Genomic DNA, 72089 nt, shown 5'->3' with positions numbered 1-72089 from the left:
ACAAAGGATAAAAAGCAAGTAAAAGGGAAAAATAGCAAGTAAACTAGAAAATGCATAAAATAGAGAAACTAACTACAAAAAGCATAAAATGAAGAAAATAAGAATAAAACTAAGGAAAACTAAAGAAAAGAGTAATAAAATGAAATGAAATTCATCCAAAAAGAGCTCAAATGAGTGCCATAAATGTCACTCATCAAACTTGAGCAAAAAAAAAAAAAAATGGCTTAAGTAAAAATTGCTACCTCGCAGAGGTTCCCCTAGATGCCATCCAATCAAGTCCAGGCAGCCAACTCCTCTGACAGACGCCCTGTCGTCAAGATCAACTGCCCTCAGCATGGACTTGGCCAACTGGACCACAGTCGGCCTCTGCACAGGGACTGAAGAAAGAAAAGAGTTAGTAAAATAATACAAGTCTATCTAAAGGATAGTACAAAGAAGGCGAATGGTTTTTACAGTCGTCCTGATCGTCCTCCTCTTTCCCCAGACTTCTCCTCTCTCCTGCTGAGCCGACAGCAATGGTGGGCTGCTTGAAGCCACCCTTCGATGTCCTTTGGACATCCGGTTTGCTGATCTCCCTATCAGCTTCGAGAGAAGAGCCGTCTGTGGCTCTCCTTGGTTTGTGAGCTATGTGCTTCTGGGATTTGACGAATGCGCTCACATCTCCCACCCTAACTTTCTGAAGTTTAGGGTCGGATGGTTTGGAAGGAGAAGACTTAGTGGGGGCACCCTACATCAACACAAAAAAGAAAAGATGTCAGAAACCATGCGGCCAAATCCAGTTTAGCCAAAAAATGCTAAGTATGGCAAGTTTATACCTTGGGCGTCCCGACTGGAATCTGCTCGTCCTGAGTTTTGTTCAGGACGTTTGATCTGTATTGAACAGTAGATACAGCCGGCTTCCTTGAGGCCGAGATCTTCTCCATTGCTTTGTCTGCAAAAAGAACAAGGTATTAGAATCATCAAACAAGTATTGAAAAGCAAAATAAAATTGCATACTAAACAGACGGCCGACTACCTCTCGGCATCTCAAAGCTTAGCCCATAGGCGGCTAAGAACACTCCCTCCTCAAACCACTTGTACAAGGGGAGATAACACTGAGGGACAACTTCCTTATCCCCCTGTGCATTCGTCCTCACGGACACGGTAAACAACCCCTTGTCGAAGATCTCCTCTTGCGCTCGCCTAGGGAGAGGCGGTAGCGCACTTTTACCAGCTAGGAGAGGTGGATTATTATTCCACATGTTATACTTTTGGTTCAGGCGGCTGTCGGCAGAATGGACTATGTAGAACTTAGTCCTCCAATCTTTCCACTTTTTCTCTTTACCAACAGCCATCATGTACCCTTTGCAAGTGGTCAAGGTGTACCAGCCCTCACCTCCCCTAGCAGGCGCCTGGCTTAGATAGTGCATGTGGGCAAACGCTTCAAAGCTCGCCTCCACTTTCAGCATCTCGCAGGCGGCTACGTACCCAATGATATTTATCCAGGAGTTGGGCACGAGTTGCCAAATACCTAGCTGGTATCTGTCCAAAATCCTCTCCATGGCCGGATGGAGAGGGAAGCGGAGGCCCGCTTGAAAGACTGCTTCATAGCAACCGAATGCTTGGTCCTTGTAGCTGGTCAAGCTCGGCTAAGTAATGGTGTCGTCCTTGTTGGGGACAGACAAAGAATAGCCATGGCCCAAAACGACCTTGCGCCTAAAATTGGCAAGGCCGGATGCCATGGAGGTCCGCTTGCTGGGCGGAACATGGTGATAGTAGGGGGCTTTCTCCAAGTGCCGAGAAGCACTCGACTCGGCCCAACTCTCCCCTCTATCCACTGCCAGGGATTCCCCGGCAGAATCTATTTTGGTCCTTGCCTCCTCAGAAGTAATGGAGGTATTTTCAGAAGAGGATGACGGGGCCAAATCGTCCAAAGCTCTCATCAGAGCTGGGGGACCGCCGGCTGGGGCCAGAGGGGTCCTTCCCCAGACTCTCTTCCGGCGCCTGTCCAGAAGGCCCGGGTCTGTATTGTTCGTCCGCCTCTCCCAGGATTCCATCATTGGGAGTTCCACTAGAGGTGGACGAATGGTAATATGTTAGGGTTGGAGGATGGTAGGAAGGGCTGTTAGGGTGCTCAGACACCTCGCTAGCAGGCGCCCTAATTGAGACGTCTGAATAGACAGTCGACCCATCCGAATGGTAGAAATATCCATCGGAGTTATATTTTCTTGCTGTTCTTTTCATTCTGGCCATAGTGTCCTGCACAGAAACGGTCAGATTCGGAGAAGTTCGCAAAGCAGGATCGTTGGCCAAGCATACGGCACTGCTAGTTCTAGATTCAGCCGTCCCCGGTGACCGGCTGATCATTATCCTATGCCGTGCCGCGTGCGATTGGTAAACCATTTTTTCGAAAAACAAAGTAAAAATGAAGAGTAAAGAAAAGAGAACAGGCGTTACCTTAGAAGAAGGTTGAAAGACGCTTGGTTGGCTGAAAACAGTCGGTCAATTGGCCGAGTGTCGGATGCTTGCAAAGTCAAACAATTAAGGAATTTGAGATTCTTTGAGAGTCAAATGTCCAGAGATTCTCCAAAGATTCGAAAAGGTGTGAATCTAAGAGGGGTTTCAAACCTTACTATTTATAGGGGGTTAAAAACCCTAATTTTTCCCTCCAAACAGTAATTTTTGAATCCGTCCACTCGGATGCTGACACCTGTCACAGGCGACACGTGGCAAGCGCGTGTCACCTATGAGGGGAAAATGATTTGGGTAAAAATACCCTGGCCAGTTGGCCCAATCAGAGCCCGCCACGTGTCACTGGAAGGGGTGCCACCTTGGACCTTCCAGGGGACGACACGTGGCAGGCAGATAGCAGGCCCCTGGATTTGGCGGCCTTCAAGGCCTAAATCCCAAGGCCCTGCAAAAAGCTGCGTGCCCTTCCCTAGGGCACAAAACCCTAGGGAGGGCACACATTCCTAGGACCCTATAAATAGGGAACATTCCCCTCATTTATGGGGTACGATGTTCTTTTACAAGCACACTTTTCTAGGAATCCTCATTGATTGAATACCAATCACTGTCTGAACTGTCACTCTTAGGAGAATAGTACACTCGAGCTCAGAATCCGAGCAGATAACCTTTCATTCCGCACGTTTACTCTTCGAATCCGTACTAACTTAAGCTTCGAAGGCGGACCACCGACCATTCGGTGCTCCGTTGTTTTGCAGGTACAGGCGTCCGAGTAGAATCAAGTCTTAGTGTTGTAACTCTCCCGAGGGACACAAAAAACCCCGAAACAGTTCATACGGACTTAGCTGACTTTAAGAATATCGTAAGCAAAGGTGGCAAACAGTATTACATTACCTTTGTTGATGACCATTCTAGATATACCAAAGAGTATTTGTTAAGGACCAAAGATGAGGCGGAAAACATGTTTTTAATTTATAAGGCAGAAGTTGAGAACCAATTGGACCGTAAGATTAAAAGACTTAGGTTAGACAGGGGAGGAGAGTATGGAACCACCTTTTTAAAAGGACTTTGTGAGAAAAATGGAATTATCCATGAACTTTCTACTCCCTATACTCCCCAACAAAATGGCATTGCTGAAAGGAAAAATAGAACTCTTAAGGAGATGATGAATGCCATGTTGATTAGTTCTGGTTTGCCTGATAATATGTGGGAGGAGGCCATTCTTTCTGCTACTTATGTGTTGAACAAAGTACCTCATAAAAAGCTTGAAAAAACTCCCTATGAACTGTGGAAAGGCCACGAGCCAAACCTTAAATATTTGAAAGTGTGGGGGTGTCTTGCTAAAGTTGCCTTACATTCCTTTAAACGGCAAAACATTGGACCTAAAACCTTTGATGCTATTTTTGTTGGTTATGCTGCAAATAGTGCAGCTTATAGGTTCATGTGCTTAAATGATAAATCCATGTGTGAATCTAGAGATGCGGAATTCTTTGAACATGTTTTCCCTTTGAAGAAAAACTATGTATCTCATGATGTGACTATTTCTGCTCCTTCAAACTTTTCTATGCCTGTTCCTTCTCCTGTTGTTCAAAATGATGATGTTATACAACCTAGGAAAAGTAAGAGACGTAGAACTGAGACTAGCTTCGGCCCTGATTTTTTGACTGCTTTCTTAACTGAACTCAATGATGTTGATGAATTAGATGAACTTGTTGTATGTTATCATTTGTTTGATGATGAGCCTAAAACGTTTGAAGAGGCCATGAGTTCAATTGATGCTAGTTTTTGGAAGGAAGCCGTTAATAGTAAAATAGAGTCCATCATGTCTAATCATACGTGGGAACTAGTTGACTTACCTAAAGGTAGTAAGGCCATTGGTTGTAAGTGGATCTTTAAAAGAAAACTTAGAACTGATGGTACTGTTGAAAGATATAAGGCAAGACTAGTGATTAAAGGGTTCACACAAAAATTTGGTGTTGATTTCTTTTACACTTATTCACCTGTGACTAAGATCGCCACTATACGTGCTTTACTTGCATTAGCTTCTAGCTATAATCTGATTGTGCATCAATTGGATGTAAAAACTGCTTTTTTAAATGGCAACTTAGAGGAGGAAATTTATATGGTTCAATCTTCAGGGTTTGTGGTTCCTGGACAGGAACAAAAAGTGTATAAGTTAAAGAAATCTTTGTATGGGTTAAAACAAGCCCCAAAACAGTGGTATGAAAAGTTTCATAAAACCATACTCAGTTTTGGGTTTGTAGTGAAGCGTGCTAATACGTGTGTGTACTAAAAAATGTTTGGATCTGATTGTGTAATTGTCTGCTTATATGTAGATGATATGTTGATTTTTGGTATGCATATTGATGTTATTAATGAAACAAAAGAATTTCTTTCCTCTCAGTTTGAGATGAAAGACTTAGGTGAAACTGATGTTATTTTGGGTGTTAAAGTTACTAAAACTAGTAATGGTTTCTCCTTGTCTCAATCTCATTATGTGGAAAAAGTGTTAAAGAAATTTAACAGTTATGATGTTGTCCTGTTAAAACTCCTTATGATGTTAGCATTCACTTAAAAAAGAATTATGGCAATAGTGTGTCACAAACTGAATATGCTAATATAATTGGGAGTTTAATGTTTCTTATGAACTACACTCGACCTGACATAGCTTATGCAGTTAGCAGACTTAGTCGGTATACCCATAACCCTAATAGAGAGCATTGGAATGCTCTTAGACACCTATTAAGGTATCTTCGTGGCACTATGGATTGGGGATTGCATTATGTTGGTTTTCTTGCTGTGTTAGAAGAATATTGTGATGCAAACTGGGTGTCTAACATGGGAATAATCGCGTCGTCAAACGACTACACCTAGATCAAATACAATTTATACAACCTAAACAAACCTAATACGAGTATAAGGCAAGCATAGGGGTCGAACCACAGAGAACGGTTAACACCACCAAATGTTATTGACAATTAAGCTAGTCCGGAATAGGGGATAAATAAACTAAAGTCTAAAAATGCTAAAACAAGAAATAAAACATTAAGGGAAATGGTTTAGGTATAGCATTCACTTGAACATAAACAAAGGCATAGAAATTGAATTAATTATGAACTAAACATGCTCAAATATCGAAATAAAGGATCCAATCTAGCCGCCTTCCGGGGTCAATTGGCTTCTCCTAACATAGCCTCTATGTTTCCACATTAGAACCATATACTAGGAGGTACTATCAAATAACAATCGATAATAATGAACCTTAACTAAGTCAACTTCTGTTCCTTGTTAGCAAAGATTCACCTTTAATCAACCAACAATGTGCACTTGCAAGAAGATTAAAGAATATCGAGCATATAAAGACTTTAATCACAAATAAATCAACTCTAAACCTAGAACATGCTCAAGATCCAACTACATCACAACCATCCCCTCAATGGGGAAATTACTCACTAATCATGATAATAACAAGATTAATCAACAAATAATCAAGAATCAACATGATCAACAAGCAATACCAACAACAAAAATAATAATCAAAATAAAGCAATAAAAATAGAGGAGAGAGAGTTAGAGATTCTCATTAATTGAAAATGTAAATCTATAGAAAAGATGATCAATTCCTTCTTCAAAATCCAAGTTCAACAATGGTGAAACCCTCACTTTCTCTCTCTAAACTACCCTCATCCTAAACTAAACCTAGAGAGAGAAGCTCTCCTAAAACTAATTAGAGAGTAGAATAATAGATAAAAAATGTTCCCCTCCTAATTACCCCAAAAATGGGTATTTATACTAACTTAATAAAACTAGGAAAAATAGAAAAATAAAAGAAGGTAATAAAAAACAAAAAAAAGGAAATAAAAAGAAAATAAAAGAGAAAAGAAATAAAAGAGAAAAGAAATAAGAAAAGGAAAAGGAAAAGAAATAAAAATAAAAGAAAAAGAAAAATAAACCCACAAATCCCCCCAAACAATCAGACCCTCCTTTCCTCTTCTAAATCGAAGATGGCTGCTCAAAAATGGTGGAATAATCCCCTACTTCACACCCATCAAACAAAATCAGCATTCATCAAGCTTCAATCAATGCCATTCATTATCATCAAGAATCGTCATCAAGTAAACACCACCGTTTGATCTTCATTAAAAACCATGTGTGAAGCTCGTGGAGTGGTTCGATCGAACCGAAAGTAAGTGCGGCCGAACCATGGGTTGGTTCGATCGAACCATGGGTGTGTTCGACCACTCCTCTGAAAATCAGAAAACATCGAATGATTCTGATTGTTTTTGCGCTTAAACTTCGACCGAACTCTTCAATGGGTTTGCCCGAACCCGATTGAAATCGAATTTGCTCTGATTTGGGGCTGTTGCTGTGCGAATTGGTGGTGATGTGGCGCAATTTCTGCTGTAATTGATGCTGGTGGTGGCTGCTCTGTTGCGCGGTGGTGGTAAGGTGGGATGCGGAGAGGGAGTACTTTCGCTGGTAGCTTTGATTTGCTGCTGTTTTGTGCTGATTTTGGTGATGTTGGCTGTGATGCGAGGGACGATAGCAGGTCGCAGGCTGCTGCTATATGTGGAGGAGATGGTAGCTGGCGATTTTGGCGGCTGACGGTGGCTGGTTTGGAGGTAATGGCTGATGTGGGTTGCGTGAGGTGGAGCAGGGGTTGTGCTGCTGCCGTTGCTATTATTATTGTTGTTGTTGTTGTTGTTGTTGTTGTGGCTGGTGGTGGTTGTGAGTTGCGAGGTGAGGGTGGTGCGTAGGCAAATTGGAGAATTGGGCGTGGCTGATTGGTGTGGTGAAGGGTAAAGTGAAATGTGGGGTGTAGGATATGGGGCAGCAGCAAGTAGCAGGGAAAGAATTGCACACACTTTGAATCGTCCCCGAGTTTCGAACTCACTTGACATGAAACCCAAACACCTACACACAAAACCGAGGAAAGGAACGGGACAAAGAAAAAGAATAAAAATAAAATGAAAATAAATAAAGGACGAAATAAAACAAAACCAATACAAATAAAATAAAATAAATAAAATAGAAATAAATAAAATAAAATAGAAAATAAGTGGCATAAACTAAACTAATAAAAATAAAACAAAAACTAAACAAGCAAATAAAGTAAAATAAAATACGAAAATAAACTAAAGCTAATAAAATAAAGAAAATAAACTAAAACACTCCAAAATTACCAAAATAAACAAGAAACTTTATTAAAGAGAAAACAAGAGAATAAAAGGAAAAATAAGGGAAAATAAACACGAAAATAACCTAAACACTATCCCTAGGAGTGACATAAATGTCACTTATCAGTGTCTGACAATGATGAGGTAAGTTCCACTAGTGGATATGTTTTCACTTTATGTGGAGCAGCTGTGTCTTGGAAGTCTTCAAAACAGACTTGTATTGCCCGGTCAACTATGGAGTCTGAGTTCATTGCTTTGGACTTGGCCGGGCAAGAGGTGGAGTGGTTAAGAAACTTATTAGCAGATATTCCATTGTGGGGGCGACCTGCTCCACCTATTTCTTTACATTGTGATTCACAGGCTGCTATTTGTGTTGCCAAAAACAGTGCTTACAATGGCAAAAAGAGGCACATTCATGTGAGACATGAGTCTGTGAGAAATTTGATAGTAAGTGGTGTTATCACTATGGAATATGTAAGATCTGAGAGAAATCTAGCAGATCCATTAACTAAAGGACTAAATAGAAGACTTGTCCTTGATACGTCGAGGGGAATGGGGCTAAAGCCCGTTAGTTGAGGAATTCATGGTGTATACCCGACCTTGCTCACGCAAGGATTCATGTGGACTAACAAAACCATGGAAAGACTCATAATTTTACACTTCCCATTCCTATGACTTGTACATTTGGTGAGGTTAAGCTTTTAGCTTTTAATGAATTCATAGCCCAAGTTTTGGGTTGTCCTAATAAGACGGACTTGATGAATTCACCGATTTCATAATGTGAGGTTGAGCAAAGGCTCTTAATGATTTCATATCCCAGAGTCTGGGTAGTCTATGTGATAGACTTGATGAAATCACCTACATGGGTGTGAAGGTTTGGCCACCTTCTATGAAAGACTTGGGTAGTCTTTCTGAAGCACTCATGAGCATCCCAAGTTCAATGGCCAATACTGGTGGTTGATTTTATCGCGGAACTCACAATAGTTATGGTAAGATATGTGCTATTAGGTTCTAACTTCAAAGTTGAGTGAGTTCCAGATTCGTTCACTTGCTTAACAAGGAGTTGCCTAATTTTCACTATGTATTGGTTCAATCGAAAGATACCAGTACTTAAGTATCAAACCTATTAAAATTCTCAGAACAGGTGTTTTGTTTTTTCTTAAAATCCTTTTTCTTCGCATTTGTGGGGGATTGTTGGAAATAATGCAAAGGAAAAGGAAAGTTTCTTATTTTTGGAGGAAAACTCTTTGTCCCACATTGGTGGGATAAGGAAGGTTTTACTTGGTTTAAATATGTGTGTTTATACTTTGATGTTTGAAGTGCTATCCCTATTGTTGTGGGCTAGAAGGAGGCATCCCCACGCGCGCCGTTCGGGCGGTTCGGTTCGTGTTCGTGGCACGTGCGCGGTGTGGTGGGGCTACCTTTTTGGGCCAAGTCGTAACTGACATTCCAGTTTTTATGAGATCGTTCAGTTACGAAAGCCCGCAACAACGTTTGACTCGGTTTTTAAAACGTTTGTAACTGCCCCTGATTTTCCTCCCACGAATTATTTTGTGGCTTGATTTTCTTCATCAGTTATGGCTTCCTTCTTCTATAGAAATCTGATTTTTGTGGCTTTTGAAATACACACAGAAACAATTTCCTTCCTCTCTCTCTTTTCTTCCAGTTTTCCTCTCATTTAGTTCTGAGCATATTGTGAGTTCCTAATCTCTCTTTTTGATTGCACATTAAGAGAGATCACTGTGTTAATTCTTGGGGGGCAATGCCATCTCCGATTGCACCATAGTCGGGCTGAATTTTGCTTCTAAGACAATGTTTTAAACACGTCACAGCTTTTCACCTACATTAATCAAATTCGGCTCACATTCCAAAATATATTTTTTCTGATTTTACAGTACTTTATTTCTCACAAGTACTATTGTAAAACGTGAGTGCTGATTAAAAACATTTTCTTAGATCAAGCATCTTTATAACCATTATGATCTTCATTTACATATCAACATTAATAATAAGTTGTTAATCAACGATCCTACTCATAACATTATATTTGAATTTCTTACTATATACGAAGTATAACTATATAAATATAATTTGCAACAACATCTGTTCACTTAGTCCCTTCTCTATATATGAATACATCCAAACCCTTTTTTTTTTTTTTAATATATAAATAATTAAATATACATGACAACGACCCTATATACTCATATAGATTTGTTGTACGCATTTAGTTGTAGATACGTAGTCTCATAGAGTTGTAGACATACAAATGATATAACTCAAATAAGTGAATAAGTGATATATTATTCTTAGAATCTTAGATAATAAAACAATAAGATTCTATTATTTGAGAAGACAAGAAAATTGGTATCACTATCAACTTGTTTGTGGCCAGGACATCATTCCGATTAGTTTCAAATATCATACTCTTTACACATTTTGTTTTTTTTTTTTTTTTTTTTTTTTTTTTTTTTTTTTTTTTTTTTGACAAGATCTTTACACATTTTGTTATAAATTACAAGGTTGTCATTTTTCTTAATTATTTTTTTTTTTAAAAAAAATGCTAATTAATTAAATTTTGATATACTTTGATCTAAAATACATAATAAGGACCTTAAATATAGTTAACTAAAAATATCCTTTTGGGCTTGTTCTCTTTAGCTTAGTTTCAGTTCAGTTTAGCTCCAATCTGTTCAGTTTAGTTAAGTTAATTCAGTTAAGTTCAGTCCAATTCAGCTTGGCTTTTAATTTCCTTCTCTCATAAACAATTCATTTCAGCTCTATTCAGTTCAGTTCAGTTTAGCTCCAATCGATCAGTTCAGTTCAGTTCAATTCAGCTTAGTTCAGTAATTAGAACAGGTCATTATTCTTATAATCATGACTAAGCCTACATGTATATAAATCTAACTAATATATATCTTTATAATCTTATATAAATTTATAATGATATACATTTCATACTTTATCACAGTTATCAATTAGTACACTAACGGGAAGTTGTATATAGTCGTAAATTTTGAATGTCCAACTATATATAACTATTTCCGATTACAAACTAGATAACTTCTGAGCAGTGGCGGATCCAGGATTTGTGAAATGGGGGTACGAAATGAATTTCAACAAAAAAAAAATTTACAAATAATGTACATTGCAATAATTTTTTCCTAACTAAATTTTGAATTAATAAGTCATAAATTATAAATCATTTTACTTTGAATTACTAATGGCGTGTACAATACATCCCATCCTCCGACGATAACTCTTATTATTGAGTAACTAAATATGCTTGGGAAAGGGAAAAAAAAAAAAAGAGATTATTTAAGAGACCTGTTATCTGGAACAACAGGTCTCTTTGATTGAAAAATACTAATCTCCCGCTGAAAAAATTACTACCTCCGTTTCTTATTAGTTGCAACTTTGGGTATTATTTGTGAGATATAAAATATTCCAAAGTTGCAACTAATACGAAACGGAGGTAGTAAAATTATCACCAAAGAGGCTAAGAGACCTGTTTTTTAAGTAGGCGATCTCTTTGATGTTACACAAAAAGGCGAGCTGAATAACTAGTACATAACAGAACCTAAGAGACCACCTCTTTGATAAATGGGGTCTCTTTTCTTACTAGACTTTTTTTTTTTTTTTTGGCAGAACGGGGGTACAACTGTAACTCTATGTACCCCCTAGATCCGCCAGTGTCCTGAGCCATGCTCTGACTTTTTAAAATCAATGGTAATTAAAATTCAACTGTAGAAATCACTAGAATGGAAATGGTACAGTACTTGTGAAAGTTCCTTAAAAGGCAAGTGGTGCAATATTTAAAGAACGGAGGAAGTATATGGTTAATATGGAAAAATAAAAAATATATAGTAGAGGAGTTTAGGAGGGAAAAATCCCTTCAGAATAAACACTACTTTAGCATAAGTATATAGATTATTATCAAGGCTGTGTAATATTGTTGTAGTGTCAACAAACGACTATTAAACAAATGGATTATAAAATGATCTAACATGACATAAAATTGGTGATGATCCATATACACAATTGTGACATGCTTTTTAAATATAAAGATGAAAAGATAGCCGATAATGATGTGATAATGTTCATAACATTAATACGAATTACCTTTATTGAAGTGCAGGAAGACTATACAAGGCTTTGAATTGGAAGTTGACTGGTGCTTAAAATTCTGCAGGAAATCAAGCTCAAAAGGAAGATTGCATCTGATGTTCTTGGCTGAAATTGTTCACAGCATTTGGATTCAAAGGAATAACACTGTTTTTTTAATGGACTGTGTTCCTGCTGAAACTATCTTTACAGAAATTGTTTTTAAGGTTGCTTGTAGATGTAATGAGCATGACAGAACTTTCCTTTTGCTGTAATTTGGCTTCTTTTGGTTGCAGCTTCTGTTGTCTGAACCTGCTGGTTTCAGCTGAGTCCAGGTATCTGCTTTTGGTGTTTGTTGTCTTTGCTGTTCCTGGGGTTAGTTACCCTTCATAGAAGGTGGGCTGTTCTTAGGTCAGTTTGTTCTTGGTGCTTTGGTGAACCCTTGCTAGAAGGTGGCACCAAAGCACTCTTGAACTATGGGTGTTTGGTTGCCATGCTTTGGCTTGTGTAGTTGGGGGTTACAACTTAGCTTTTGTAAGTTGTTTTGCCCTCTTTTGGTAATAAAATTTAATTTACCAAAAAAAAAAAGTAGTTCGTATAAAGTGTGATAAACTAAGTTGAATATAATCTAATCTTACATTTGAAAATGAACTAACGTGTTTAGATATCGAAATCAATATAAAACCAAACATGTTACAACCCGACAAAACCTGCTTAGAATCTGGTTTCAACTTGACCAAAATTAATCTGAATTAAACTGACCCATTAGTTTTTTTCACCGATTTAAATTGACCCACCAATTAAATATACTTGTTACAGCCCGACCTAATTTAACCCGCTACCTAATAAACCAAACCCAACTAGACCCATTATGATCATTAAGTCGATTACAAACCAAACTAAAGTGAACCCCAACCCGCTTCTAAACCGGCCTATTTCAAATCAAATCAATTTTGACCCAAACCATTTACAACCTGATCAGTTCGAATTAAAACCGCTCAAAAATTAACCGATACTATATATGTTTGCCAAGTTAGTAGTTTCCTCTAGGTTTTCTCTTTGGGAGGGTTTTTCTTGGTTTCCTCTAGGATTTTGTTCCTGGTGGGAGGGTTTTTCCTAGCCTCCAATGCTAAGTTTTTTTTGTTTTTTTTTTTAAATGGGATTCCTTCTCTCTTCTCCTATTTCTCTCGATCTCTACCATCTCTTTTCCTCTTGAGCTCAATTACTGTGAATTTTTGTAGGGGATTTCATTGGTATTTTTACCGGTGGTAAGCCTCAAAAACCTTTTAATTGCTTGCTTTCAATAAATAGATCTCATCCTTTAGATGATGATTTTTCTCGTGTGTTTATTTTATTTTTTTCTATTTTTATGACGAGAATTGAATATCTAGGGTTTTATAATCTTCAAAAGAATTTAGAGGACTACATGAGTATTTTCACTCAAACAACTATGCATAAGTGGATTTACGTCGAATCAGTGCTAACTCACAAATTGTATTGCTTCTGATGAAAAATTTTATTAAGGTGAATAATGTTGATCGAATCTGCGATGTATTTAATTTTAAGGTGTTATGTACTTGTGCTGGAATTTATGATCTCTTAAGTTTTATATGTAAGTGTCGTTTGAATATATTATATTATTGAAATCCCTTTTCATCTTGTAAAAAAATAAAATAAAATAAACTTGAACTGAAAGGATCTAATGATAATTGTTGATGCTATTTTTTACTAAGCGGGATTGAATATCAAAATCTAGGCTACGGATCAACTAAATAAAATCAAAGACAAAATAAAATGAAAGCGATAAAGCGACACAAGGAATTGTTCACGCGGAAAACCCAATTAAGGTAAAAACCGCGGGTAGAATAAGGATCTACAAACTTTCACTATGGTAAAATATTGGAGCAAAGTGTTTACAATATAGATCTTTTGTTCGTAAGTAGCTAGGATGCAATGTGTACTGTCAGTGTTCGTGGATGCTTTCCTCTTTTATACAAACGTTGCTAGGTCAGATTATAGCCGTTGCTAGGAGATAGAATTGGGTTCCTTGATTCTCGGATTACAGTTGGCGAAATATCTTTTCTGTTTTGATCCCTAACGGACTGAGGAAGATAGGACTAGACTGGGTCTTCGTGCTTATCTCTTGCTGGAAAATAGGGACTTTGTTGGCTGACTTCGTCTTCCGTCAATGACGAAGGTTCATCGTCGCTTTTATCCTTCGTCAACACAGGTCTTCGTCGCTTGACTTTGTCTGACTATCGTTAACTTATTTCTACAGATTTTTACCCATAGCAATTTGCCCCTAATTGCTAAATGTGGATTGCAATATACACGTTTGGCAATTAAAAAATAAACAAAAAATAAGAAAAAACTAGAAAATTCAGAAAATTCAAATAAACATGGGTTTACTTGGGGGCGTTTTCGTCATTTCGCGTGGAAGCACGTTCTCCCAAGAGCAGTTACTCCACTCTCCCCACTTTCTCACTCTAACCGTCACTTCTCTGCCTTAATTACTGCAGCACGCTTCCTCCTTCCCCAAACTTCTACACCATTTCTTCTTCTTTCTTTGCTTTTCTTTTTTCTTTGCACAGAATTTTCTCCGGTGATAGAACGGTAGCGTGCGGTGGTGATTTCGAGCTTCAAGCGCCTTCATTTGACAGGTAATTTCCTCAATTCTCTTTCTTCGTTTGTTAATTTCTTGGGCGGAATGTCGAGCAAAATTCCCAAAACTAAAACTAGGTTTTCTCTTCGTATTGTTGAAAAAAGAGGGACGGTTCTTCCACAGAAAAAAACCAATGACCTAATCAAAATCATCAATGGCGCCGGAGATGAGAAACGATTTCGTCAAGATGGCGGGTTTTCCCGACACTACCTTTGCGCACATTCCGGTCCTGGTCAGACGGTGAAGGACTGCCCGGAAGGTTTCGTCGTATTTTATAGGTATCCTTTTGCAGAGAGGGGATTACATTTCCCTTCCCACCCTTGGTGAGGTCGTTCTTTGAAGTCTTGGGCATCAGTCCTGGACAATTGATGCCTTTAGGTTGGAGGATTCTTTCTCTAATCTCATAGAAAACCAAGGATTGGGAGGATCCTTTCACATTGTCAGACTTAGCCATAGGATAAGAGATGAAGATGGGAGACAATGGGTTTGTTAGTTTGACCAAGAAAGGGAGTAGGTTAGTTTTGAATACGGATGTGAATGATAGAGGTTGAAAGAAGTGGTTTCTTTTTGTGAAAAGAGTATCTCTGGGTGTTGAAGGATCATGGCTGACGGAAGGTTGGCCGACGAAGGGTAAGCGTTTGCTTCTTTAAGAATTCGTCGATTAAACTAAAATTGGCTAAATGGTTTGATCTTGGTTTCACTTTTGCAGAGTTGCATCTCGAGTTTCTGGAGTCGTCGGAGACGTCGTCGGCGAATGTGAAGAAGTTCCTCTCCCTTAGTCCTTCAGCCAGAACTTTTGTGAGGAAGAAGAAAACAACAGCTGCGCCGCCGGTACAGAAGTAGGAAACACCGACGAACACTTCCCAGCAAGCCGAAGATTCAGAAGAAACGATGTCAACTCGTAAGCTTTGCGTTGTCCTTTTTCTTTTGCACGTGTCATTTGTGTTTTGGCTTATGTATTCGTTTGCTGTGTTTTGTGATATGGCAAAATCAGCTGCCCCAGGTGCTCGTCGTGGACGAAGCTTATCTCAACAGGAGGCGGATTTGTGCATGAGGAGAAAGCGAGGTCTCCCGCTTCCAGACCAGCAGCCACTGCCTGTGGCTGAGAAGGTGGAGACGGTGTCGACCCAATTCCTCAGAGAACTGTCGACGACCAGGGAACTATCACTCTGTCGCCGTCTCCTCCCCACAAACACCAGAAGACTAACGGCGAGCCCTCATTGCCTGACATCATGGTGCGTTTCCCTGCCAATTTTCTGGAGATTCGGAAGGGCGACCAGCATTCTCTCTTCCCCGCCTTGAATCAACTGTTCTTTCCTAAGTCTAGGGAGCTTCTGGCTGGAACCTCTGCGCTAGACATAGCCTCTGAAGCTGCGGCGGCTCATCTATACGTAAGTATTTTATGTGGTTTTGTCTTTTTTGGTTTATGGAGTTAAGGTTTTTGGTTTGTGACTTGGGATGTGTTTGGACAGTGCTTGCAAAACTCGTTGGTGTTGAGGGACAGGGTGATTGGCTTGGCTAAGGAGGTGAAGAGGTTGGACAGTGCTGCTAAGAATGCTGAGGATCAACGGAGGACTGCTGTCAATGTGTTCCAGATGACGAAAAAGGAGTTGGACGAGGCGAATAAGAAGGTGGATACTCTGGAGAGTCAACTGTCGAACTTGGAGAAGAAGACGGAGGAGGAGACTCAACAGCTCAGGGGGCAGTTGAAGGAGCAAGCCAAGCATTTGGAGCATAAGGTCGGGGTTATTGCGACCAAGGAAGAGGCTTTGACGAAGGCACATGGAAAACTGACGACCACCCAAAAGGAGCTGGAGGACGCTTTGGACGATTATGCGGAGCTGGAGATCAAGTTGAAAGCGAAGCTCATGAAACAGTTCCTGGACGGGAAGGCTTTGGAGTGGCGTCCCCAGGAGGTGATCGACCGTTTTCTGGCTAACGGCGGGGATCTCAAGAAGTTGGAGGAGGACGCGGCAGTGGCGTTGACTGCAGATTCGGGCCCAGGTCCTTCCACTATCGTCCCTTCTCCAGTTGTCATGGGCGAAGTTCAGCTTCCTATCGTCGAGGATCAACCTGCTGTCGTCGGGGGTCAGCCTTTAGAGGATGCTGAGGAGTTGCAGGTCGAAGGTGTCGACGACAACGCTTCGATCGATGATGTTGTCAAAGAAGTCGTCGGTGATCTTCCCGTCGACGGAGCTGATGCTTGAAGGTCATCACTTGTGATGGTTTTATTTTTTGCTTTGTATGCTTTGAATGAACTTCTGTCCTTTTTTGCTTGAAAACGTTGTTTCTTGGTTAGCATTGTACTTTGTTCCACTTGAAGGCAAGTGGTCTTTTGACTATTTCTGCTTGTAAGACATTGATACACCTGTTTCTGTATGCTAAGTAATTCTTTGTTTCCTGTTGCTTTGCTCTATGTTCATTTTGCATTCTGTAAAACAAAAAATTTGACTAACAGATTTTTTTCAAAGTACAAGTAAATGAAAGAGCGTTAAAATATTGACATGTCAATGGTTTACAAAAAACTTTGGGAAAAACTTTGAGTATTATTAATATCGTAGTAATATTCTGAACAAAATAGAGTACTTGAAATTAAAAAAATTATTTTAGAACTATTCGATATGCTTCGTCGAGGGCGTTGTATTTTCAGGCCTTTCGTTGCGTTGTTTGCCAATGCCCCTTGCGTCCCAGCGTCGACGCTGAACACAGAAGACTAGTTCTCTTGTTCAGGTATCGGGTGTTTGGCGTCGGACGCTATGGTCAGATTTACCCCGGGCTTGCGTCATGCTTCGATTGTTGTTTGAACGACAGCTTTCTTCATCCTAGGTAGAGGATGTCGACGCAGCTGTCGTCTGTCGTCGTCTGTGTAACTTACGCTTTGTTTTCGTCGTTGCTCTGCAAAACCAACATGGTTAGAGTACCGTTGGCCGTTGGCGCGGCCAACGGCCCTCCGATGCTTAACTCAGTACACTTAGTCATAGAAAAAAATTTGAATGGACGAAGTGGACTTGGAATTTTATTAGGGTGTTACCTTATTGTTGACAAAAGCTTTTGACGATTGTTTAAAAGTAGTACTTTCTGAGATGAGTTGCATTCCAACTTCTTGGAACAGGGTTACCTTGCTGGTCCGTCATTCGATAAGAGCCATTACCGACGATCTGTGTAATTTCATATGGCCCTTCGCATGGAGGAGCAAGCTTACCATCGGCTGGGTTCTTCGTATTCTGGAATGCTTTTCTAAGTACCCAGTCGCCTAATTGGAACGTCTCTCTTAATTCTTCGGTTGCGTCTAGGCTGTCCTCCATTTCTTCTTGATTTCTTTCTTCCGTGATGAGGCCGAATCTTGATGTTGGGAACTCAGCTTCTACTAGGAGAACGGCTTCACACCCATAAACAAGGGAGAAGGACGTTTGCCCCGTCACCTCTCTTGGCGTCGTTCGATTGGCCCATAAGACTGCTGGGAGCTCGTCGGCCCATTTTCCTTTAGCTGCTTTTAGTCTTTTTTTGATGGCCTCCATGACAACTTTGTTGCTAGATTCGGGCTTGTTCGTTGGCCTGTGGATACCTAGGCGTGGACGTCCTCAATTCTATGCGGAACTTCTGCAAAAAGGAATGAGTTTTGTCGCTAATAAACTGCGACCCGTTATCACAGACGATCACTGACGGGATTCCAAACCTGCAGATAATGTTAGTCCATATGAACGCAATAACTTCCTTATCTGTCACCTGTTTCAAAGCAACTGCTTCAATCCATTTAGAAAAATAATCAGCCAGTGCTAACATATAGACCCTTTGCCCTGGCGCTACGGGTAGTTTCCCGACGATGTCCATCCCCCACCTCATGAAAGGCCACGGAGTCAACGTTTGGTGGAGAGGCTCTGATGGATTATGGATGATGTTGGCGAACCGCTGGCAGCTGTCACACTTGGTTACATATTGCATTGCGTCTTCATGGAGCGTCGGTGATATGTTCATTTTATATAGAGATTTACCCCCGTTCCTTGGTCGTAATTAGTAGTGTTTTTGGCTCCTTCGAGCCACTTTTATTACTAATTTGTGTTTTCCAGTGTTTTTGTAGTTTTGCTTGAGCATTTTCCCGGATTTTCGAGGAGCATCTACAAGCGTTGGAAAACCGCGACCACTTTTGATAGCCCAAGACCGATTGGAGGTAGCAAATCGGTGACTAAGGGCTCAGTTTTGGAAATACAAGGCAATTGGGCCAAGCTCGAAGGCCCAAGGAAGTAGCCCCGAGGCCAAAAAGCCTCGCCCGGACCACCAGGGGGCCGCCCGAAGGCGCGCCCGGCCGGGCGGGGCAAGCAGCAAAGTGAAAGAGCCCGCGCCCGGAGCACGCGCCCGGCCGGGCGCGAGAAAGGGGAAGCTCAAGAAAAGGCGGGCCCGGTCGGGCGGCCTCTTGCCCGACCTTGCCCGACCGGGCGCGTGTCGTTGGAAGGATGGATTAATTCCGATCAGTTTTGTTTAGCGTATAATTCTTGCTTAGTATTAATGTATTTTTTACTAGGCAAGATTAGACACTTCTTTTCCACTTCTCTACACTCTAGTATTATTTTCTTCTCTTTCTACTTAGACTTTCTCTCTCTAGACTTTATTTTCTCTTGTTCCTAAAACTCCATTATAATTCCGCCGTCTTGTTACGATTTCTTATGAATCTCAGTATTTTTATTCATTCAATTTCTTATGTCTTGTTTAATTACTTTGTTTTGTTTAGCTTTAATCATGTCTGAGTAGTTCTCTTTCTAGGGTTTAGGGGGATCTAATAAATAATATGAAGGGGTAAATTAATTTTATGATTATTAATTGTTAATGCTTAATTGATTTCCTATTGAATGTTTAAATGCTATGCAATTAGATTTGGCCAGGTTTAATTGTATGAGTTTAGCAATATTGATTCGAGATTCGAGAGATGAGAATTGATGTTTAGGCTTAGTTTCAATAGGCAGATTAATTTATAAATGGTTAGGTCGAGATTCGAGAGATGAGATTTAATACCGGTAAATTAACTCTGTGATTGTAATACGTAGCGAAAGCCCTTTATGATCTGATTAATTAATGCATTGATGATTGATTATTATGTTTTACTCTGGAATATTGTTTATTAGTGAACCTATTCCCTAGGCTTTATTACTATTGATTTCTTCCCTATTTATTCTCCTTACTCATAATCTTCGTAGAATAGATTTTACTCATAAAAATATTGGTTACTTTGATAATCTAGATTATAATAATTAATTAGGAGTAGAAAGACTTGTTTCCCTGTGGATTCGACCCTACTTCCCTATCTGCGTGAGCTAGTGGACTTAGGTAATTATTTTTGATTAGGTGATACGACTTTAGCCTGTCAAAATTTGGCGCCGTTGCCGAGGAAACGGTTTTATTTTTATTTCTAATTATTTTTGTAGTCTAGATTATTTTTCTTTTGCCTCAAAGGACATTAGTTCTTTGAGGTAGTTCTAATATTTGTCTTTTTAGTTCTTTGTTTATGCCCAGGTGTTCCAGATCAGGTTACATTCCATTCGATCCTGAGATCGAGCGCTCTTTCCATAGACAGAAGAATTTTTATAGGCAGATCCTGGCAGGTTCTGGGAGTAACAATATTCCTAGAAATCCACTATCTAATTCTTGTGCTTCGGAAGACTCTTCTGATTCAGAATTAGAGATGGCTACACCACCTCCACCTCCACCTCGCAAGCTTAGCGATATTTCCGCAGCCGTCCCTGACGGATTTTCCACATCTTTCTCCTACACCTGATCTCGAGGGAGTCCAGTTCGAGATCAAGCCCCAGTTTATAACGATGATAGAAAGAAAGCAATTCAGTGGATGGAGCTAAGGGTGAAGATCCTAATCTTCACATTGTAGATTTCTGTCAATACTGCAACACTATTAGGCAGAATGGGGTAACGCAGGACCAAATCAGGGAGATTCTTTTTCCTTTTTCTTTATGTGGAAAAGCTAAATTGTGGTTTAATGGTTTAAATAGAACTGCACTTAGTATTACTAACTGCGAGACTCTTGCTTTGAATTTCTATAATAAATATTACCCTGCAGAGAAAACAGCTTTACTAAGAAGTGCCATTTAGAACTTTGCCCATGAGCCAGATGAAGCATTATATGAGGCTTGGGAGAGGTTCAAGGATCTGCAGAGGGAGTGTCCCCACCATAATTTTGGCAAAGTGGCAGTTGATTCAAGCTTTTTACAATGGATTAGGGAATGCATCTAGGACAATTTTAGACTCCGCAGCTAGCGGTAGATTTATGAATCTTAATGTTGATGATGCAGGTCAGGTTATTGAAGATATGGCGATACATAATTCCCAATATGGGAATACTAGAGGCTATGCAAATAAGGGCAAACATCATGTCGATTCAGTAACCCTTATGCAAGCTCAGCTTACTTCTATTTGCCAGAAATTAGATAACCTTAGTACTACTATTCCTAATTCTGTTGCTAATGTTTCTGCTGTTTCTAACAATGCTAATGATGCTTTTTGTGAAAATTGTGGAAGTGTAGGACATTTTGAGCAAGATTGCAAGAGTTCAATGGAGCAAGTTAATGCTTTCCAAACCTACAAGCAAAATAACCCATACTCCAACACCTACAATCCTGGCTACCGAAACCATCCTTATTTATCCTATCGTAACACCAATGTTCAAAACCCTCCACCTCCACAACAACCACAACAAGCACCCCCTCCACAGCAAAAATATTACCACCCTCATGCTAACCAGAAACCCCCATCACAAGCCCCTACTACATCTTCTGACCCTGCTTTATCAGAAATTAGAGCAATGATGACCAGTATGCAAAAACATATGGAGAGTAGAGACCAACAAATTGACTCTATTATAGCCCATAATAAGGTCATGGACACCCAAATTGCCCAATTGTCCTTTACCCTTCAAACTCGCCAGCACGGAGCCCTACCAGCGCAGGGAATTCAACATACGGAACATGCAAATGCAATTACCCTAAGGAGTGGTTCACACTACGATGGGCCCCCAATGCCCAAAGAGGATGAACCTGATTTAATTAATATTGCTAATCCAGATTCCGTTGTACCAAATGCCCCTACAGGGCTCCAGGGTAATACTAATATTTCTGATGATTCATTGCAGGGTATAACCTTAGGGAAGGATGCACCCCAGGGGAAGAGTAGGGAAGCACCACCAGTTATCAAATTACCATTCCCAAATCACCAACTAAAGACTAAGTTGGACAAGCAGTTTGGTAAGTTTCTGGAGGTTGTCAAGAATTTGCAGGTAACGGTTCCTTTCACAGAACTTATTACACAGGTTCCTGCATATGCTAAATTTATGAAAGATATTTTGGCTAGGAAGAGGGCCTTTAATGAAGTAGAAACTGTAGCTTTTACTGAGGAATGTAGTGCATTGTTACAAAATAAATCTCCTCCTAAATTAAAGGATCTTTGTAGTTTCTCTATCCCTTGTCATATTGGTAATGTCTTCATAGATAAAGCATTGTGTGATTTGGGTGCTTCTGTTAGTGTCATGCCATCGTCTATTTGTTCTAAATTGAATATGGATGAATTAAAAATCACTAATATTACTTTGCAAATGGCATATCGTTCTGTTAAATATCCCCTAGGTATTTTAGAGGACGTCCCTGTTAGAGTTGGTAAATTTTTCATCCCTGTTGATTTTGTTGTTTTAGACATGGCTGAGGATACACAAATTCCTATTATATTAGGTAGGCCTTTTCTCCATACTGCAGGAGCCATTATTGATGTTAAAAATGGTAAACTAACCCTATCTGTTGGTGATGATAATATTACTTTTAATTTATGGAAAGTTTTGAAAGGTCCTATGTTAGAGGAAAATTGTTGTCTAATTGATGTCATTGATATAATGGATGATACTTGTGAAGATAACTTGACACAGATTCTTGCAAGGGATCCCTTGGAAGAAATACTTTGTGGAAATTTGTCTACAGGTGATGCGAGTATCTGTAGTAAAGAGGTGGATGTCATTGAAAAAGCTTTTGCCATAGGAGAACTTGATGCTAACGAGAATAAGAAGGTAGTAAAATTAGTTCAGGAATCAAAACCTGCAGAGGTAAAGAAACCTGAACTAAAACCTCTCCCTTCTCATTTAAAATATGTTTTTCTTGATGAGCAGGAAATGCACCCTGTGATCATTAGTACTGCACTCGATGACCCACAAACTTCCCAACTTCTAGAGGTTCTTAGAACCCACAAAAGGGCAATAGGGTATAGTATTGATGATCTCAAGGGTATAAGCCCAGATTTTTGTATGCACAGGATACACTTAGAGGACAACTACAAGCCCTACATTCAACCCCAGAGGAGGTTGAATCCTAACATGCAAGAGGTAGTTAAGAAAGAGGTTATGAAATTACTTGATGCAGGTATTATCTATCCTATTTCTGACTCTAAATGGGTAAGTCCTGTACAGGTGGTTCCTAAGAAGGGTGGGATGACTGTTATAAAAAATGATAAAAATGAATTAATTCCCACTAGAACTGTTACAGGGTGGCGTATGTGCATTGATTATCGTAGATTAAATGTCGCCACTAAAAAGGACCACTTCCCTCTCCCCTTTATTGATCAAATGCTTGAGAGGTTAGCTAACCATAAGTTCTTTTGCTATTTGGATGGGTATTCGGGATTTTTCCAAATTCCGATTCACCCTGAAGATCAGGAAAAGACTACATTTACATGCCCTTATGGCACTTTTGCATATCGTAGAATGCCTTTTGGTTTATGTAATGCACCTGCTACTTTTCAACGTTGCATGATGAGCATATTTTCTTATTTCATAGAGTTTATTATGGAAGTCTTTATGGATGATTTTAGTGTCTATGGTTCTTCATTTGATGCATGTTTATTTAATTTAGCTAAAATCTTGAAAAGATGTGAAGAATGCAACTTGGTCTTAAATTGGGAGAAGTGTCACTTTATGGTGACAGAGGGAGTAGTCCTTGGTCACATTGTATCTGATAAGGGCATACAGGTAGACAAAGCTAAGATATCAGTGATTGAGCAATTACCTCCCCCAGTTAATGTTAAGGGAGTTAGGAGTTTCTTGGGTCATGCGGGGTTTTATCGCCGTTTTATCAAAGATTTTTCTAAAATTGCTAAACCACTAACTCAGCTTTTGCTTAAGGATGCCCCTTTTGTTTTTACTGACGAGTGTCTTGAGGCTTTTAACAGGATTAAGCAGGCTTTGATATCGGCACCCATCATATGTGCACCCAATTGGAATCTTCCATTCGAAATCATGTGTGATGCAAGTGACTTTGCTCTAGGAGCCGTACTTGGACAGAGGAAGGACAAAGTTTTACATGCTATTTACTATGCAAGTAAAACTTTGGATGAGGCTCAAGTCAATTATGCCACCACGGAGAAAGAGTTTCTTGCTGTTATTTATGCTTTAGAAAAATTTAGATCATATCTAGTTGGTTCTAAAGTTATTGTTTTTACTGATCATGCAGCTCTAAAGTACTTGATAGCCAAAGCTGAATCAAAACCTAGGCTACTCCGGTGGGTTCTCTTGCTCCAAGATTTCAACATTGAGATAAGAGACAAAAAAGGTGCAGAGAACGTAGTGGCAGATCACTTGTCACGAATCAGGTATGATGAGGGTAAGGATTTTTTCCTATAGATGATTCATTCCCTGATGACAACCTGTATGCAGTTGTAGAGCAACACCCCTGGTATGCTGACTTTGCAAATTTTTTAGTGGGTGGTACTCTACCTCTTGACTTATCCTACCAACAAAAAAAGAAATTCCTTTCTGATGTTAAACATTATTTTTGGGATGATCCTTTTTTGTTTCGTGAGTGTGCAGATGGATTATTTCGTAGGTGTGTTCCCGAATGGGAGATACATGGTATTCTTACTAGCTGTCACACTTCACCTTATGGAGGACATCATGGTCCCTCTAAAACGGTGGCCAAGATAAATGAGTCAGGATTTTACTGGCCCACCATGTTCAAGGATGATAACATTTTTGTGCAGGCTTGTGACTCTTGCCAGAGGACTGGCAACATCTCGCGGCGGCATGAGATGCCTCAAACTGGGATTTTGGAAGTTGAAATTTTTGATGTTTGGGGTGTTGATTACATGGGACCGTTCCCTTCTTCTAGGGGAAACCGTTATATTCTAGTCGCCGTAGATTATGTATCGAAGTGGGTAGAAGCCATTGCCACTCCTACCAATGATGCCAATGTGGTCCATAGGCTCTTTAAGAAAACCATTTTTCCTAGATTTGGAGTACCTAGAGCCATAATTAGTGATGGAGGATCCCACTTTCATGAGCGGAAGTTAGATACCCTCCTAAAGAAGTATGGTGTTTACCATAGGACAGGGTTAGCCTACCACCCCCAAACTAGTGGCCAAGTCGAAGTGTCTAATCGTGAGATTAAGGTCATCTTAGAGAAGGTGGTAGAAAAATCTAGGAAAGATTGGAGTGATAAGTTGGATGACACCCTTTGGGCATATAGAACCGCATTTAAGACCCCAATAGGTACCACTCCCTATAGACTTGTGTACGGTAAAGCATGTCATCTTCCGGTGGAGTTAGAGTACAAGGCATATTGGGCTATTAAGGAGCTCAATTTGGATGCTAAGCTAGCGGGAGAAAAGAGGCTTCTACAACTTAACCAGCTTGATGAGTTTAGGTTGATGGCCTATGATAGTGCGCGAGTTTACAAGGAGAAGATTAAGAGATGGCACGACAAGATAATCTTTCCAAGAGAATTCAAAGAGGGTGACAAGGTGTTGTTGTTCAACTCTAGACTTAAACTTTTCCCAGGAAAGTTGAAGTCAAGGTGGTCGGGTCCTTTCACTGTAAAAAGGGCCAACAAGTTCGGTTCTATAGAGTTGGTTGATGAGCATGGTAATGAGTTCAAGGTCAATGGTCAGAGACTCAAGCTATATCACGAAGGGGCTACAATTGGTGCAGTTGAACTACTACACCTAACTAGTTCCAGTTCACCTTGAAAACACTATGGTAAGAAGGTCGTGCGGGACCTAGATAAACCAGCGCTTTGCGGGAGGCAACCCGTATTTTACTTGCTTTTATTTTTTATTTTTCTTCTTTTTCTTATGAGAGGAGAGAGGAGGGAATTTAACGAGTTTTATGAGTTTTTGATACAGATTAGAGGAAAAGAGTTAGCTAAATTTTGAAGAAAAAAAACACGTCCCTTCTTTGATCTCGGGCCTGGCCGGGCGCGAGAGTAAGGGATGGAAAAGCTTGAAAATCGCCCGACCGGGCGGAGGAGCGCCCGACCGGGCGCGAGAGTTGACGTGTATGGACTTTAAATTAGCCCGACCGGGCGGAGGAGCGTCCGACCGGGCGCGAGAGTTGACGTGTATGGACTTTAAATTAGCCCGACCGGGCGCGAGAGCTGGCTCCAATTTTGAAGGAAAATCGCCCGACCGGGCGCGGGCGGTTTATCGCCCGATCGGGCGCGAGAAGCAGTACAGGCACTTGAATAGATCGCCCGACCGGGCGAGCCACCGGCCGACCGGGCGCGACAGGCATCCGTTTTCCCTTCTTCCTCTTCTTCTTCCTTTCTTCTCCTTTCTTTCTTCATTTCATTCTTCCTCCATTCTTTCTCTCTCTAAAAACCTTAAAACCCTCTACCTTCTCTCTAAGATTTCTCCTCCAATTCTCACCCAAATTCAGAAATTCTTACATATTTCTAATCCTCTCTTCATCCTCTACACTTCTATACCAAAATTTTACACTTTCCACAAATTTTAAATTTTGACCACTACCTAAATGGCGGCAAAATGGGCCAGAAATTTGCTCGGAGGAAGTTCAAGTGGCTCCTCTCAACAGTATGATCCGGCTCTCCAACTTCCCCAGTGGCCGACGATCAAGATCGCGACGTCGGAGCAACGGGAGAAACTGGAAGTGCTCTACGGACGCGAGGTAATTCCCTCACGGTGGTTACACCGTCCCACTTTAGAAGCTTTAGGTATTTATGGTTTTGTTAGAAGATTTTTGAATGATATTGATATGCGTAAATTTGTTGATATGCATTATTCTACATACCGTGAATTAACATGTGAATTCTTGTCTTCTCTAGTTATACAAAATCATAAAAGTGGTCCGAAATTAATTTTTAGGCTTAATAATAGAAATATCACTCTTTCTTTTATGGAATTTTGTAAATTGTTTGAGTTAGAACATGATCTGGATCGTCAATGGAATGCTGGATTTAAAATGGAAGATGTGTATTTTGCTTTAACTGGAATTTCCACTGTAAATGCACAACATGCTAGTGCTAGACCAATCCACCATCCTGTCCCCAAAATGTGGCAAAGATTTGCCGGTGTCTGTTTTCTAGGTAGGAACAAACCCCATAACTGTCAGACCAATGAATTAGCTGTAATTGGCCATTATATGTTTGGGTTCGGGAAATTGAACATAGCTAGATATATTATCCACCACCTAGGCAGACACGCCACGGCCAGTAACACTGTCACTACCCCCATCCGTCTTGGTGGCCTTATCACTAGGATAGCCATCAAGAAAGCCGGTTTTGTAGAGAACGGGCCCCACCGCATGACTAACATGGGATCTGACACCTACATTACCTCTAGGTACCTTGAGGAGCTGGATTGGTTGAGGGTAGACGGGAACCAGGTCACCCATTGGTGCATTAGGACAGGGACCAAGCACCCCTTACCTATTTTTCCTCTTCCCAACCCCGACCTAATCGCTTTTCCTCCAGGGCAGGAGTCTTACACTTATGCCCTGTTAGTTTCCCATGCTAGCGGCGAGGTACCACCACAGGCCCAGCCACAGCCTCCACCAGTAGTTGAGCTTATCCCGCAACCACCTTCACCACCCCGACAGTCCTACTCCGTCCCCCATGGTGACTCTGACCCAGTTTGGGATTTGCAGAGTATAGGTCAGGCCCTAGTTCGTATAGAGCATACCCAGACTGACATGAGACGGATGCTTGGGTCCGTCGACCATAGGCTAGGCTACCTAGAGAGGAACCAGGGTAGGGGGCTCTACCCCATTTATGATGACTATGCTCGTCGGGGCAACATTCCCGACGATGATATTTACCCAGGCTGGTTCCAGCCACCACCCCAGGGATACGATAGGGATCCCACTGCCCATGGTATTTACACAGACTATTCTTCATTCCATGGGTACGGCCAGGACATTCCTTTTGGGGGAGGACCGGGGGGAGTTATCATGCTAACTATTTTGGTGGTAGCTCTTTTGGTGCAGATGGTGCAGATAGTAACGGTGGAACGGGTGGGTCCACACGGATGGACCAGGATGAAAATGATTAGCCAGCTGGGCTAGCCTCGAGCCAATGAGGACATTGTCTGATCTTGGCTTGGGGGAGATTTTTGGATTTGGTATATATTTCTTCTTCCTTTTTCTTTATTTTTATTTATTTTTGGTGTTTTGTTTGTTTAGATTTATTGCTTTCTAGATTAGTTTTTTTGCTTTCCTTATATGAAAAATACCAAAAAAAATTGAAAAATAAAAAAAATAAAAAAAATACGTTCCAATGAATTGTAAATCATGCTTCCCTGTGCCCCATACTTGAGAAAAATTATTTTGATTCTTGGTTATTGATTTTGAGCATTGTGGATTTGTTGATCATGATTTGAAGTTTATTTACTTGGATTCCTAAACATGCGTCAATTTTGCCCAACTACATGTGAATATAGTGCTTGACTAGTTGATTTGGTTAGGAATGTGTGATTAGTTCCTGGTATGTCAATGAATTTGAGTATTGGTTTGCAACTATGAGTAGTGTTTCATAACTCATTATTATGCACATGTGGAGGACGAAGTCATTTGTTCTTTTAGGTAGCCTTCAGATTTATTTAGATACATTTGTTCCCTTCTTGCTACCCATGTTGTTGCCTTGACTTTTTGTTGTTTTTAGCCACATTAAAAGCCATGTTTGCCCCATTGGTTACTAGTCCCAGGCTTGGCTTGGGGGAGCTATTAGTGAGTGAGGTGAGGGAGTTTGTAGTGTGCACATTATTTGCACAATTTGAGTGGGTTTTGAGAAGTAATTTGTTCTTGATCATATTTTTGTTTTGATGAGTTTGAATGTTGTATATATTTGAGAAAAAAAATAAAAGTGTGATGAAAAAGAAAAAAAAAAAAGAAGTTCAAGGAAAAAAAAGTGAGAAATTTGAAAAAAAAAAAAAAAAAAAAAAAGAGAGAGAAAAAAAAGTGTTTGATGTTCAAATTATCTAAGTGAAGGTTGATCAAAAGAAAAGAAACAAAAAAAGTTGAGTTTAATGTAAATATTTGAGTTTTGAGTTCAAAGTTTGTTTATTCACTCTAGTTCCATATTATCATATTTTTGGGAGTGAATTTTTGGTAAGTGTTGGGTTTGATTTTTATGATTGGAGTATGTTTGGTGGATTGTTGTTGGAGTTGGTTGTGTTGGAGATGTGAATGATCATTATTTTTTATCATGGGTTTATTAGGATATGGCTCCCATTTAGCATAGCTTTTCTCTCACATATTCCCAAATTTATCCTACCCTTTTACCCTAGCCTTACATTACAAGCTTTAAAGACCTTCCGACCTTGTGCATAGAGTTGTGTAAATGTGAAACTGTTGCCTATCAATGCAAGTTATGACTTGACATATTCCGAGTCGACTATTAGGTTGAGTGTAAAACACACGAGAGTTGTGAGGGCATTGTTCACATAAAGAGGTTGGGATGGAGAGCGATCGAGTACATCTTTTACTCGCCACATAAATGAGAGTTGAGTGTGTGAGCGCTAGTCTTGAATTCTATATGCTCTTGTGGTTTGCTCTATTTGACAATTGTTGGGGAGGATATATGGGTGATTAGATGAATAAGATTGGTTGATGTTGAAGCATGTTCATTTGATTTGCCTTGAATCGTTTGTGCTTGATTTTTATATTGGGGTGATGCATGTTTTATATGTTCATTGAGGAGCTCTTTGCTTAGGGACAAGCAAAGGTTTGGCTTGGGGGAGTTTGATATGTTCATTTTATATAGAGATTTACTCTCGTCCCTTGGTCGTAATTAGTAGTGTTTTTGGCTCTTTCGAGCCACTTTTATTACTAATTTGTGTTTTCCAGTGTTTTTGTAGTTTTGCTTGAGTTTTGTAGGAATTTGCATACTTGGAGCATTTTCCCGGATTTTCGAGGAGCATCTACAAGCGTTGGAAAACCACGACCACTTTTGATAGCCCAAGACCGATTGGAGGTAGCAAATCGGTGACTAAGGGCTCAGTTTTGGAAATACAAGGCAGTTTGGCCAAGCTCGAAGGCCCAAGGAAGTAGCCCCGAGGCCAAAAAGCCTCGCCCGGACCACCAGGGGGCCGCCCGAAGGCACACCCGACCGGGCGGGGCGAGCAGAAAAGTGAAAGAGCCCGCGCCCGAGCGCACGCCCGGCCGGACGCGAGAAAGGGGAAGCTCAAGAAAAGGCGGGCCCAGTCGGGCGGCCTCTTGCCCGACCGGGCGCGTGTGGTTGGAAGGATGGATTAATTTCGATCAGTTTTGTTTACCGTATAATTCTTGTTTAGTATTAATGTATTTTTTACGAGGCAAGATTAGACGCTTCTTTTCCACTTCTCTACACTCTAGTATTATTTTCTTCTCTTTCTACTTAGACTTTCTCTCTCTAGACTTTATTTTCTCTTGTTCCTAAAACTCCATTGTAATTCCGCCGTCTTGGTACGATTTCTCTTTTATTAATCTCAGTATTTTTATTCATTCAATTTCTTATGTCTTGTTTAATTACTTTGTTTTGTTTAGCTTTAATCATGTCTGAGTAGTTCTCTTTCTAGGGTTTAGGGGGATCTAATAAATAATATGAAGGGGTAAATTAATTTTATGATTATTAATTGTTAATGCTTAATTGATTTCCTATTGAATGTTTAAATGCTATGCAATTAGATTTGGCCAGGTTTAATTGTATGTGTTTAGCAATATTGATTCGAGATTCGAGAGATGAGAATTGATGTTTAGGCTTAGTTTCAATAGGCAGATTAATTTATAAATGGTTAGGTCGAGATTCGAGAGATGAGATTTAATACCGGTAAATTAACTCTTTGATTGTAATACGTAGCGAAAGCCCTTTATGATCTGATTAATTAATGCATTGATGATTGATTATTATGTTTTACCCTGGAATATTGTTTATTAGTGAACCTATGCCCTAGGCTTTATTACTATTGATTTCTTCCCTATTTATTCTCCTTACTCATAATCTTCGTAGCATAGATTTTACTCATAAAAATATTGGTTACTTTGATAATCTAGATTATAATAATTAATTAGGAGTAGAAAGACTTGTTTACCTGTGGATTCGACCCTACTTCCCTATCTGCGTAAGCTAGTGGACTTAGGTAATTATTTTTTATTAGGTGATACGACTTTAGCCTGTCAGTCGGCCAGAAGTACCCTTGTCTTTTTGCAATTTTGGCTAGTCTTCTTCCTCCAACGTGACTACTGCATATTCCGTCATGCAAGTGGCTGAGGATGGATTGTTGTTCATGTTTTTGGATACGTCTTTGGGATAGCCCTGATGCGGATTTATGGAATAAAACTCCGTCGACGATGTGGTATCGGGAGGCTTTGTATTTGAGCTTTCGGGATTCTGCCTTGTCACTGGGAAGGATATGTTTGGTTAGGTAGTCTATGATGGGTTTCGTCCAATCGTCGTCATTACTGACGTCGTTGACGGGTAAGATTTCTTTGGGGGTGACGGACGGCTTTTGCAGGTGGACTAAGGGGATGTTTATGAAGGTGGTCTTTTTGAGGGCGGAGGCTAGGTTTGCCAGTGCATCTGCTTGGGCGTTTTGGTCTCTTGGGATTTGTGAGATGGCGAATGGGTCGAAATGTTTAGCTTTTTCCTTGGCTATGTCGAGGTATGCTGTCATTTTGGAGTCTTTTGCCGCGAAGTCTCCTGTCATCTGGCTGACAATTAGAAGGGAGTCGTTGTACACATCCAAGGCTGTTGCCCCTAGGTCTTTGGCGACGATCATTCCTGCAATCAAAGCTTCGTATTCTGCTTCATTGTTAGTTGCTTTAAAATCACAAGATACAGACCTTACTATCATGTCCCCTTGTGGCGACTTTAGCACCAATCCCAGGCCAGCTCCTCGTTGGTTGGACGAGCCGTCGACGAACAGGATCCATTTGCTCTCTCTTTGGACGTTGTTGATTTCTTCTACTTCCTTGTCGACGATGGCCTGTAAATCGGGGCTGAAGTCAGCCACAAAATCTGTTAGGGCCTGTGACTTTATTGCTTTCCTAGGTTGGTATTCGATGTCCATTGTGCTCAGATTGATGCTCCATTTGCCTAATCGCCCTGTCAAATCTGGCTTTCTCAAAACAGACTTAAGTGGATAGTTAGTCATCACCACTACGTGGTGGGTTTCGAAATAGTGCCTGAGTTTTTTAACGGCGGTAATTAAAGCAAGAGCTATTTTCTCTAGGATGTGTATCTTACCTCGGCTGGGAGCAGTGTTTTACTTACATAGTAAACTGGAAGCTGCCCAGCCTCGTCGTCTTCCCTTGTCAGGACTGCGCTGACGGCTACAGCGCTGACGGCAATGTAAAGCTGCAAAGTTTCGTTAGTTTTGGGTTTCGATAGGAGGGGCGGCGTCATTAAGTATTTCTTTAATGCAACGCTTTTTCATGATCGTCAGTCCATTCAAAGCCTTTATTTTCCTCAAAACATTATAGAAAAGATGACATTTGTCTGACGATCGTGAAATAAAACGATTTGATGCTGCCACTCGTCCTGTCAATTTTTGGGTTTCTTTAACATTTCGAGGGGATTGAATATTTATTAGAGCCCTGACTTGGTCGGGACTGGCTTCGATTCCCCTTTGTGTTACTACATAGCCCAAAAATTTACCAGCAGATACTCCAAACGAACATTTAGTGGGGTTAAGTTTCATACCATACTTACACAATACCTCAAAGGTTTGACGGAGGTGTCCGACATGGTCCTCTGACTTCTTGGATTTTACCAGCATGTCGTTGATGTACACTTCCATCGTGTCCCCTAGCTGGTCCTTGAACATCCTGTTAACCAGCCTCTGGTACGTCGAACCTGCATTTTTTAGTCCAAAGGGCATAACTTTATAGCAATATATACCTTTGTTGGTCATGAAGGCCTTTTTTTTCTTGGTCGTCTGGATGCATTAGGATTTGATTGTATCTGGAGTAAGCGTCCATGAATGTTAGGAGTTCGTGACCAGCTGTGGCATCTACCAGGGCGTCGATGTGCGGGAGCGGGAATGGATCCTTTAGGCAAGCTTTGTTGAGGTCGGTGAAGTCGATGCATATTCTCCACTTGCCATTCTTTTTGCTGACGACGACTACATTTGCGAGCCAGTCTGGATACTTAACTTCTCATATTTTTCTAGTGTCGATCAGTTGCTGCACTTCATCATTGATAATTTTGTTTCGTTCTAGAGCAAACTTTCGACGCTTCTTCTTGACAGGCTTGTGATTCGGGTCGACGTTCAGCTTGTGCGAGATGATGCTCGGATCTATCCCGGTCATGTCTTCATGGGACCAGGCGAAACAATCTTTATTCTCTCGGAGAAAGGTTAGGGGGGTTTCTTTGAGTTCAGGTGCTAGGTTGGCTCCGACACGGACGGTTTGATCTGGTTTTCCGGGGTCGAATGGTATTTCGTCAATTTCGAGGTCGTTGGGATTGTCTGGTATCGGTCCATGCGGTAATTGCTATGCGGTTCTCATGGTGGGTTTTAGGGTTGTTTTGTAGCAGTGTTTGGCTTCGCGGGGTTCTCCTTTTATTTCTTGGATCCCCCACGGGATTGGGAATTTGATTGACTGGTGGTAGGTTGAAGGGATGTCTTTTAGTCAATGAATCCATGGTCTGCCCACTATGGAATTGTAGGCTGAAGGGTAGTCGATGATGTTGAATTTGTTTGGGGGTTTAGGCTTCCTGCATAGGTTGGCAAGGTTATGTCTCCGAGAGTTGACATGCTTTCACCACTGAAACTGACCAAAGTTGTCGACCTTCTGGTGATGTCGCTATCTTTCAGCCCCATATCTTCCATAGTGCTCCGAAACAAGACATTTGCAGAGCTTCCTCCTTCGACCAACACCCTTCGAAGCAGACAATTCCCGACGATCAGCGAAATTACCAAAGAGTCTTCATGCTCTCTGTTGATGTTGTTGATGTCGTCGTCGTCGAAAGTGATTGCCATTGCTTCCAACTTCTTTACCAAGGGATCTCTAATCTCTTCCGGGACATCTGCATTATCTATGGTAGACTTTGCGATCCTTTTGGCTGCAGAATATGTTAGTCCACAAATATCCGAACCACCAGTAATAACGTTAACTGTTACCTTAGGCACGGGTGGCTTTGGAGGACCATTCGTCGCTGTTTCTGGCTTAGGATGGCTGGGGTCGATGTTCTTCTATTTCCCCAGCAGATGCTTGAGGTTGCCTCTCTTCAACTGGAAGGCAACTTCTCTTCGCAGGGCATAACAATCTCCTGTCTTGTGGCCATGATCATTGTGGAACTCGCACCATTTGCTCATATCCTTCTCCGATCTCGGGCTTGTTGCTCTTCATTGGCCAGCACACCTTGTTTCCCAGCGGCTCCAGCTCTTTGACCACCGCTACGATGTTGACGTCAAACCCGTACTTCGATATCTCGGGATATTGCGGGGCGTCGAGGATATGTTCTACCTGCACAACATTAACAGAACGTGATCTACCTGATGCCTCGTAAGGCTGGTGTCGCCACGATCCTCTTTGATTGCTTGGAGCTTTGCGGTCGGACTGGCCTCTAGCATTTGAATAGGAGTTGCGGTTAGCGATGTCCTCGTCGAAGCGCATCTGGGCCACGGCTCTTGTCCTAACTTCTTCAAATGTCGAGCAGGGATACTTGACCATATCTTTGTATTGATCTGAGTCTGTATGCAGTCCACGGAGGAAGGCTTCAATGGCAGTTCTGCTGTCGACGTTCTTGATTGACACCTTCTCTTTGTTGAATCGGGACCAATAGGTTCTGACGCTTTCCATGGGCCCTTGGACGATCCAATACAGATCGTTGGTTTGCTTGTCGAACTGCCTGCTGCTTTCAAAATGGGAATAAAACTTGTTAACTAACATAGCAAAACTAGTTATACTACCTGGTTCGAGTTTGCCGAGCCATTTGAGAGCAGGGCCAGTTAGCGTCGCGCCGAATGATTTGCATATGCATGCTTCCCAGTAATCGAACGGGATCGAAGCCTGCCACATCCGCTGCTTATAATACTCCACATGCTGCTCTAGACACGTCGTCCCATCATAAAGCGACCTAAACGTCGGGAGCGACACTCTTCTGGGGATCCGGGCCATGGCCAACTCGTCGCAGAATGGCGTCGCGGCGAATCCATCCGGAGCTTCTCTCTGGACGGGGATCGGGACATCTGGCACCCTCTTCATCATCGACAGCACCCTGGAATTCTACTTCTCTAAAGCGACCAATCTCTGGAGCAGGATCTCTGACTGACTTGGCGGCGGGTCGTCTTGACCATTCCCTGGGGTTTGAATGCCTCCTGCCCACTGTTCCTGATCGGGGGGTTCGTACCCATTTCTCCGTCACTGGACTCGGTATCGGTGTCGTGCGGAGACTCAAGGATATCCAACGATGGCATTCTAGGGACCATACCTAACTGCCTAGGCTGGCGACGACGGTTGCTGTGAGCTGATTCCAACTGCTGACGGAGATTGGTTGCGTCGGTCTCTGACGCTTCCTTTTCTTTGCTGAGACGCTCATTGGATTCCCTGGCTGCTTCAAGGTCCGCTTGGGCCTTCTCATAGGCTTCCCTAAGTTGTTCTGGGGTCATTTCATTGGGTGACATTTCGGGATTGAAATAGGGTTTTTCTGGATCTTATCTAGTTGTAGCCCCACGGTGGGCGCCAAATTGTTTATGCTGTTTTTTACTAAGTAGGATTTAATATCAAAATCTAGGCTACGGATCAACTAAATAAAATCAAAGACGAAATAAAATGAAAGCGATAAAGCGACACAAGGAATTGTTGACGCGGAAAACCCAATGAAGGTGAAAACCGCGGGTAGAATAAGGATCTACCAAACTTTCACTATGGTAAAATATTGGAGCAAAGTGTTTACAATATAGATCTTTTGTTCGTAAGTAGCTAGGATGCAATGTGTCAGTGTTCGTGGATGCTTTCCCCTTTTATACAAACGTTGCTAGGTCAGATTATAGCTGTTGCTAGGAGATAGAATTGGGTTCCTTGATTCTCGGATTACAGTTGGCGAAATATCTTTTCTGTTTTGATCTCTAACGGACTGAGGAAGATAGGACTAGACTGGGTCTTCGTGCTTATCTCTTGCTGGAAAATAGGGACTTTGTTGGCTGACTTCGTCTTCCGTCAATGACGAAGGTTCATCGTCGCTTTTCTCCTTCGTCAACACAGGTCTTCGTCGCTTGACTTTGTCTGACTATCGTTGACTTATTTCTACAGATTTTTACCCATAACAATAATCAACCCATATAATCATTGATTTGGTTATAAACCGAACCAATATGAACTCGAACCTGCTTCCAAACAGACCTATTTCAAATCAAACCAATTATGACCCAAATCATTTATAACCTGATTTGAATTAAAACCGTACAAAAATTAAACGGAATAGTATGAACCTGATAATAATAAGAGTTGAACCAAATTGCCCCCACAAATCAAGTGATCCCGTTACAAATTGTCAAACCGACCCATTACAAATCGAAATCGAATTGTCGAACCGAATTGAGCGTGCTAAGTCTAGTATCAAGACTATCAACCATAACTGAAAGCCCAAACACGAGACGAACCATCTTCTAATCCAACCAAGAGTTTGGACCCCAAAAAAAGGAAAAATGCAATGAATAAAATGAGTTTTTAAAAAACGGGCTGACGTTAACACTAATCAATACTCGTACTAATGAGCAATACTTGGCCCTATGAAAATTGATACAAATTCTTAAATGGACCTGGTTCACACTAATTTATTGTGGACCACTAACATTAGAGAAACTACTATTGTTTTATTAATAAAAAAAAAAAAGTCACTATAATAAAATGAAGGTCACTATATTGAAAATAAAAGTCATTTTGGTAATATATTGGCTATAAGAGGTTAATTTTTTTTAATAAAATATTTTATAAGGTCAATATTAATAATAAAGGCCACTACGTTAAAATTAGGGTCATAACGTCGTACTTCAAGTTCACAATAGTAATAAACATTATACAAATTTTAATAAAGGTTACTATGTTAAAAATAAGGTTACTTTGTTAAAAATAAAGGTCACTATGTTCAATATAATGTCAGTAGCGTGTGTATAAGCCTCGGGTCCACATTAATATTATTGTGAACCAGGTCTACGCAAGTATTTCTGGAAAATTGATTCAAATAGAAAGGGCATAAATGACCAACTACCACAACTTTATAATAGTTGACAACACTATATCCCCCTCTACATCATCATACTTAAATCGTCGCCATTTCTGAAACTCAAGCTTCTCTTTCTTCTTCTTCTCTCTATTTCTCTTCACTTACCTTACTTTCTCTCTCCTCCCTCTTAATCTCCCACAATTCAACCCCTTAAACTGAGATTTACGACTTTGTTACTACTAGTGTCCTCAAATTTTGAATTACTGTTGTAGAAATATTCAAGAGGAAGAAGATCTTTGATACTATGAATGAATTCCTTGTCTCGATACACGATGCATACTCTTGTCAAATTGTTCACTTGTTGAAGATCTAATGTCGATTTCGGCCTCGTTTAATTTATAATGTAATGCTTCCGGTTTTTTTTTTTTTTTTTTTTATGTCTACCTTCCAAAATTTCTTTCATTTTAGTTTTCGTAAATAATGGTAATTTAAGAGATCTGTAAAATTGTTGGTGTTCAAAACAAGAAATTGTTCATGGTGTAACAAAATACTTGAGTATTATTTATTTTTTTTCCTCTTAATTGGATTTTTCGTCTTATTACATCTTTTCTTTGGTTTAGTTGAAGCTCATTTGTTTCCCAAATATGTTAGGCGGCGGATTCTACAACTACTAAATTGCTAAAAAATTTCCGTTTTTCAATGGAGTTTTTTTTTTTTTTAATTCTAAATTTGCCATATTATAATTGAGTAGTATGTTTCTAAGTGTATGTTTTGTAACTGAATTGGCAAATTTGAGATCAATTTTAAGATTTCAGAACGAATTAAATTAAAAGTATTGGTGAAAAAAATCCAAAGGAAATAGTTGTAACTACTGTATAATTTCAGTGTATGCTGCAATTTTACAATTAGATCTTATAGTTTAGCCGGATCTTACAACTCAATATCAATGAATACATTTTTTTTTTTTTTACAGGTATTAAACAATGAGCCCAGATAATTTGGGTTCAAGTAGCATTAGAAAATCAAATACAAACAACTTCAAATCAAGCAAAGAAGATCATCAAACCGGCAGCGGCGAAAACGGAAGAATAGCAAATAATGGTACTCAGGCCGTGACAACGACGACAACAACATCAACCAGTAACAGTGTGGAAGGAAATGGAGTAATACACAAATCTCCTCCAAAAACAAATCAACAAAATGAAAACAATCATCACTACCACCTCAACCATCATCACTCCGCCGCATCGAGTTCTGCAGGGGTTAATCCGAGCCATGAAAGCAGCCCAAGCCGAAGCAACGCGTGCCTCGGCAGAGGCGGAAGTAGTGGTGATATGTTGCTACAATGGGGTCAGAATAAAAGATCGAGGTGTTCAAGGACAGAAAGTCGGTCCATGGCTAGTGTTGTATTGGACAAACATCATACAAGTAATAATAATAATAATAATCATGTAATGCCACCTCCACATCCAAATTCAAATCCAACAACAGCGTCTTTGCCGTCCACTTCTACTACCATTACTAGTAGAAGTGGTGGTTCTACTAGAGTTCGTCAACAAGGATTACTCTATAACAAAGATACCCCTTTCTCTACCAAAAATAGGTATTTATTGTTCAATTTCTTTCATTCATTTGATAAAAGGGTAATTTTCTAAATATTATTATCATTTTCCTAAAAAAATATTTAATGGGTTTTTGGTGTATTGGTTCATCTTGTAAACACTCTAATTTCTGGATCTAAAAAAGGTTTTTTTTTTTTTTGTTAGAGAAGATTGGTGATTTATTGACTATTATACCCTCTTGAATAAGAAGAGTTTTGTTATAATCTGTTCTCATTATTATGATATGGCCTGATGGGGTAGTGGGCTTATATTGGGTATATAAATAAAAATAAATAATAATGATTTGAAATATAAAAAGTTTTTTCTTAAAATTTCCAATTTCCAGCTATATATGGTGATTATCTTTGTTGTCAGCGATTGAGGGAGAAGGTTAGGGTGTGATGTATTCATTCTAGTGTTATTTTTTTTAGTTATTTACTTTGTTTATACCCTTTTTAACCCTCTACATGTGTATAAAAATAAAAAAGACACACTAATCCTAATCACTGTTGTATGTTTTTGCTTTCCTAGATGGATATAATATATAAGTGTATATAACTTCTCCTATAAACCTACAATTTATAAATTGTTGCAGCCAACACTCTTAAACAAATTCTGCTATTAAATTGTTGTTGTCGTTGTTGTTGGTGTTGGTATGATGCATAGGAACTTGGTGGATCAAATAGGCACACATAGCGCGTCACCGTCTAGAGATGGCGGTGGTGGTAGCCGTCCGATTTCCAGATCTACTGTGGGGAAGAGATCTCCATCTTGTGCCGAGAAGCATGATAAGAAGGTATCATCAATTAGGAAAGTGAAATCGGATGATTCTTTAGCGCCACCTACAAGCATTGGAAATCATCATGTTGAATTAGCTCATGTAGACCATGAGCACGGTGGTGGGGGTGCCGCCTCGATGGCACGGTCTCCGGTGGCGGACACTGAAAAAGGAGGTAATGAAGTGGTTGAATGGCCAAGGATTTACCTATCACTTTCAAGAAAGGAAAAGGAAGATGATTTTTATGCAATGAAGGGTACTAAACTACCTCATAGACCCAAAAAGAGGGCTAAGGCTGTTGATAGAGCCCTTCAGGTAATTCAATTTGTTATTCATAATTCGAATTAATTAATTAATTAATTTCGAATATTATTAATTTTAAGACAAGTTTTCAATTTAATTAATTGCTCATTTTTATTTTGTGGTTCTAGTATTGTTTTCCAGGTCTTTGGCTTTCTGATTTGACGAGGGCAAGATATGAAGTTAGAGAAAGAAAGAGTGCCAAGAAGGTAAAGATTTTTTTATTTTTCCTTTTTTTCTTTTTTGTTGTGCCGCTGCTTGTTTGTTTAATACACCCGTGAATTGTGGGTAGTGACCTGTTCTTTATTGCTTTCTTTGAAAATCAACTAATTAAAAGAGTTTTGGGTTGTTGGATTTTAAGATAATATGGTGTACTTGTATAATATAGATATCTTTTGTTGGATGGCCGACTATCTCTGGTCAGATGGAGTGGATGCATATATGTAGAGTAATATGAAGTACTCAAGTACTCTTACTTTGTTCGGATTTAGGGTTGTTTTTAATTCAAATGTGATAGTTTTAGATGAAGACATGAAGTTTATTTTATTGAGGGTTGTTAGAGATTTGTTGAAACGCATTTTGACGTATGACAATTTTGAATTTAAAATACGAGTAGAAGTTTTTAAAAATGAACTCTATTTATTATGTGCCAATTAAAAGTTAGCCTTTAAATTTTCCTCCCTATTGTTAAATTTAAAAAAATAAAAAATAAAGGAAAACAAAATAGTGAAGCTCCATTTAGGCATTTATTGATCGACTGATTGTACACCCCTAATAGTTTATCGTGTTTTCTATTTTAAAAGTTGAGAAACAAAAGATTACAAAAGAGAAGAAAAAAACTAGCGTATTTTTGGTAGAGGGAATGATTAATTTTTAGTTTGGTAGGATCAATTGTTTCAAAAAAAAAAAGAAAAATTAGTTTGGTAGAAGGGAAAGACAAAGGATAATGCAAGATAAAGGGAAAATAACATGTCATTTTTCTTTGGACCCATATAAGAAGTTTAACAAGATATTAATATTTATTCTCTCTATTCAAATTTATATGTTACCGTCGCTGGTTATGTCTAATCACATAAGTGTTGGCTTAGTGATAAGGAATAAGAGCATGTTCTCTTCAGTTCAGTTCCTAATTTTCTCCTCTCATAAAATATTCAGCTCTGTTTAAATTTATTGAACTGAGCTCAAGTGATTGGAGCTGAACTGAATTGATTGAAGCTGAACAGAATTGAATTGAACTGAGTTGAAATGTATATGTTATGAGAGAAGGAAATTAGGAACCGAACTGAACTGATTGGAGCTGAACTGAATTGAACTGAAATTAAGTAAAAGTGAACAGACCCTAAATCAAAACAAGCCCTAAGAATAGAACTTTTTGTTTTAAGGTTAGGAGCTTAATCTCAACTATGGGTGCTCCCGGTTCTGAACTTGGGCAACTTATCTTACTTACCTAAAAAAGGGGTGTGTTTAAAAAAAAAAAAAAAGGGTGGGGGGGGGGGGGGGTTATTGGAAAGGAAATATGCTGATAGATAATGGTGTTTATGTTTTAACAATGATTTTTGGCATTTTTTGGATGATATTTTTTAATGGGGGTACCAAATGACACTTCACAACATCATCATCATATATGTTACTGTAGTTGTATGTTTCCTACGTCAATGTTCTCATTCCTCAAGTGTATCCTTTAAATTACAAAGAACGAATATGCATCAATTTCTTACATATTAAACTTTTATTTATAATTTCTCTTCAATGCTTAGTTGGTTGGCGTGATTGTGGCTAAAGAATTTGAGTAAAATTTATACTTAATTTCTTGTTTAATTCTAATTTATTTCTTTATTGGCTTGTCTTGGCTAAAACACAATTTTGACGGGTTTTGCTGAACTGTGGACATCTTACAGCCAAAACGAAGGGGATTGAAAGGACTAGAGACCATGGAAAGTGAATCAGAGTAGAATGCAAGACGAAAGCTTCCTCAACGACCGCCCTTTTTGAAGAAACTATTGCCCCCAGCAACCACAATGCTCTGATATATTTTGAGAACTATAGCTTTTGCTTCTCTCAAGTACGAGCTTTGTTCTTCAGTTTTCCTTTAGATGGGGGAGGGTGGCGTCTAGTATTTTGAGTTCCTTGACAAGGTCTAGCATTACGTCGAGTAAAGCTTCACCTCAAGGATGAATATATTGAAAAGAATGTAGGACGTTTTAGGGGCAACCCAGCTTGTTGTAATGGTAAATTTGAACATGGATGAGAAGGAAAATATCAAATATGTGCCTTCTTTGTTGATCTGTGTACAGATCTTAATTAAAAATGGTTAGGTGAATACAAGGAAAAAAAAATACTCGTTGAAATTTCTCTAACATACTGTTGTACGAGTATGTGCAAAGTGGTGCATGACTGTCTCAAAAGAAAAAAAAAAAAAAAAAAAAAAAAAGGTTCAATGACTAATGCAGAGATGCCTAAATGAACAAATCATCCTTTGTAATTAGTTCGGTACTCTACTATTCCATGGTTATTGGGTAGTGTAGTCCAATGATAATAGGGTTAGGGCTAAGCTTAAAAAGTTTTTGGACAGACCTTTAACCAACAAGGCCCTTATTGGGTAGGGTCAATATAGGGCCAAAATGTTTTTCCAATTTAATAAACAAACAAAATAGATAATGTAAAAATAATTATATAGATAAATTTATGTTCTCATATACTTAGGTTCTATTCTGGTTTACTGAACTGATCTGAATAGAACTGAGCTGAACTGAATTGCATCTGAGAAAAGGAAATTAGGAACTGAGCTGACCTGACTTGAACTGAAATGAATTTAAGCTGAAGAGAACATGCCCTTAATAAGGGCTTTGTTCAATATTATTTTAATTGATATTTTATTGGTCCACCCATTATCGATCCGCATTGACCCGACCCGCTATTGACCCTGTAAAATATGACCCTCTTTGACTCGACCCGCAATTGTCCCCCACCGACCCTGACTCGACCCGCCTAATAACCAGGTCTATTCCATACTAACCAAAGAACTATGGTCAAATCAGTAAATTTTTAAAGGATTGAAAATTTATTTAAGCATAGAGAAGTATGTTTCAACGGGAGCTATTCCCTTTCTTGTAGCCTCGTAGCTACTTTAGAACTTGCTAATGTATAAGGGGGGTGTTAAATACCGCCAATAATTTATATCAAAACCGCCGACATTTAAAGTGCATAGACATCAATAGCCTTACTATACCCCAACCCATCTTCCTCTTTCTCTTTTATTTTTTTCTCTCATCACCCACAAGGCCGCAACCACCACTTCCCAGCCACCATAAATCACAACAGCAGCTATATGTCAGAGAAGAAGAGAAGCGTCAGGCCCGGCGGTGGCGGCGACCGGAGGTAATGAACTAGTATCACAATGGTTTTACCTCCGATTTAAGAAAATATCCGGCGCTCACAATCGACAATAGAATGATAATTATTTATTGACTGAAACATCGAATGGAAGAAGCAACATGTCAGATTAATTAGGGCTCAAAGTTTAAGCCTCATTCATTGATTGATCATCCAATATATAGAGTACATAGTTTCCTAAAATCTAGCAAATAATATTCTCAAGATATATCTTATGCCTATAAATTAGGAAACTAAGTATATGATAAATATCACAAAGATATGGTAATATTCCTATCACCCCCCCCCCCCCTCAAGTTGGAGCAGATGGAGTGAAGATGCCCAACTTGCCAAGTAATAGATCAAATTGAGTTTTGCCGAGAGCTTTGGTAAAGATGTCGGCCAGTTGTTCACGTGTAGGAACATAGGATGGATTAATCAAGCCTTCTATAATAGCATCTCGGACGAAGTGACAATCGACTTCAATAGGCTTCGTCCGTTCATGGAAAACCGGATTTTTTGCAATGTGCAAAGCTGATTGACTATCACAAAATAATTTGATAGCCTTAGGGTGTTGCACTCCCAAGATCAAAAGTAGTCGTTTTAACCACTTCAACTCCATGGTGGTAGCACACATACAAAGATACTCGGCTTCAGAAGAACTCGTAGAGACAGTCTTCTGCTTTTTGGTTTTCCAAGAGATAGGTGACTTACCAAGAAATATTAGCCACCTTGTCAAAGATCTACGTGTCAAGGGACACGCAGCCCAATCCGAATCACACCAACCCTGCAAGGTTAGTTCACTGTTTGATCGTAGCAAGATACCTTGACCCGGAGTTCCTTTCAAATATCTGACAACTCGTAGAGCTGCCTCCCAATGTTCAGTTCATAGAGCATGCATAAACTGAGACAAAATATGAACCGAATAGGCTAAATCCGGCCTAGTGAGGACAAGATATATCAACCGACCAACAAGTCTACGATACTGTTCCGGATCATCAAGAAGAGGACCACTAGCTAGACCAAGTTTGTGATTCTGGTCCATAGGAAAGCCGGCTGGCTTTGATCCCAATAAACCTGCTTCTGAAATGATGTCAAGGGTATATTTTCTCTGACATAGGAACAAGCCCGAAGAACTACGAGCCACTTCAATTCCCAAAAAAATATTTCAGAGTACCATGATCTTTCATATGAAAACAATCACTAAGATATGCTTTGAAAGCCCTTAACGCAGCGGAATTATTACAAGATACAATAAGATCATCCACATAAACAAGGACAATAATTTGCACGGCACCCTTTGTATAAGTGAACAAATTAAAGAATAATCCGAATATGATTGTCGAAAGCCATATGCCTTCAAAGACTTTGTTATTTTGGCAAACCAACATCGAGGAGCCTGTTTTAAACCATACAAAGATTTCCGAAGGCGACATACCTTATTCGAAGAGATGATTCAAAACCTGGGGGAAGTTTCATATAGACTTCATCTTTTAGATCTCCATTAAGAAAAGCATTGTGGAGGTCCATTTGATGTAGCTCCCAATTTTTCGAAGCTGCAATGGCAAGAAAAGCTCTAACTGTGGTCATCTTAGCAACCGGAGCAAATGTTTCGGTATAATCAATACCCTCCTTTTGATGATTGCCGAAGACGACTAATCTGGATTTGAGCCGTTCAATACTTCCATCGGAGTTATATTTGATCTTATACACCCACTGACTGCCTAGAGGTCGTTTGCCGGGAGGAAGTTCTTCCATTGTCCATGTGCCATTTTTTTTGAGAGCTTGAACTTCATTTTGCATTAATCGTCTCCAACCTTCATCTTTCATGGCCTCCTTAAAAGACCGAGGCTCTTTGCCGGACTTAATAGCTGCAATATAATTTCTATAATGTGGAGAAAAACTGTCACAATTAATATAATGCACTATAGGGTAAGGAGTACCTGAGGGATGCCGTGGAGACGAAGTGTTAGGTGAGGGAGATGGAGATGGACTGTTTGTAATAACTGTATGTGTAACAAAATCTCAGTGTTTGACGTTGGAAAATTTCTATCTCAAACCCCGACCCAATTCTACTTGATGCTCGGTGTTCAAAGCCTACTAGGCCGTTTCGGCTTGCTGCCGTGTTGTTGCAGTGGGCTCCGCGCCCTCCCCGCGGCCTGCCTGCGGACTGATCTGCTTGCTGCCGCTGTAAAGTAAGGGAGGCAGGGGAGTCCGCACCCTCCCCGCGGCCAGCAGACTCCAGCCGCGGCTAGCTTGCGGACTGGTTTGCCTGGCCGTGGCTGCCCACAGCTTGCTGCTGTGTTGTGGGATACTCAAGCTCGTGTTGTGGGATAGCTTGAGGCGCATGATCATGGCCCTTATCAACCTCGTGAAACTGATAAGTGACTTTTATGTCACTTTTAGGGTGTTTATTAAGTCGTATTCCGGCTTATTTTCCAATAATTTCACCCTTTTATCCTTTATTTCTATTATTTTATTATTCTCGTCATTTATCTTTATTTTGTGTATTTTTGCCCTTTGTATTTGTTTTTAGTTTATTTTTGTAGTTTTAGCTAATTATTTCCTGCTTTTCTCGTTTTATTTATTTTTCTTTTAGTTTCTAGTTTATTTTATTTTATTTAATTCTATTTAATTTTATTATTTCTTTAGTTTTAGCATTTTATTTTATTTCACTTTATTTATCTTATTTTATTTTCCTTTATTTTCCTTAGTTTATTTTATTTTATTTTATCTCTTGGTAATACCGTCGTATTTTTGGTTGTAGGTGTTCCGGGTTTCAAAGTCATAATCGTGTTTGGAGGTCGGAGGTTCGAGTCAAAGGTTTCAATCCAAGCATCATAGTTGCTGCCCCTTAACCTACACTCCACACCTCACTTATCCTCCACCACACACACACCAACAACGCCGCATCTCCCCTGCTCCCAGCTCTTCACGCAGCCCACATCAACCACTACAGCCACCACACCCAGACCACCACACACCACCAGCCACAACAACAACAATTCACCACCCCTGCTTCCATCTCCAACCTCACACAACCAAACCAAACAACACCAACCCGCCAAAACCGTCAGACTACACCCCCAATTACAGCAGCAACGCTGCCCCTGCTCCCTCCCCTCACGCAACAACAACAACCACCGAAACCACCATCAATCTCCACCACCAGCCACGCATCTCACCTCAACAACACCAACACCAATACCACCAGCAACCAGCAACTACCACCGAACTCACCTCCAATCTACCTCCGTCAGCCATCAATCAAATCTCAGCCACAACAGCGGCCAAAAATCGCGCAACCCATCTCCAATTGAGCCTCGAATCGAAGACCCTTCAGAGCGGGCACTCATTCATCCGAAGCGGCCGCTCCATTTCACTCATTTTCACCAATTTGAGGCAGAAGCTCAGAGCGGACGCTCCAATGGGTATGAGCGACCGCTCCATCTTTATCGAGCTTAATTGTACGGATTAATGAGCTTCAACGGTCATGATTGCTTCGATTAATCCAAAGGCCATGATTGAAGGTGATCGATGGTGATGATTTGAAGGTCCATGCGTGAATGGTGAGGATGAGAGTTCAGAGCAGCCAAGAAATTCGAAGTAGGAGGTTCGGGGTCTGTGTGTTTTGGGGATTTTGTTTTGTTTTGTTTATTTTCTTTTCTTTTTAATTTATTTTCCTTTTTCCTTTCTCTTTTCTTATTTCTTTTTATTTCTTTGTTTTCTTTATTTATTTTTCTTATTTTCTTAACTTGTATAAATACCCCTTTGGGGTTATTTTAACTTTCAACTCTTGAACATTATTATTCTACCCTAGATTAGATTAGATTAGAGTAGTCTAGTTCCTTTATTTTCTCTCTCTTAGGGTTAGATTAGGAGTTTCTCTCTCTAGTTTAGGAGTAGTTTAGAGAGAGAAAGCTTGGATTTTTCATGGAGTTTTTGGGATGTTGAAAATACAATTTGTGGATTTTTCTTCTCATTTATTCAATGAGTCTTCCTAACTTTCTCTCACCTTTATTGCTTTCATTTATTATTGTTTTTGCTTATTTATTTGTTGATTTGAGTAGATTAATTAGTTTAGTTGTTTGATTTTTGCTTTTACTAGTTATGGACTTCCACACGCGCGATGCGCGCGCTCCATTTGGCGAATCAAAATAGTTTTGCATAGCACTTAAGGTAAAAGTGTAATTAATTTGTGGTAATTTTAGAAAATAACACCATAAAAAAAACCCAAATTTTGATTATAACACCACCAAAAAAAAAAGTTTTTATTATAACACCACAAAAAAACTTAAAAATTTGATTTCACCACCAGTTATTAACGCCATCCAAAAAACCGTTACTAGACCCCACATTGTACACGTGTCACTTATCTATTGGATTAAAAAAATTTAAAAATAATTAGGAAAAAAAAGAGAAAAACCCTAAACTCTTAACTCGGCCACCACCTTCACCACCGGCGCCGGTTCTACCTGGCCCACCGTCGTCACCCCAACCCGCGCTGCCGACTACCCTTAGCCGACCAACGAAACCAGGATAGCCCAGCCAGCAGACCACCTGAACCACGCACCACACAATACCGGCGTACCCAGCCTGAGCCCCGATTCCCCGATTCGATTTTGGGCGCGGGTTTGGGTTCAAGTGACCTGTGAGTCTTTGACGGTGAGGGTGAGAAATGTAAAGCGGTATTTGGGTTTGGGTTTGGGTGAGGGGTTGAGTGTCGGCGACGGATCTGGGTAAGGGAGGGGACTTCGGCGACGGATCTGACGCCTTGGGTTTGCGTCGTGGGGTGGTTTTCGGGAAGTGGGAAGGCAAGAATGGGTGCGTGGTGGGGCTGGTTTTCGTCGGTTTTGGGTGGGGGCTGGGGGTTCCGACGGGCGACGACCTAGGCTTGAGTTTCGGCGGCCAGGGCTGGTAGGTGAAGCTGGTGGCTCCAGCGGTGGAGCTGGCTGGGCTATTCCATAGATTTTTTAAAAATATTTTTTTTTCTTTTTTTTTATTTTAATTTTTTTAAACCAGTAGATTATTGACATGTGTCAATTATGGGCCCCACTTAACGGTTTATTTGGATGGAAAGGTTAACTGGTGGTGAAATCAAATTTTTAAGTTTTTTTGTGGTGTTATAATAAAAACTTTTTTTTTTGGTGGTGTTATAATCAAAATTTGGGTTTTTTTATGGTGTTATTTTCTAAAATTACCAAAATTTGTTGAATTTTTACATATTATTCGTTGTATCTACAAATATAATGTTACTTTACATATGGATTAGTAATGTCGTTGTTTATGTAGTAGAAATTGTAACCTGAATTTTAATTATGAGGCGTTTTTTTTTAATTTTTAAGGGAATGGATTGGTTTTTGTTGTTGTACCAAATTAACAAAAGATGATTTTATGGCCCATCTAATAAGCTATTGATTTGTAGGTTGAATTGGGCCTAGCCTAGCTTATCTTAAAATTTTGTACATGCTCAAATTGATAATATACATATTTAAATTGACACATTTGTACTTGATATCTACCATTTGTTTGTTAATTTTATTCATGCTCAAATTGATAGATTTATATTTGCAATTTATGAATTGTTTTAGCCGGAACTGATCAATGTGCATTTAGATTTGGGTTAAATTGTGTTTTTTGTATGGTTGATGCTCCAATTTTTCTCTTTCTCTTCCTCTCTCTATCTCATCCTCTTTCCTTCATAACCCATATTTCTATCTCTCCCATTTTTTATAACTTTCTTTTCTCCCGGACTTTATCCCTTCTTCTAGCAAACCCCTTATCTATTTTGAACTGGTATCTCTATCTTTCGGTCCGCCTTATGTCTTAGCCCCTTTTTGTCTCTCTCTTCAAACCCTTCGCTTTCCTAGTTTCCTTTTTCTATCTCGATGATTCTCTCAATTTTGGCCATTGTTTCTCTACCTCCCTTTCCCTTCCTCTCCTTTTCCCCTTCCTCTCCTCCTCTATCTTAAGTAACTCCCGCCGACTAACCCCGGACTAAGTAATTCTTCATGTAACCCCTGAATGAACCCTCAAGTAACTGCTGAGCGAGTAACCCCCTGATCGAACTCTTTAAGTAACCCTGACCGAATCACTCAAGTAACCCCTGATCAAACTTCTTAAATAACCCCTTACCTAGTAACTTGAATAACCTCTAACTGAGAAACTCGAGTAACCCATGACCGAGTAAATCCTCGAGTATCCCTTGACCGAGTAATTCGAGTAACCCCTAATTGAGTAATCGCTCAAGTAACTCTCAACCGAGTGAATGAACCTCTCAAGTAACCCCTATATGAACCCCACAAATAACCCCTGACCGAGTAACTTGAGTAACCCCTGACTGCATAATTCAAATAACCCTTAACAAAATAACTCGGGTAACCCCTATCACACGGTGTGGCTTGCTGCAGAAAAAAGTTTTTGTTTGATAACATATGTTGTGACAAAATCGAGTTTAAATAAGTGAGAAAAAATAAGACAATAATCGAAAATTATAGTTCGCACTTACTCTCTATCTCTCTCTCCCTCGAGCCTTCTCCTGCGTTCTTTATTATTATATCATACACTCTTTCTCTGTCCTATCCTCTCAGTCCTTTTCCTATTTATCACTCTCTTTATTTCTCTTCCAACCCCCTTGCAGTTCTCCTGTCCCTATATATTTTTTTTTGCCTCTCTCTATCTCATCCTCTTTCCTTCATAACCCATATTTCTATCTCTCCCATTTTTTCTAAATTTTTTTTCTCCCGGCCTTTATCCCTTCTTATAGCCTACCCCTTATCTTTTTTGAACTGGTATCTCTATCTTTCGGTCTGCCCTATCTCTTAGCCCCTCTTTGTCTCTCTCTTCAAACCCTTCACTTTCCTTGTTCCCTTTCTCTTTCTCTCGATGATTCTCTTTAAGCTATTTTGGCCCTTGTTTCTCTACCTTCCTTTCCCATTCTCTCCTTCTCCCTTACCTCTCCTACTCTATCTTAAGTAACCCTTGACCGACTAACCCCGGACTGAGTAATATTCAAGTAACCCATGAATGAATCCTCAAGTAACCGCTGACCGAGTAACCTTTGACCGAACTCTTTAAGTAACCCTGATCGAATTACTCAAGTAACCCCTTACCGAACTCCTTAAATAACCCCTTACCTAGTAACTCGAGTAACCCTTGACCGAGTAATTCGAGTAACCCAGGCCATGACCGAGTAACTCCGCGAGTAACCCTTGACCGAGTAATTCGAGTAACCCCTGATTGAGTAATCTCTTAAGTAACCCTGAACCAAGTGCATCTCTCGAGTAACCCCTATTTGAACCCCACAAGTAACCCCTAACCGAGTAACTCTGATTACATAACTCGGATAACCCTTAACAAAATAACTCGGGTAACCCCTATCACACAGTGTGGCTTGCTGCACCAAAAATATTTTGTTTGATAACATATGTTGTGACAAAATCGAGTTCAAATAAGTGATAAATGATAAAACAATAATCCAAAATTATAGGTCGCACTTACTCCCTCTCCCCCTATCTCTCTCTCCCTCGAGCCTTCTCCTTCGTTCTTTATTATTATATCATACACTCTTTCTCTGTCCTATCCTCTCATTCTTATCCCCTATTTATCACTCTCTTTATTTCTTTTCCAACCCCCTTGCATTTCTCCTGTCTATATATCTTTTTTTTAGTCTCTCTCTATCTCATCCTCTTTCTTTCATAACCTATATTTCTATCTCTCCTATTTTTTTCTAACTTTTTTTTCTCCCGACCTTTATCCCTTCTTATAGACTACCCCTTATCTCTTTTGAACTGGTATCTCTATCTTTCGGTCTGCCCTATCTTTTAGCCCCTCTTTGTCTCTCTCTTCAAACCCTTCGCTTTCTTAGTTCCCTCTCTTGATGATTCTCTCTATTTTGGTTCTTTTTCTCTACCTCCCTTTCCCTTTCTCTCCTTCTCTCATTGTGGTTGTATACATATAAAAAAACACTTACTCATGAACTAATGAAGATATCAATTAATGTTTGTTAGTGATTCCATAGCTCAAGTTTTGGTAATTGTATCATAGATTCATGGGTTAGTATAAGTGTATAGCTTATCTAGCTCCATCATTGGCTCACTGCTGTGCTCGATGAATCTATTACATTGTGTTCCCATGATGCATATTATTAATAAAATAAGGCATGAAAATTGACGAAATTAACTTTGTAAGATCATGATTCATTACTCAAGAAAATAGCATGAACTATTATTAATATTATACTATTATGTTATGATGCTCAAATTAAAACAAAGGGTTTTAGAATAATATAGGTACAAAAGTGTGTCTTTTGATCCGATGGACAGAGGTTAAATTACAAGAGTTTACTTAATGTTAGAGGAATATGAGTACAAAAGAGTAGTAAGATTTTCCATTTCAAATGCAAAAAAACATTACAGAATCTCTGTTCAACTCTTTTCGGCATACATCCCCAAATTTCTTGCTAACTTTCCTTCTTGTTGATTTGTTTTACCTACTTCCAATTGTTTTCTTGTGGTATCTTTGATTTTCTGTAGCAAGTTAAAGCTTCCCTGAAACATAATGTAAATGATTAAATACAATGTGATATTTGGCATAAGATTTAATTCAATCTAATCAAAGACTAAATTTGTCTTAAAACGAGCTCTCCAGTATTCTTCAAACTTAAATATACATCTCGAAATGCAAATTTAGAGCATCTTTTATCCTTGCCCCCACTGAATTGTTTAGCCCTCTCATTAAATTCAGCAAAAAAAGTGAAGATTGCTGACCACCGTCGACAAAGCATTTCACAACAACCAAATCTAGGTAACCCAAACAAATTAAAATCAGAGAAATAATATGCAATAAAGTATGAACTGATCACAAAAACAAACATTGTCCACGTTTACGTTGAACTGGGCTTCCCCTTTGAATTTTCAATAAAGGTAATCTATAAAAACCATCAGAAATCCAAGTAGGTGTGTAATAAGAGAAAGTGATATCAAGAACTTTGATAACCAATCCAACTGTAAAGAAATAGCAACAACTTTGACACCCAAACTAATCAATCCAAAGCTGCTAGAGCTATAGACCAAACCAAAACAAAAACAAAAAAAAAACTTGCTGCTATCAATACCAAATCTAACCCCCACCTCCTATCGGTCATTAAACATATAAGCTAATAAAAAAAACATCACACATGAAATCCAATGCAACCCTTTACATTTAATATCCTAACCATTCAAATAGTGTATGCTGTACCAAAAAAGTAATAGACAAATGTAAACTAACCATACCAATAAAACACAATCAGCAATTGAACTAAAACCTCAAAATCCCACTGATTGTTCAACATTAGCTTCCTTTGATTCAATATTTGAAACCCCCAGGAGCTTCTTTTTCTTCCATCGAAAGATTTCAACAATCGAAGCTTTCTTCATTTTGATGGAATAGTTGAGAGTTGTAGTCTTACCATCATCTTCTCCACAATTGATCTTGTTTCAGGATCCAAGTCAGAAAGCTTACTGCTTTCAAGTTCAGCTTTCTACGTATCAATTTCAGGCTCACCTTTGATCAGACATCTCCACCAATCCATTTGGTCATGCTTAGTAAAGAGAATTGAAATAGACTTTTGATCCTCTAAAGAAAAACCAGAATAAGGGTCAGAAAGATAATCTCCATCCTAACCATCAGAAAGATAACATTCCAAGCATTGTGTTTTATTATGCGCACAATTGTTTGTATGTAAACGACCGATTATAACTATCTCAACTGTTGGTATACCATTTACGATCTTAAATTACAGCAAAAACAACGGTAAGAGCAAAATTACCCTAAAATATTCAACCCTAAACATTGGAAGAATAAATTAATCTAAAAAAAAACATAGGTAGAACCGTAGAAGAACTGAGGCAGCACCATTTTGGTGCCATATTCCAGATTCAACCAACCTCCATCTATTTGCTCGCATGCCTATTCCGAGTTTCATCACATGAATTAGGCCGAACTGGTCTTGATAAGCTGCAATCCAAAAGCAAAATTCATCAGAAACCCTAAATCAATTAAATTCGAGAAACTAAAAACAAAATTAATCAATTAGGTAATCTATAAAAATCATCAGAATTCCTAAATCAAACTAAAAATAAAATACCCAAATCCTAACTATTTTATAAAACAAAAATAAAACACCAGAAAAACCAAAAGAATTCTAAAGCCTTATACCCCAAAAAAAATCCCAGATCATAGAAAAGGGAGGAGAAATAAAACCCTCTTGCTTCCATTAAAGAAGTCTCGTCATCTTGCTGCAGACCCAAAAAAAAAAAATCGCCAAACCACCTACAAATCTGTTCGAATTTCACAAAAAAATTGCATAACTTCAACTGATCTTGTTTCTCAATAAATCAAAATGAAATTCCATCAATTCCACAAAACACAAACATCAACAACATTAATTATAATTAATGATAATCAAATCCAATAATCCCCATTTAAGCCACCCTTATACTACAATCTCCATTTTTGAACCCTTGCATACCTTGAAACGCAGGTTACCTCGAATTCGCGAAATTCGATGAAGTCATGGAGAGAGAAAGTGACAGTGATAATGATGATGAATCGTTCTGGTTCAGATCGAAATCCACCATTGATTTGCTGCTACTGCTGCTGTCGTTGACAAAACAACCTTCATCTAATGATCAGTTACTTGAGGTGTAGGAGCAGGAGGAGGTAGATGACTAAACGCTCAATACTAAGGCTCAATACTACTAAGTCAAGCATCAGAATCATAAATGATTTTTTTTTTCAAAAACTTGGATTTTTACTGATCAACTTTGGTGGTTGATTTATATTTCATTAATGCTTTCCTAGTTTCCCGTATTGGAACTTGTATGATTGAAACACAAAAGCCGATTAGGCCACATGTGCAGAGCAGAAATAAAACCATGCATTATCACTCTTCAATCAAACACAACTGCACGCGGCATACAAGTTTACTAAGAAATAACAACAAACTAATGGATATAAGATTAGAAACCTGCACTGGCACAACATGAAGGCAGAAATCAGCACCTTGCAGAGCAGATTTGGCATCAGTTGTGGCAATAAGATTTTCTGGTAGCTTATGATTTGGAAAGTATTTACTCAATGAAACCATGAAAAGGTTAAATACAAAATACTCCCGTGGAGAGCCAAGTCTTTGAGCGAATCAAGCCAAGGCTTTACCAATTGAGATGGTTTTGATTAAAAGATTGACAAACATGAGGACCACGCATGAGCATACTGACTTCCATTTCTGCTTTTCTATTTGCAACATGAGCGGCCATAGCTGTACCAAATGAGCCACCTCCAAGCACCACTACCTATTAATAAGGCAATACTAAATTATAAGTTAAAAACTATTCAAAAAAAATATAATAAGTTAAAAAGGAATTACAGCATAGATTGCAAGTGAGACCAAACAAAAGAACGTAGTTGACAAGAATCAACCACATATACGTAGTATAATTTTTTACATAATTTGTACTTACCTCAGAAGCTACTTCAATGGAGCAGTAAAACCCAGACGCCGCTCCAATGCGAGTAATGTCGAAAAGTTATTTGTAGGCTTCCTCAACTCAAGAGAGATGGAGATGGCCTTCCTTAAAAGACCGAGAGTGATAAGGGTCTTCCGTACTGCTAAAAGGTTTAGGTTTCCTGAACTTAAGGGGTGAATTAGCATGGGTGCATGGATGTAGAGGACATATTTGCAGCTGCCTTATATTGCCCAGAAATCTGTCCATAAAAACAAAACTCAAGCCAATTACCAAATTCAAAGCTCTCCAATTTCAACTAAAAACAAACAATAAAAACGCAGAATTCAACATTATAACCCAAAAAATCGAGAGTAAATCATTCATATGCAAACGAAAAGATCAAAAACCACATTTTCATCAGAAACTCCCAAAACATCAGATCCTAAAACATAAAAACTAATAATCTCAAGATCAAATTCCGATCCAAACAATTTAACCAGCTCCAAATTCAATCAATTAGAATCAATTTTAAACAATGAAAATAGAAGCGAAAACCCCAAATTGACTATACATAATTCAACAGTATAACCCAAATAACCGAGTATAAACCAATCAATTAAAAGAAAATGCGAAAATCAAAAACCAAATTTCACCAATAACTCTCAAATCATCAAACCCGAAAACATAAAACCCAATAATTTCAAGATCAAATTCCCGATCCAACCAACATAACTAGCTCCAAATCCAATAAAAATAAAATCAACAAAATTAAGAATCAATTTGAAACAATCCAAACCTAAATTTTAAAATTGATATTCGATGATTAATTACAAAAAAAAGAAGATATTACCTCTGAATTTGTTTCACTGGAGGAGAGAAAGGCCAAAAACCGCAATTAAAATCACCTCTGAATTTGCTTCAATGGAGGAGAAAGAACATTAGCCGCTTGGGAAACTGAGAGTATGCTTCAATGGAGTATATAAAATCAGAATTTGACATACCCAGAATGCAAGTGAGCAAATTGATCAAGAGATCTCGACATTAATTTTCGATCAGATTGAACCCTAAAATATTCAACCCACAAAAATTAATAAAATTGGTTTCCATTTTTTTCTCAAAATTAGATCGAAGTAAATCTGATAATAATTCACAAAGAGTAAATCCGATTTTAAAATGGAAAATTGATGATTGAAAATCAAAATCACATTACCTTGTAAGCTGCTTTTTTTTTTTTAATAGACCTTGTAAGCTGCTTAAGTAAAGAGGAAAGCTCAGAATTTGCTTTAATGGTGGAACGGAAAAGGCTCGAAAGCTGCTTCAATGGAGAAAAAAGATAAGAAAGTCACGTAGCTACAATTCAGCGAAATCAATATTCAAACATGAAAATCGAAAATGAAAATTGGAAGAAACAACGAATTTAACAAAAGCAAAATCGAGCAGAAAATCAAAAGCAAAAATTATTGAAACAGATCAAAATTTTACAAGAATTACAATTCGTTAATTAAGAGAAAATCAAAGAACTCACCTTGAGGAAAGAGATTGAAATCTGAGGTAAAGACTGAGAATCCCAGGTAAAGACTGAGGAGAGAGAGGAAAAGTAATCAACAGGTAACAAAACACCAGCTAAGCATTTTGGCAGAGAGAAATGGTGGGGAACAAATCACCAACAAGCAAAAAAGCAAAAGAAAAGGAGCAAACAGATCACCAGCTAGCTTAATAAGGGCAAAATAGTTATTGTACTTTTTGAGGGGCAAAATTGTCATCACACTATTACTAAGGAGTTTTCAACTTGCCAAGTTCTCACTTTTAATAGTTATAGATTATTATTTAACCTTGTTTTCCATGTTTTTGTTCACCATGTTAGCTTAGGTTTTGTTCTTGGGAAATGGATGAAGGTTATGTTAATTAATTTAATGATTGATTGTGGTTAGTATGAAATTGTTTCTTGATTATTGTGTATGGATGATGCTTTTATGGATTAGAATCTTTCTAGCTAATTGATTCTATGTTCTTAATTGTGTTTTCAATCAATTGCGCGAGAGTGACTTGGTTGAGAGCCCTAGATTCTTCCATACCCTTGCTAGGCTAGTTGCACGAGAGTGAATTAGTTTAGTAGGATAATTAACATGCTTAATTGTGCGAGAGTGAGTTAAATGTGTTAATCGTTCCTAATCAAGGTCATTTTCATCTAATTGTATGATGTTATTGAATGCATTGATGTAATTGGATTCCACTTTCCCTAGTTTTAGTTATTTGCTCTTAGTTGTGTTTAGTTTAACCTCTCTTTACCTCACAAGCTTTCCTAGTAATCTAGTTGGCATAGATTGATACACTTAGTCCTTTTTGGGTTCGACCTTTTACTTACCACTATACTCGTATTAGGGTAGTTTAGGTTTATAAATAATTAATTTGATTGGGGATAGTAGACCAACGACACTACTTAATCCCTCGATCAGAAACCCCATACTCACATCATCAAAATCATACGGCACATCCTCATATATAGGGACAATTTTTTCCGGAATGATATTTGTGGAAATTGGATCAAGAAACGGGAAAAACATCTTCAAAGAATTTAACATCCTGAGACACAAAAAATTCTTTTGAATCAAGATCAAATAATCTCCCACCTTTCTTCCCAAACGGATAACCAACAAAGACACATTTACAACTCCGACTTGCAAACTTATCACCCTTAGCTATTTTATTGTGAGCAAAACAAAAACACCCAAAAGTACGTATTGTAGGGTAAGATGGGTTTGTGCCAAATAAAATTTCATAGGGGGAGTTATTATGCAAGAGAGGGGAAGGAGTTCGGTTTATTAAATGTGCGGCCGCAAGAACACTTTCACCCCAAAAATATATAGGAAAATTAGCTTGGAATCTCAAAGCTCTACCTACATTTAAAATATGTTTGTGTTTCCTCTCAACTCGACCATTTTGTTGCGGGGTTCCAACACATAATGTTTGAAATAAGATGCCAGTTGCATTAAAGAAATCACGCAAACAATTAAATTCGGTGCCATTGTCACTTTGAACTATTTTAATTGTTTGAGAAAATTGTCTATCCACCATTGCCACAAAAGACATAAACATACAGAAAACCTCTGTTTTATCAACTAGCAATTAAATCCAAACAGCACGAGAAAAGTCATCAACTATAGTAAAAAAATAACGAGCACCACAAGACGATGCATGTTTATAAGACCCCCATAAATCACAATGAACTTTTTCAAAGATTCTAGAGGCTTTATTCTCACTTAAAGGAACACTAGATCTAGGGTGTTTAGCACGAAAACAAACTTCACATGCTTTATTTAAACTACCCTTACAATGATGAACGGGAGGGAGAAGTTTTACAAAATTTTCCGACAGATGACCTATACGCTTGTGCCATAACTCTAACAAAGCTGAAGACTCAGAAACTGCCACATGTTGCACCGAAGCTCGTCCTTCGAAATAAAACAGTCCATCCCGCCTAACACTCGTTCCAATCAGCTCCCTCGACTGGTCCTGCATAACACACATGTTAGAGTTAAATTGGACAGTGTAATTTGTATTATCGATCAATTGAGATACGGAAATTAAATTGCAACATAAATCAGGCACAAATAACAATGGTTAAGAACAATTTTCGATGATAATCGAACTGAGCCTTCCTTGGTGGCGTTTACTGTCTTGCCGTTCGGAAGGCCTACCGGACAATGAGAGATGGTCCGAGTATTAAATAACCATTTGTCATTGCTTGTTACATGTCTAGATGCATGCATGGTCCTAGTATACCATGTCAGATTAATTAGGGCTCAAAGCTTAAACCTCATTCATTGATTGATCATCTAATATATAGAGTACATAGTTTCCTAAAATCTAGCAAATAATATTCTCAAGATATATCTTATGCCTATAAATTAGGAAACTAAGTATATGATAAATATCACAAAGATATGGTAATATTCATAACACAACACAATTGCTGTAGAAATTCTCAACAAACACCTTATCTACTAATTTAGATAGCATCTCAACTTGGGCGTTGATTGTGCTCAAAATGTTCGAGTCAACTGAAAATTCCCTTGTTGATGAACAATAGCAAAATTCTGACAAAACATGAACAAGCAAAAGCACGTTTATTATTATGATGAATTATAATACACTATTGAAATTATTAAGAGCAGAAATATTATACACTATTGAAATTATTTATACATCTTTCTCATATAAACTTATTTATACAACTAATCAATCACACCTTTAAGCAATACATGTCTTCATGGGCCACTATTCTTTATGCGCAGCTAGTTGTGCTGATTTGAAGCAGAGTCTCATCCAAAATCGATTAAACACCCCGGTAACCGGTTTTGCATGCCGGTCAACCGTGGTCAATCGGTGTGCAAAACCGGTCACCTGGATGGCAACCGGTTTTGGACGTCGATTACCGTGGTCAACCAACGCTGGAAACCGATTACCTCCTAGATGACCAGTTTTGAGCGCTAGTTGTGGTGGTCACCGAAATTAAAAAAACAACCTTCTCGCACGACGAGTTAAGGTGGTAGGTCATTGTTCCCGATGGTTGATGACTGCTGACCTGCTGTTGGTGGTTGGGCAACACAAAAATTCTGATACCTCTTGCCCTCTTGATTGTCGTGGGCAGTGATGGGGCAGTGAGTGGTGGTTGTGGGCAGTGATGGTGCATTGGGTGGTGGTGGTCGTGGGTAGTGGTGGCGACGGTGGTTGCTTTATGGTGGTTGACTATTGAATTTGAGACATAATGGATTTCGGAGAGAGAAAGCAAAGATGAATAAGGGTAATTTTGTCCCTTCATTACTTTTGTTGGCGATTTGATAAAAAAAACGTCGACGATATTTAGCATTCGTACAGATTAGAACTGCTTGGGTTGAATCGATGAGGGTTGGTTACGGGTTGGGTTGCACAGGTCAAAGCGGATCATGAGTCAATACTGGGCTGATAATAGACGGGTCAATAATCGGGCAAAAAAACAAAAGGGAGGAACAAAAGTAACTATGTATCAATTTTTTTTATTTTGTTTGAAACCAACTACATGTCAATATTTAAAAACTATATAATAAGACGTATCTAACAAGTACCTAGATGGATCTAGGCTATGCAATTGCTCGCCCCATGATCCAAAAGATGCTATATACATCCTTCGTTTTTTATACTTACAACACACATTTTTTTCTCAATATTTAAGAAAAGTGAGTCTCACATGATATAATACATTTAAAATAGGGGTAAGAGATTGTTAGGATTGTAATTTAGTGGGTCATGAGCTTTAAATAAGGGTAATATTATAACCCTTTTTTTTTTTTTTTTGAAACCGATAATAGTATAACTTTTAACAAAAAATAAATAAAATTTTTTCCAATTATATCGTGTTGCAAGTATTGTGTCATTTTCATTTTAGAATGGTTTGATTTTTAAAAATGGAGGATGTATGTATTTAAGCCGCAACATATAACAAACAAACTACCTTTGTCAAGTTAATTCCATTTGTGATTTTGTTTTTTTAAAAAATAAAATAAAATTGTATGTCCCTTTTTTCTTTAGTTTAAGGAACCATAATTATCTACTTCTTATAATCTTTTTTTTTTTTTTTTTTTTTTTTTTTTTTTTTTTTTGTGAAAATTAAGTTAATTAATGAATAAACTCTGAGATTAAGATATGACAATGTCTATATTTAATTTTAGATCCGTGATTGAGTACCCACATGATACCTTTATATATATATATATATATATATATATATATATATATATATATATATACTCTTGTATTAATCATTAACATTGGTCAATATCTCGTCAAAAAAAAAAAACATTGGTCAATATAGATTATGTAAATATTGAAAAAAAATAATATATATATTTTGAAACCAAAAGAGTAAAAATATAACTCGTCACTCCCACAAACAAAAGTAATGGTCCCCACATCTTGCTACCTACAATAAAAAATTACTCCATTGCCAATTTTTACACACTCTTAGGGCCTGTTCTCATTGACTGAACTCAGCTGAACTGAACTGAACTGAACTGAACTAAACTCAGCTGAACTGAACTGAACTCAGCTGAACTGAACTCAGCTGAACTGAACTGAAATGAATATTTTATAAGAGAAAGAAATTAGGAGCTGAACTAAACTGAACTGAACTGAACTGAATTGAGTTGAGCTGAACTGAACTGAACTGAACTGAACTGAGCTGAACTGAACTGAACTGAACTGAATTTCAACTTAAGAGAACAGACCCTTATTTCGTAATAACCACAACACTATTAATTATGAGGCATGATGGACCACTACCAGGTATGGACTCTCATGTCCAATACCTAGGGGTATAATCGTCATTTGACATATATTAGGACAGTAATCATTAAAAGTTACCAAATGGGCAAGCTGTAAATATTTAGTTTCTCTCTCTTCCAAAACGCTCCGGAAAACGCTCTCAATTTCGAAACATTGTGAGTGGTAACGCTGCTCAAAAACCCGGTGAAGCTACCAAATTGTGAATTTGTGATTGGTAACTCAAACTTTGCTAATGTCAGGTAATGCTACTATACGAAATCAGTGTATTTAATTTTGGGATATTAAGAGGGTATACATTCTAGGGTTTTCAATTTAGGGATTTCGAAAGTAAATTCAACTTATGGTTTTCAATCTAGGGATTTTGATATAGTGTGTAGAAAGGGTTTTCATTTTACGGATTTTGGATAACATTTAAGTATTAACTGTTTATGCAAATTTAAGTATTAAGGGTTTTGCAATTTTGCTTTAATAAGGTCCCGGTCGAGGTGGAGGAAGAAGAGGTGGAAGGGCGCCGAGTCGAGGCCGCTGAGGTGGTCGAGGTTGCCGGGAAAAAGGTTTTTCTCGATCTTTGAATGATTTGACTTTTTTTTGTATGAAATATTGTTTTTGAAATTAATCTTTGCTGAAATTAAAGAATATGATTATGATAATGATGTTGAATTTTGTTAGTGGATTTGTCAGACTTTTCTTTTTAATCATAATCAATTGTAGAAACCCTGTGAATTATATATAAGTTCTTAATTCCAAGCTACCAATGTTTGTTGCTGGAATTTATTGAAGACCTAAATTTCAATTTTCGATTCCGAATATAGATATTTATTGAAGAGTATACTCTGATATTTCCTTAAAAAAAACACTATGATATACAAGTATTACTTAAATTTCTTTCTGTGCTTGATGCTGCTGGTTATGGTTAGTATAAAAAGCTTGTGGAGTGGAGGACCCAGTGTGTGTAGCGACTGGCTTTGTCAAGTTGTGCACTGACTATGTGTCATCAACATTAACCTGCCCCTACTGTTAAGGTTAATGTTGATGCCCATATTTTGGAGGGGGTGAGTGCTAGTTATGGTGTGGTTGTTAGAGATGTTGCTGGTGGTATTCTTCTTGCTGCTATCAAGAGCATTGATTTGAAGTAGACTCCCAAAATGGCTGAGTCAGGGCAGTGGCTTATGGTGTGCAATTGGCGAGGAGATTTGGCTATAGCAACGTGATACTCGAAAGTGATGCTTTGAGTGTTGTGAATGCGATCAAAGGCAAACACCAAGGTGCTGCTCGTTGGCCTTGGATACTTCTAACTCTTAAGAGCAATTTTGTATGTCTTCTTTTCCCTAAAGTTTAATAAATTTGGCGGAAATTGATTTATGCTAATAAAATCGTTGCTTGCTTGCTTAAAAAAAAAAAATCAACTCTTTATATGCTGATATAATAATTATGTGCATATTTTGATTAATCTGTTGTATTTGAATACTTTGTGTAGGTGGAAGGTGTTCGATTTTGCTTCACTTATAGTAACTGAGTGAATTACCCACTTTCCTCAATTGCTAGGAACCTTGAATTAAACATAAGTCTTTTATATATTGATCCAAATAGAAGGATATTTTGATTCAGATTCTTGGTATGGATTAATTTGATTGGCTATGTAGCACATTGTATTAGTTGGTAGTTATAAAATTTTTTTTATTTTTTTTTTTTAATATCTTGGATTGCTTATGCAATGCTATGATGAATTGTGAATGATCTTGATCCTAATTGTTGATGTTTAAGGACAAGTTGGATGTCACGAAAGAAAGGAGCTGCCGCTGGCACATATTGTGGCTTGATTGTAATCCTAGTTATAAAAGCATTGTAATTTTTCTATTTTTTTTTAGGAATGATATTGTAAAATTACAACTATTTATTAATAATAATCCAATTTTTATAAGGATCTTGCTAGCATACGCCCTAGATAGTTAGATAACAATTGAATATACTTCCTAACATTTCGACTCAATCGGTGAAATTAATGTTTATTTCAAGTTAATAGTTCTACTTTGAGGATTTGTTATGTTCACCTAATTTTCACTTTATTTGAGGCTTAATAAGTTCAGATAAGGAAAAATAAGTTGTAATAAGGGTTATCCAAGTTCAAATTACAACTAAAATAAGTTTTAATAAAGTCAGATAAGTTTAGTTAAGTTTAGTCAATGAGAACAGACCCTTAGTCTTCTTATCTAACGTCACTGGGGTGCTCGTTACCTTGTCTTTTTATCAATATGTATGGGTATACTGAAGAACTGTTGTCATTGACTGAACTCGGCTGAGCTGAAATGAAATGAAATGAATACTCCCTCTGTTTTTTTTATATGCATCAGTTTGACCGGCGCATTTGCCGAGACACTACTTTAACCATTAATATCATTAATTGTGTATTAGTAAAAAAAATTGAAACAAAATTATATTATGAAACTAGACATTACAAATCTAATGATATATTATATAGTAATATTTATTTATTTATTATAGGTAGAAAAATTAAGTCAATCATGATATGTGAATAGGGCAATTTTCAAAATGATGCATATAAAAAAAACGGAGGGAGTATTTTATAAGAGAAGGAATTTAGGAGCTGAACTGAACTGAGCTAAGCTGAGCTGAACTGAGCTGAACTGAATTTCAACGCATGAGAACAGGCCCTGAATGTGTTAAATAACTGTATCAAAATTGAAATAACAGTATGCTCCCAAGTCCTAACAATGACTTAGGAAAAGTGAGTGTTACATAATACTAGTACCAAAAAACGAAGGAGGTGGAGTATATATGAACTCAATAACCGTGTTGAAAATTTGTATAACAAGTATATGAATTGCAATAATAGTATATGAATTGTAATAACAGTATGTAATGTCGAAGCACCGTGTCGAAATTTTTTTACACGTGCTCATCAATTCTTGCTTGCTAAATTTTCGAGCCAATAAAACTTACTCGACTCGTGCTCATTAAAGTTTCGAGTCAAGTAGCTCACGATCTTCTCGTTAAAGTTTGACCCTTCTATATTATATGGTTTTATTATTATTATTATTACTTGTATTTTTTTTTGGTTCTGTTCACTTTATATATATATATATATATATTTAATATTTCTATCATTAGAGATTTAGGGGCTGTTCTCATTGACTGAACTCAGCTGAACTGAACTGAACTGAATTGAACTTATTAATTAGTGATTTTTAACTATGGATTAGTGATATTTGATTATTTATTGATTTTTTATTATTATACATATGTGTATATACAAATTTACATATTAAAATATTTAAGAAAAATATACTATTATTATCATAATTATTATTTATTATTATTATTATTATTTATTGATTATTATTATTATTATTTATTATTATTAATTATTGATTGTTATTATTATTATTATTATTTATTTATTTATTGATTATTATTATTATTATTATTGTTATTTATTAACTAGTACTACTACTACTATTATTATTATTATTATTATTTGATTAATAATAATAATAATAATAATAATAATAAACTATATTATCGAGTTGCTCACGAGCTTATATTATTGAGTCAAGTTTTGACTTAATTTGAGCGAGTCGAGTTCGGGTTGCTCCAAGCTTCTCAACTCAATAAGCACCCCTAAGTCCCCTCCATAATCCAGGTCATCACTCTTAATCACCACTATACCTACAATCAATTGGTACTTCTTTTGTTTTTAAATGCTTGCAATATTTCTTTAAATGAATATGTTACAATAATTGCGAACATAGCCAACTTAATTAATACCATTGTTGTTAATGTATTCATCGCTTACTTGATTAAATCTTTCAGCCACATTTTCTACGTATTAAATCATTTAAAATCCACTTTTGTTAAATGATTTAGGAATATAAGTGAGTGTTACATAATACAAGTACTAAAAAACGAAGGAGGTGCAGTATATATGAACACAATAACCGTGTCAAAAATTTGTATAACAGTACATGAATTGCAATAACAGTATAGAATTAGAAAAATAAGTGAGTGTGATATAATACAAGTACTAAAAAACGAAGGAGGTAGAGTACATATGAATACAATAACTGTGTCAAAAATTTGTATAACAGTATATGAATTGCAATAATAGAATATGAATTAGGAAAATAAGTGAGTGTTACATAATACAAGTACTAAAAAACGAAGGAGGAGTATATATGAACACAATAATCGTGTCAAAAATTTGTATAACAGTATATGAATTTCAATAATAGTATATGAATTGCAATAACAGTGTGTAATGTCAACACTAATCCAAGCTTGGTCTGTCTAGTGGAAAAGAGAGTACCTTCGAATCATGAGGTTGGGAGTTCAATCCTTATTAGTGACTGTTTGAGAGAGTGGAATTCCCTAATCTTCCCCCCACTCTTCCAAACTATCTCGCCCGCTATCCCGAGACGAGAGGACCTGTGAGAGGTTCCGGCTCGATAGGGCCCTCCTCCTTACCAAAATAAAAATATATTAAATACATATAATCACAGAGTTAAATTAAAGTAGCAACCTGATGCACAAGTCAAAGGTCTATTATATACCCACATATATTGTTATATCCTTTTCTCAAAAAAAAATATTGTTATGTACTCCGTAAAACCGTTCTTTTAATATGATATACAGTTATTATATGATAAATACGGTTATCAACTATTGAGATTCTGGTTTAATGTAAGATGCATTACGTATATGTAACTAGCCACATGGTGTAACCACTTTACATAATAAAATATAAGACAGTTAATTAAGTAATAATAGGGGTCACAATGATAAGCAAATGGAGTTACCTAAACATATACTGATATACATAGGTTACTTATATTGAAAAAGGGGTTACTCTCTTAAATAAGTGAAATTATTTTATTATTTTTAAAATTGAAATAATAAAGGTCACCTGAATGAACAAATGGAATTATTTATATTTAAATTACTAGATTTTACTCGTATAATGAATTTAGATGACATTTATGGACAACATGAGTTACTTTTATGAGAAAATAAGGTTTCTCATACATATAATTAAATTAAGATTACTCTTAAAAACTAATGTGGCTACATCGTATTGCTACCCACATACAAAATTTATATATACTTCCATAAGTAATCTAATACGGAGTACCATTTGAAAAAAAAATATAATAATAAAAAAAAAAGTAATCTAATACTAGTACCATTTTTATGTTAGAATATTTTAATTTATTTGAAACTCCCTAAAAGAGATGTGAAGGCATATCTACAAAATTAAATTCATGTTATTCACATGACGAACTTTAAAAAGATATACCTTTAACAAGATAAATGGCAAATACGTAGTATGGATTGATGTAATTACAAATAAAATTATTCATGTAAAATAAAAGAATAAAAAGTGTAGTATAATTCCTTAAATATCGTGTTCCTCTAAATATAACTATATTTGTATTTAACATGACAGTATATACTTCAAGGACAGCAGTTTAAAAAAATATCAGTATGAACTTCCGGACGGTTCCAATATTGCCTAAAGTATTTGTCAGCCTACCCTCCTCTATTTTAGAATTTCCAGCAGCAACAAAGACTCTAACACAAAGTTGCTTCCCATACTGCCTAAAGTATTTGTCAGCCTCAACCTAGCTTGAGGATACCATACCCGCTTCCAAACGGTTCACAACCTCCTCCTGCTTCCCTTCTTCCATTTTCAACACTCCAACCTTCCCCTACAGGTGTACCAAAGGCGTCCAAACAATTCTGAAACCTCTCATTCCTATGTATCACATGATGGCCGTATGTCTATTCCACTTGGCAGTAGGTGCTGTCCTTCCCTTACCTCCACTTCACATTCAACCTATGCGATCCATAACTTGGAAGTTACAATTTAAGAATAGAAAAGAAAATATAATTAACTATCAAAAAGCAAATGGTCATTGTAAAAAATGACACTTGTAATACTAAATTATCAAAACAATATCCAATGCAAGAAAATGAGGGCCTCTAGAGTTTAGGCAAGACAAGCCAGATTACGTTTAAAATATGCAATCAAATCTAGAGTTTAGGCAAGACAAGCCAGATTACATGTATACTATGCATTTAAATCTAAAGTTTAAGCAAGACAACCAGATTTTGTAACACATTCCAACATATCATAATCAATTTGCAAGTCTCAACATCAACAACTAATTAGAGATTTAGAACAATTACAGGTGCATTTTCCGTTCACTATGTGATTATGTGAACATTTATACAGTTTATTAACCAAATCAATCTACCCCACCAACATATAACCAAGATCTTTATTAATTATCCAATTATAATTCAGCATTATTCTCCAAATTATAATGACATGTAACTACACCCACTAGGCCACTACATGATCTTATGTTGGGAACAAATTAAGTGGTCATTGATCATCTGCTGCATCGTATTCTAGTAGTTATATTCTTCATATTCCAGTATCATACTAGACTATAGCATTGTATGTCATGCTAAAGCCAAATATAATTAGATTCAAATTCACAGTTGATATACATAGGAAGTTGAATTGGAAGAGTTATAGATATATGGGGCAGCTGGCAGGGAGGAGTGCAGCAAAGCGCAACTAAGAGTTAAGGCCTGCAGTGTGAAGGGAAAGAAATATGGGGCAGCTGGGTTCTGAGCAAGGAAGGAGAGGGGAGTACAGAAGGAAAAATCAGGCAGATTCGTGGAAGAAGGGAGCTAAACATGCTCAAAACGCGGCTGCATAGCTTACAACAGATTAAGAGCAGAAAGTTGCTTAATTTCAGATCCACTTTCAAGCTAAGAAAGGCATGTGCAAAGGTGGCTGCAAGGAGATCTTATGGGGATTTAGGATGGGAGAAATCTTATACAAGACGTAAAAGAGGAGCTTCTAATGTTTCATTGAAGTTTTAATTGCAATAGTATTAATTGTAATAGAGTGAGGGAGTAGTTTCTCCATTCTACTGCTATCAAAAGAAACAAAAAAAAATAGTAATCATCACCAAACAACCAACACCAACACTCAGATTAATCCCAACATTCGATTATAAGCAATATATGAATCTGGTAGAATATATCATTCTGGTAGTACCGTAGTATTATAACATTCTGGAAGAATTAATGTAATCAAAACCAACCATCCAAAGCTAGTACAAAAACAACACATCAGGTTCATAAAAATATATCATCCCAATATTTGGCTGATCTTACTTTCTCAATTCATAAAAATTAAGTTAATTACCATTAAATTTGGATAAAAGTATAAAATGTTGATGGCATGAATGAACAAACTTAAAGCAAAGTCAACATACATCAGGTTCTTCCTCCTCCAAGCTTTCATCAGCTTCTATTACTTGGGGCGATTCGTCAACATTTCCTCCAAGTTTTCATCAATTTTATACAGAGTAACAACACCAAATTCAACTGTAGAATGGAAAAACTTCGATGAAAAGCACAAAGATAAACCCTAGAAATTGTAGATCTACACTGACATTTACTGAAATTAACACAAAGATTTGCTATGGAGAAATTTCAAGCTTAACCCAGAAGCTATTACCTGAAATTGAACTGATTTTTAGCTCTTTCATGCTCCAATACCACCGGAAAACGCTATTTGTAACCTCTGAAAAAGCTCTAAGCTAAACCCTCCAAAACGCTATTTGGGAAACGCTTTTTAGTGGGTGAAATGTTTTACCCAGCTGTTACTCCAATTACCTTTTGCAAAATTCATTTCCCTTTACAAAATAGAAAAATATAATATTTTAATGGAAAAATGGAAACTAATAATCCCACCTTTGCCACTTCTGCTCAAAACAATCCCACCTATGAATAATCTAGAAACAATCCTACCTTATACCCCAATCTGCTCAAAACAAGTCTTTTACCGGTTTGTGTAATTGGTAACCTGTTTCAAGAGGTAACTTGACACATATCATCTTTTGATTGGTCTACTTTTAAATAATTTTTAAAACAATAATCAAAAAATTGATTAAAAAAAAAAAAACCCCTTTTCCCTTCTCCTTCCCTATCACGATCCCCACCTGAATCTGCCCCACTCCAATCCCCACCGACCACCGTCACCTTCACCCCCTTGCCGGAATCTCCCCCTTTCCTCTTATCCCCTACATGAACTTGCATCCTTCCCCCAGCCGCGATTGTCGATGCAACATTGCTCCCTCCCCCGTGCCCGAAATCTGCTCTTGTCCCAGCTTCATAGGCTCACTGCCACTGTCGCCTTCACCCCCCAGCCGGAGATCTTCCATTTCCTCTTATTTCCCAACTAAGTTTGCTTCCCTCACCTAGCTTGGTGTATAATTGCAGCCCCCTAAAATGATAATTGGGGGAATCGGGAAATTTTTTTGGGGTTTTGATTGAATATTGCGCGAATTGAAGGATTTATGGAGGTGGCTTGGTGGAATTGAGAGGTGGTTAAGGTTTTTCGGTGAGGTGGCGGGGTGGTGGAGGTGAGAGGTCGGTATGGTCGATTTACAGGTGGGGTTGGAGGTCCGGGATGGGGTGGGTTAGTGGGTTTCGAATTCATCAGGAGGTTACAAGGTGATCTGTTTCAGGGGGTTTCGTGGGGGCCAGGTGGGGGTAGGTTGGGAGTTTGGGGTGATATCTGGTGGTGGTTATGGAGGACCGGTGGTGGCGATTATGGTGGGTTCCATTAAAGGAGTTGAAGGATTTGAGAGGGAAGAAGACTGACTTTAAAAAAAATGAAACAAAATTAAAAATTAACCTGTTGAAAAGGTTATAGGTAAAAAGGCTTGTTTTGAGCAGATGGGGGTATAAGGTGGGATTGTTTCTAGATTATTCATAGGTGGGATTGTTTTGAGCAGAAGTGGCAAAGGTGGGATTATTAGTTTCCATTTTTCCTATTTTAATTCAGGTATTGGACATGAGAGTCCATACCTGGTAGTGGTCTATACTTTCTCATTAATTATCACAAAATATTATTAAAATTATTGGGTAGGACTATATAGGGAACATTATAATTTAAAGTACAATTTGTGAAAATGTAAATAAAATTGAAGAAATTCTTAAATAAACCTGGTCCACAGTAAACCCTTATTTCCCCTCTTTTTCCTGCACCAGTCACTTTCTCTCTAACGTTTTCCTCCATTTTCTCTCTCTTCAAAGCTCAAATTCAGTTCTCTCTCTTCAATGCTCAAATTCAGTTCTCTCTCTTCACAGCTACAACTTCAAGATTGCTCAATTTTTTCTTCAATAGCAAGAATAGTAGTAGAATGTGGAGGAACGTTTACGAGGAGAAAAGGCCTTCATTCTTTGGATGCAAATCGCATTAATCAACCAAGGTACGATTATTTTTTCGAGTTGATTAATTTCTAATACTTTTATGTTGATTAATCATTGAATTTCTTTAATTGAAGCTATTTGTATGATTTTTTTTTATTTTTGTTTTGTATATTTAAGATTTTGTGAAGATCTAGGGTTTCAGCTTATTTGATTCATGTTTTAATCTGGTGTTATTCGGTTTTTTAAGGTTTCTTTTTGCTTTTTAAATTACTAGTAGAAAAAAACATTTGGCCACCGGTTCAAAACCCTCCTATGCCACCGGTTTTGAACCGGTCCGCATTTGGGGGGTGGCAATAGTCTGATGCATTGCCACCGGTTCAAAACCGGTGGCAATATATATTTTTGCCACTGGTTAACCGGTGGCAAAAGTCTTAACCGCGTTTTTTTAAAGGATTATTGGCACCGGTTCCTGTTCAAAACCGGTGCCAATAATGGTAAAAAAAATTATTTTTTTTTTTTTTTTTTTTTTTTTGCATTTTTTTCACTTAAATTGATAAGTAAACACTAACATATATATAAACTTACAAATTTTCATAAAAAAAATGCTGTATTATTACAATTTTCATCCAAAAAAATAAATTTAAATACAAGGTTACAAGCCTAGTGTTATGAAATATTAATATGACATCAGCCTCAAAACAATTGACCTTTCGCATCAGTGCTTCTGCTTCATCAACTTTGCCAGCTTCCCCTAGTGACTCTACTTGTTCCAGAAAATTTTTAATTTTATCTTCCAACACAGAGAGCTGCTCAGCCTTTTCAGCAGAAATAGGTGGAGGAGAAGGAGGTTCGAACTCTTGATCCAGACGCTCTCTCCCATAACTGACTTTCCTTTCCAAGTCTGCCACCTGAAACACATAAACAACAAAGTCCACATCCCAGATATGCTATAAAATGAGAGTCTATAATCAAAAGTACAAGGGTAAAAGCAGCCAAGAAAATAAAAATGCAAGGAAAGACTCACCAATTTCTCACAAAATTGAGCAAGTTCAGTCTCAAAGCGTGGGACATAAGTATCATGCCTAGGAGAATTCTCGAAGCTAAACATCCAAATTACAGGACATATTAGAGATGGAAGAAGACAAGAGATTAATACCCAAGTAAAATAATGAGAAGAGAGCAAGAATAGAAATATGTTGTAGGCAAGAGATTAATCTACACAACTGATGATTAACCAAATAAGTAAGGATATCCTACTGCTCGGCAAGTAATGAAAGTTAAACAAAACATATCAGGAAAGACAAGACACAATAATTATCCTCCAAGTCTAGATTCTCCAAATGCACTCATCCACCTTAAAAACTCAGTCTTAAGATATCTAACACTAGATACAAATTTCCTTCTCTCGAAAGGATCTACTAGAAAAGTATTAAAATCAGTTACCTCAAAGAGTAAACCAAGTAACATCCAAACCTAATTATCCTACACCAAATATAAAAAGGAAGTAACTTTTAAAAACAGATAAAAAAAAAAGTTATCAATAATAATTACAGTCTGCAAGAGCAGCGCCAAAATTCAATTACTCAAACAGCAGCCTCACATACAATCAAACACTTATTACAAGCAAGCATCATAACTCCACATACTCACATAGTACCTTTCCCAAAATCCCTCAAAAAAACTCTTAATAACAATATAGATGCACATACTAAATCCATTAGAATACAACTAAGACCAACAAAACTTCATTATCTTAACAACAATAATGTAAATAGATGATGTACATCTCACAGTTCACATAGTTAAATCAATTAAAACCTTATAGCCAACCAATCAAACAAGCATCAAGAATTATTTTGTCAACTTGTATATCAAAATACATAGGGTTTCATACCCATCAGTTTCCTCGGCAAATTCATCTTTAAAAAAACCAAATAAACTCCATTCTTCAACAAATGCAATGCAGTCATATATAATATTATACGTCTATTAACAAACTATGCAACTCACACAAATTACAATAGATGTATTAGGAGTCATATATAATATTTACCAACTACATTGCACATAACAATAATTGTAACCTCAACATCGGTTGTTGGAACTTGGAAGGGAAAAAAAGGTATTGAAAGGGATACATCTATTATAAAAGGTATTGCAGGTGGAGATGTAACCA

General features: G+C 38.1%; 2 protein-coding genes, 4 long non-coding RNA genes and 1 other non-coding gene across 7 annotated transcripts in view; 2 read left to right on the top strand and 5 right to left on the bottom strand.

Annotated features, from left to right (window-relative positions):
* Positions 1-20463: 20463 nt before the first annotated feature.
* On the bottom strand, positions 20464-20570 carry LOC145618732 (small nucleolar RNA R71). The gene has a single exon (XR_014107992.1). It is a non-coding gene; the product is annotated as a small nucleolar RNA R71 (small nucleolar RNA).
* Positions 20571-33282: 12712 nt separating this feature from the next.
* Positions 33283-34837, bottom strand: LOC145616903 (uncharacterized). Its single transcript, XM_081671620.1, has 2 exons — positions 33935-34837; positions 33283-33822 (listed from the first exon to the last, which is right to left on the bottom strand). The coding sequence occupies exons 1-2, from the start codon at positions 34835-34837 to the stop codon at positions 33283-33285; spliced, it is 1443 nt and encodes a 480-aa protein (XP_081527746.1).
* A 2040-nt stretch (positions 34838-36877) lies between these two features.
* LOC145618372 (uncharacterized) lies at positions 36878-41834 on the top strand. Its single transcript, XM_081673141.1, has 5 exons — positions 36878-37200; positions 37771-38400; positions 39065-39491; positions 39608-39685; positions 41375-41834. Exons 2-5 carry the CDS (start codon positions 37781-37783, stop codon positions 41426-41428), a joined length of 1179 nt encoding a protein of 392 aa, XP_081529267.1. The 5' UTR covers positions 36878-37200; positions 37771-37780; the 3' UTR covers positions 41429-41834.
* Positions 41835-51175: 9341 nt separating this feature from the next.
* On the bottom strand, positions 51176-53786 carry LOC145618189 (uncharacterized). The gene is made up of 2 exons (XR_014107867.1): positions 52778-53786; positions 51176-52466 (listed from the first exon to the last, which is right to left on the bottom strand). It is a non-coding gene; the product is annotated as an uncharacterized LOC145618189 (long non-coding RNA).
* Positions 53787-60641: 6855 nt separating this feature from the next.
* On the top strand, positions 60642-62660 carry LOC145618424 (uncharacterized). The gene is made up of 3 exons (XR_014107911.1): positions 60642-60897; positions 61132-61970; positions 62136-62660. It is a non-coding gene; the product is annotated as an uncharacterized LOC145618424 (long non-coding RNA).
* Positions 62661-66013: 3353 nt separating this feature from the next.
* On the bottom strand, positions 66014-68407 carry LOC145617828 (uncharacterized). The gene is made up of 3 exons (XR_014107796.1): positions 68214-68407; positions 67969-68080; positions 66014-66509 (listed from the first exon to the last, which is right to left on the bottom strand). It is a non-coding gene; the product is annotated as an uncharacterized LOC145617828 (long non-coding RNA).
* Positions 68408-70491: 2084 nt separating this feature from the next.
* Positions 70492-72089, bottom strand: part of LOC145617836 (uncharacterized) — a 2834-nt gene continuing 1236 nt past the window's right edge. The window contains exons 2-3 of the long non-coding RNA XR_014107797.1: positions 70938-71013; positions 70492-70821 (exon numbers count right to left, since the gene is read on the bottom strand). This is a non-coding gene — a long non-coding RNA (uncharacterized LOC145617836). The remainder of the gene's footprint in view (positions 70822-70937; positions 71014-72089) is intronic.

This window comes from Chenopodium album, chromosome 26 (genome assembly GCF_948465745.1).
Source record: "Chenopodium album chromosome 26, dcCheAlbu1.1, whole genome shotgun sequence".
NCBI classification, from domain to species: domain Eukaryota; kingdom Viridiplantae; phylum Streptophyta; class Magnoliopsida; order Caryophyllales; family Amaranthaceae; genus Chenopodium; species Chenopodium album.
The sequence above is the reverse complement of the archived record's forward strand: the minus strand, read 5'-3'. Positions and strand labels throughout refer to the sequence as shown.

Excerpts from the sequence above, each read along its gene's own strand:
- LOC145616903 (XM_081671620.1), bottom strand. The coding sequence starts at position 34,837 with ATGAAGAGGGTGCCAGATGTCCCGATCCCCGTCCAGAGAGAAGCTCCG. Across the intron at positions 33,823-33,934 it reads GAGAAGGATATGAGCAAATG|AAGAACATCGACCCCAGCCA; the intron begins GTGCGAGTTCCA and ends CTGGGGAAATAG.
- LOC145618372 (XM_081673141.1), top strand. The coding sequence starts at position 37,781 with ATGAGCCCAGATAATTTGGGTTCAAGTAGCATTAGAAAATCAAATACA. Across the intron at positions 38,401-39,064 it reads CCTTTCTCTACCAAAAATAG|GAACTTGGTGGATCAAATAG; the intron begins GTATTTATTGTT and ends TATGATGCATAG. Across the intron at positions 39,492-39,607 it reads CTGTTGATAGAGCCCTTCAG|TATTGTTTTCCAGGTCTTTG; the intron begins GTAATTCAATTT and ends TTGTGGTTCTAG.